Source organism: Notothenia rossii (genome assembly GCF_949606895.1).
Source record: "Notothenia rossii genome assembly, chromosome: 6".
NCBI classification, from domain to species: Eukaryota; Metazoa; Chordata; class Actinopteri; order Perciformes; family Nototheniidae; genus Notothenia; species Notothenia rossii.
In genome coordinates, this window is record NC_136909.1 from 8,447,708 (window position 1) to 8,503,137 (window position 55,430).

The 55,430-nt window shown below is 44.1% G+C and overlaps 1 protein-coding gene across 5 annotated transcripts; it reads left to right on the top strand.

The window, feature by feature from the left end:
• Window positions 1-3,880: 3,880 nt before the first annotated feature.
• On the top strand, window positions 3,881-55,224 carry kat6a (K(lysine) acetyltransferase 6A). Of its 5 annotated transcripts, none has more exons than XM_079686358.1 (17): window positions 3,881-4,326; window positions 5,760-7,319; window positions 26,424-26,532; window positions 29,456-29,571; window positions 30,369-30,450; window positions 30,653-30,767; window positions 31,737-32,053; window positions 34,302-34,414; window positions 38,396-38,511; window positions 39,028-39,169; window positions 42,061-42,222; window positions 44,404-44,497; window positions 45,318-45,549; window positions 47,297-47,489; window positions 47,751-48,488; window positions 49,008-49,269; window positions 49,708-55,224. In XM_079686358.1, exons 2-17 carry the CDS (start codon window positions 6,525-6,527, stop codon window positions 53,127-53,129), a joined length of 7,008 nt encoding a protein of 2,335 aa, XP_079542484.1. In that variant the 5' UTR covers window positions 3,881-4,326; window positions 5,760-6,524; the 3' UTR covers window positions 53,130-55,224. The 5 variants fall into 5 exon arrangements, with proteins under 5 accessions (XP_079542484.1, XP_079542483.1, XP_079542485.1 ...); XM_079686357.1 differs by having other exon boundaries at window positions 3,881-4,167; XM_079686359.1 differs by lacking the exon at window positions 3,881-4,326 and adding an exon at window positions 4,426-4,551.
• The last annotated feature ends 206 nt before the right edge of the window (window positions 55,225-55,430 follow it).

Genomic DNA, 55,430 nt, shown 5'->3' on the forward strand with positions numbered 1-55,430 from the left:
TTTAAAATTGTAGAAACAAAAAACGGCAACAGCAACACAAAGCATAATTGTAGGATAAAAACTAAACTGTTGATTATATAACAGAATTTGTGCTTATCCTTTTCTGTCAATCAATTAATGCATTTACCATTTCCGTTCTATTAAGTTTGTCTTGTTTGAGAAATACTTTTACATGACTTAGGGCTTGATATTAAAAACGTTTCGTGACAATAAACCATATTTACTGGATAATATCCCCTTAGCTGAACTAAACATGTAAACCTCCTCATTTACTTTTCCTAAACAAGCAACCAGTCAGATCCAATTTCAAGCAGCACATCTCACAATTGGTGGAACAAACAAAAGGATTTAGATCAATAACAACAACAACAACAACAGCAACAACAACGTCTTTATAAGCTGTGTTGAAACTGGCCCACTCACAATTAAAAATGTAGTGACGACATTAACAACCACTAAAAGCGTGGTAATTGTGAGGTGTTTTTTTTTCCAAGATCCGAAAGGGATGCCGTGAATTTATTTGGCTTGGCAAAGGTCCAGAGTTTAAAGTGGAGGCAGTGTTTTTGTGTGTGTGTGTGTGTGTGTGTGTGTGTGTGTGTGTGTGTGTGTGTGTGTGTGTGTGTGTGTGTGTGTGTGTGTGTGTGTGTGTGTGTGTGTGTGTGTGTGTGTGTGTGTGTGTGTGTGTGTGTGTGTGTGTGTGTGTGTGTGTGTGTGTGTGTGTGTGTGTGTGTGTGTGTGTGTGTGTGTCACAGGGGGCAGGTGGACACTGGTGCTGGACCTCTAGCAGGTGGATGCTCAGAGAATAGAAATTAAAAGAGGAGGGATTAAGGGGATGAAAGGAGGTTTAGGATTACTTTCTGTCTCCTTTTCTCCACCAAACACAGAATACAAGCTGAGGGTCTCATACCAAAACACCAATTTGGAGTTGGGGGCTAAAGCTATTACCCAATGCTAATTTCCCAGCTGTAAAGATAATAGAAACTAATCGGGAAACTGGTGTTTTAAAATAGCAGTTTATTTTGTTGTCTTTTGCTTTTGCTGTTAATGTTTTTGAAAAAGTACTTTGAATTATATATGGAAATATGCTATATAAATAAACTTGCCTTGCATACAGTATATAGTAAGGTTTTTCATGAAAGGAAAAGGTCCACTGGTCTTTGAAAAGGAACAGTTCAAATACAAATGCAAGGCAAGTTTAGGAGAATGTGTTTGGTTGGTTGTAAGAGGGACGAGGCGCGTCACGTGTTGATGTCGAGTTGACTGCCTGAACTAGCTCGCAGGCTTCGTCCCATATAACCTTTATTGCTATTACAACACAGTGCTACAAGTAGGCTACAATACAATTGAGCACATCAACAATAAAAAAGGTATAATAGGTGGCCTACTACTAACAAAGCACTTAACAAAAATGTGATGAAGAACAGATTTTACAGAATTTAAAGGGGACCTATCATGCAAAATGCACTTTTGTACGTCTTTTATACATCTTACGTCTTTGAATGTGTATACAAATATGGTTGTGATTGGTCAACCCCTTAGCCTATCACATACAATGTGTTGGAGCACCAGCCAATAGAAGCACAAGTGTGACCTAGTGATGTCACTATGTTCCTGAAGTAAACAAAGGAGTCCAAACAGCTGTTTCAGGCAGGGAGGGGGGGGGGGAAACTTCCTCTGGAGGGAACTCATCCTTTGCAGACTGTTTGCAAAAACCTATATAACACACACTACAGGAAAGGGAAGACCCAAAAAGCAGAATAGGGCCTCTTTATAAGGTTTCCTGATCTTATTTCTCGAATTACTGTAGAAGTTGACGGCACTCATTTAGACCAGGCTTTTGCCTCCTTTTTTCTGACTGAAAATCAATACGATCTTCTCACAACAGTAAAAAAGACTCCATATTCTCCTCCACCATCCCTCCCACCCGGGGCAGTTTGTTTCGGTTGTTGTGTATCGGTGAACATGGCCTCTGCTGTAGATTATGGCACACAACATTATTTATTCATGGCCGTGGAACGATAGATGCGGTGCACGCTCCTCCTGAGTATCGTCCATCTGTTAGCCCGTACTGTACACACTGATGTAATACGTGAGTCCTCAGGAGGCGCACTAATAGCGGTTCTTGTGTGAACGCTTCACACTATTTATCTGTGTAATAACACTGCCGTTAATTATAATTACTGCCCTGTCGTTGGAGTGTGATTTATCCGTCCCCGAAGAAGTGCAAGACAAACAAATGTGACCTTACTGCTTTTTATTTGATCACCAAGAGTTCACCCTCTCACGACACCTCTACATGGGAACAGCTCAGGTCTAATTGCTCCCTATAAGACACTCTATAATCCGTCTCTGAGGACTGCTGTACACATCATTTTACACAAAGCTGCAGATAATTTAATTTCCATCCAGGGAGCTTTCAGTGTACGGCTGTAATAGAAAAGGAAGATTGCTGCCAGATTTCCAACACAAGTGCCTCTGTATCACGATCATGAAATTGAATCAGCAAAATCAGTTTTCCTTCATTGATTGTTTTTCGCATGAATTAGTAGAGTGTACTTAAGTTGTTTGAATATCCCCAAGGCAGATTGATAAATGACAACACATCATGATACTTTGCACATCTCTTTTGTTTTTGAGGCATGTTTAATAGTCTCGCTTTTGAAACTAGTTTTTTATTTTCTTTATGGCGATAACATAATATTCTTTTGCATCACATTATCTCCATTTGCACATCAACAAAGATGAATATTTTAGACACAAAATAAGGACATTTAATAAACATTACGACCACTGAAGACAATGTTCAAGGCTCTTTCATATACATTTGATCTTGGATTAAACTGCATAATTAATGTTATGATTGACTTTATTAGACCTATAAGTATGCATGAATTGTTTATACTAAGTGTAAATTACTTTTGAATTGAGCACACTGGAGATTAAATGTGATGCCTTTACTCTGATCTGTTACCAGATGCTGTGATTTATGTTGCACTGAGCGCTGTTAAAAATAAACATAAATTATAAGAAAATAGACTCAGCTGCAGACAGCTTATATAATAATGTTCTTAGGTGTAAAGATACTAGGCTACTCACAGTCTGAGGAGCAAGCAACGCATTAGCAGACCATGCTTTATCGTGTGCTTTAGTAGCCACACACACACACACACACACACACACACACACACACACACACACACACACACACACACACACACACACACGCACGCACGCACGCACGCACACACACGCACACACACACACGCACACACGCACACACACTGTACAACCTGATCATCTATTTAACATGTGTATAGACTCCTGCATTTATGTGGTCACTTACAACAGTCTCTGCGACATTTCATTTAGTATTTTATTGTATTTGACATGAAGTTCTCTTCTCCTGCATTACTTGCACATTGGTCTTGCAACTTAATCTTGCACTTTCATTTCTACTCAGTTTCCTGTTTCACTATTTTTATTATTTTTGTATTGTTATGTGTCTTATATATATTTATTTTGCATTGTTGGTAGAGCCTGGGACTTAAGATGTTCTTTGCCATAACTAATGTCAATAAAGCCTTTGAATCTTGAATCACCTCCGGGGGACAGAATCTGTGTGACCCATCTTTATAAAAAATACACAGCTGCTACAATACACTGCAGTGTGGAGGGGTGTCTCACTTTGATCTTTAAATACCCTCTAACGCTAAGGCACGCTCATTGGCTTTGATTTCTTTTTTTCTTCTACAACTGCTGTGCAAAATGCAGACTCTCCCTTGAATCTCAGAATGCGAGAACACCTATCCACTCTTTTTATTTTTTTCCTTCCTCCAGCACCACCACCATCTGTCCCTTTCTTCCATTTCATGTGCTCCAGCAATATCCACACCCCTCTCATAGCAACAGCACCCCCCGCCTCCCCCATGCGTCTTGCAGTGAATTTTCCCTCCCCTGGATCTTCTTCTCGCACCATGCAGACGGTCCCTTGGCCCTGCCTGACGGTTCTCTGTTCCCCCCTCCCCCACCTCCGCGCTCCTGTTTCACTCAAAGATGGCGTCGGCTCTAGAACCCCTGCTCTGTGGCTGCATTTTTTAGCCTTGTTGTTGTCTCCATTACGCACGATTTTTGGCACCTTCTCCGCGGCGGTTGGACACTAAATTCCCGGTGAGTAGCAGCGGACGCCGGATGGGAGATCTAAGCGGTTTTTTTACACGGTGTGCTTTACTTCCCCTTTGGATACCAGAACCGGACCACCAGCTCGGGATTTTCTGGGGGGAACCGCGAGAGGGAGAGAGGGGTACGGAGGGGATGATGATCGCTGAGGTGGGTGTGGGGGGTTACGGAGGAGGAAAAGGAGGCCTATATCATCGGCTCCAGCGGCCTTGTGTTCACCGTACCGCAGGCTGTGTGGTTACGTGGGAGGGAGGAAGTCAGTGAGTCTAAGCGGGCTCCTCGCCCAGAGAAAAGGGCTAACAAGGAGGCCGTTTAGCATGTAGTGCTGCAGACTCTATTTTCTCTGCACTTGTCCGCTAGCCGCGATGGCCGTCTGTAAGTTGCATTGTGCCCTTTTACAAGGCCGCGGTTTACCGTTTATATCTGAATGACATTCAAAAGGAGATTGTTTCCCTCTGTTGGATGCTCAGTGTTGTCTGAAATATTACTTACATGGGGAAACGTTTGCATTTGGAGCCGGAGCACAGGCTAACTGCTCGTTTCAGGCTGTTTACGTTTCAGTAACATTACCGTAACGTTAGCTCGGTGGCTAGCTTCTACCGTTAGCTCGCTAAACAACAGCAGTAAGCGGGAAGGCTTGTTGTCAGACACTGAGCAACATCATATCATATCACAGAGAGTAAATAGCAAAGCAGGAGACAGTTTGGCAATGCGGCAATTGAATTAGCTCTGTTTTTTTGGCTAGCATCTCAGCTAATGTTTGCTAACAGTCTGTGTTTTGACTGCATCATGTTTACCTTAGCAACCCAACTGGCCCTATGGTCAACTTTCAAGTGAAGTTTATAGGAAGAGGTTGTTTACCTTTTTTATACATGATAATTTCCATCATGTTATGACACACGTGTGCCATTTTAGTGGTTGTTTAGGGTTATGCTCATTCACCTGTTCGACTACACTTGCTGTTGCATATACAAGTTATATGGTGCACAACAAACATTATCAAGCTGTGTAACAGTAATCAGATTCTTCCTCTTCTTAATTTACAGTTTTTTGGTAGTGCTTAAACAAACTCCCTAGTACTTGCTAAGGGCATGCATGATGTCTAGCTTACCAACTCAACCTATGGTCAACTTGCAAGTGAACCTTTTACGATGATGTTGTTTACCTTTTATACATGATCATTTCCATCATGTTAAGACACACATGTGCCATTTTTAGTGTTGATTTATGGTCATAATGTTACCAGTTTGTTGTTATTATAGGTTCTGTGGTTCATAAAAAACATTATCAAGCTGTGTAAGTAGTAATATTCTTCCTCTTCTTAATTCCCAGTTTTTTTGGTAGTGCTTAACCAAACGTCCTAGTGCTTTTTGAGGACATGCATGGCTTTGTTTATACATATGTGAGGGACAGTATGTGATGTTTATAAAAATGTACCCTCTCTTATCTTATCTGTTTCTCATTCAAACTCATCATCCTTTAAAGATTTGACTTTATTGGTTTATGCTTACTACTTCATCAAAATGTATGGATTTTTCTGGAAGATTTTTGCTAACCTTTGTCTTTGTGTGTTTTCTGTGCAGGGTTTGACAGCTACTGAAGTGCAAAAGGCGTGAAGGAGATCAGTCGTGGCTGATCCCTGGGTTGAGATATCTGTTCCGTCCCAGAGCTGAGAAGCCCAGACTGCTGGAAGAGTAAAAGCAAGCGAGAAACGACAACGAGGAAACGTGGAATCAGAAAATAGTTCCTGTCGTGTGGAATGTTATAATCTACAGACTGCATTCCCCTCACCGTAATCATTGAAACACAAATTTCATTTCTTGGATACCATGATCCTCTTTCCTGACTTGCATTGAGAGTTGGTTAGTTTGCCTGTGACAGGAAACTGACCTATCAGGTTTTATTGTCTTTGTAAAGGTGTTTTGCTACAAGTGGGAACACCAATATTTCAAAGCCCTTATCGCCAAGATCTACTCTACCCTTCTTTTTGTGCTGTGGGAGTTTACGTTGCTAACAGACCTGCAACTTCCTCCACTCCCCCTGCCTCTCGCCAGGGACCTTCACCTGGCTGGGAGTGGGTGGTGAGTGGACGGCATTTTACTGGGTGGAAGGTTGGCTCGGGGCTGTGCTATGGTTAGCTGCTCATCACCGTGTTGCTCATACTCAGCCTCTGAGGGACTCTCTGTGCGTCCCCAGGACAAGGGATAGTACGCAGACAGAGGGCAAAAGAGAAGGAGGAGGCGGCGCTACGGCGCAGGCCAGGAGTCTCCTTGGCTTACAGTTCCTTTTTTGTGTTTGGGTCATTGCAGTGAGGCTTCAGGGCCCCTGCACCCACCCTGACTGCAACCATGGTGAAACTGGCCAACCCAGCGTACACCCAATGGATCCTAGAGGCCATCAAGAAGGTGAAGAAGCAGAAGCAGCGACCATCCGAGGAGCGCATTTGCAATGCGGTCAACATGTCCCATGGTTTGGACCGCAAAACTGTTTTCGAGCAGTTGGAGCTTAGCGTCAAGGATGGTACCATCCTTAAGGTCACAAACAAAGGTCTCAACTCCTACAAGGACCCTGACAACCCTGGACGCTTGGCTCTGCCCAAGCCCAAAGGTGGTGGCAGCTCTGGGGGAGGAGGAGGAGGAGGAGGTGGTGGTGGTGGAGGTGGAGGAGGAGGAGGAGGAGGTGGTGGAGGAGGAGGAGGAGGAGGAGGTGGTGGTGGTGGTGGAGGAGGAGGAGGAGGAGGTGGTGGTGGAGGAGGAGGTGGAAGCAGTAGTGGAGGTGGAGGTGGTAGTTCACACTCCCATTCGGTGAAGAAACCTGGACTCGAGTGGAACAAGTTGATAAAGCGGGCACTGGAAGGGCTCCATGAGCCTGGTGGCTCCTGCTTAAAGAACATTGAGCGCTTTCTCAAGTGCCAGGCTGATGTGGCGGCCTACCTTTCAGGCAGCGGCTCCATGGGGCCCGGCATCTTCCACCAGCAGCTGAGGGTGGCCCTGAAGAGGGCAGTGGCCCATGGACGCGTGGCCAAGCAAGGTCCCATGTTCCAGCTCATTAGCCGCAGCAGCAACAACCTGGATGACGGGACCGGGACGGTGTCTCTGGGATCACTGCCTCCTGTCCGGTTGTTGCCCCATGAGAAAGACAAGGTAATGTCTACACACACATCTGCTTGAAGCTCACATGTAAAGCTGTGTACATGCACATCAGACTTACACACATTTAATAATACACACTTCATTATTGCACAACTATCATCCGGATGTTGCTGGTCAGCTGAGGTAGCAACGTTTTATTTTACACATTACTCTTGAAAAAGATAAGTGGGTGCAAAGCACTTTGATCTGTTGGCATCACATTCATCAGATAAGATAACGGATATCCTGTTAAACAACACCAACTCTAGTCGAGAAAATAGTGACACTAAATCGGCTGGCTCCTCAGTTAAAACTGGAGTAACAGAAAGAAAGCAAGTGGGATTTGTGGAAGTAACAGAAAACACTCTCTTTCTTTTTGAAATCCAATCAGCACTCTCTACTTGCATAATAGCTGTTGCACGTCACCCAGATTTGTCCAGATCTCCCAGCTGGCAACACCCGAGACGTTGGCACTGTTTCTTCTCTCTTTCATTCAAATAGGTTGTGGGCTATAGCGCTGTAATGTACTACGGCACAGTATGGGCACAGACTGTGTGACTGTTAGTTGTGAGTGTTCATGCAGCATATGGTGTTGTGGTTTCCAGCAGATAGCACATTGCAAAGTTATTTTAGTAGTGGCTGAGATGGGTGGAGCAACATCTGTAGGATCAGAAATATGCCAGTGAGGGTCTCTCTCCAAGCTGGAGTCTGCATCTCTGTGCTCAAACAGTATCCGTGGCGATGCCAATCTCTCCTTATCGTTTACGGTCACATTTTAAATCAGAATCAATTTGAACTCAACATTGTTCCTATATTAGTACATGTTTGTTCTTATTTCAGAGTTGAATCCACTGTGTGCTACGGGGTGCGGTGTGGCACATTTTGGCATGTAAAGTGTATCTAAGATTAAGGAGTTTCTATTTTTGGAGAAAGTCTTATCAACTTCTTGCAATAATATAAACTAAAAAAGGCAAACTTCAAACAAAAGTTAACATTTATTAATGCTAAACTTGCAAACGTTCTAGTGAAATTTGTATTTCTCAATTCTCAGTCACAGTTATACAACAAAAACTACCTGTTACACAAACAAAATGTTTTTTATGTCTCAAAACGCCAGTTGTAAAAATGAATTGTACACAAAATACATTTTATCATGGGGGATTTTTCAGCAAATCCACAGTAATGTTTTTTAAAATGACTTCTACTCGTAGCAATATCCAGGTTATTTGATAGAATCTTGGAAGATACAAATCTTGAATCCCATTCCCACCCATATGTATCAGATTGTGTTGGGGTGGACAGGGGTATCGGGTCAGAAAACATGTTAGAAAGACCTCACTGAACCAAGTGGGTAGGCGTTATATATTTTGGGTGATTATGAGTGGCAGCATCTCAGGAGTGCCCGCCCTGGTCCAGACGAGGAACATCAGAGAGGTGATGGGTGGGCGGCTGGTGGGCCAGTGTTCAGCAGACATGGAGGTCAGGGGGGAGAGTCACATGCCTCCCAGCCTCCTGTAGGGAGTGTGGACCAGCTGCAGTGGAGATGGCTGGGAGAAAGACAGGAAGAAAGGAAAGGAGAGCAAGACAAGAGAGGGGTGGTGTGTAGTGCTGCCAGAGGAAGAGGACTGGATGACGCAAACTACAGGCCTCTGCAACCAGTAAGGAGAGAGGGAGAAGAAAGCAAGAGAGACAGAAAGAGGGAGAGGCAGACATACAGGCGACAGAGGAGAGAGGAGACACACCCACTTCTGTAACCTGATCAGAGAGCAGCCGGCTGCTAACCTCTGCTTCTAAAGGGCCAGGGACATATGTACACACACATTAAACCATTCAACTGCATTCAAAAGGGGAAACGCAGAATGGCACGGACATAAACACAAATTAAGTGCGTTCTGACACGAGACCACACATCGCATGTCATAAATCCCCTTCTTTAGATGCCTGCACACGTGCACACACGCATTCTAACAACCAGCATGTAAATAAACCCGTTGGAGCTACTATGTGCCAGCATAGTGGCCCATCATCGGCTCGTGTGTCACTCGGGTTATCAGACAGCCAGCCGATCTTAAGGAAACTAAAGCGGCCTTAAACACTGTTTTGACTGGCTTCTGGCTTTAGCTGGCCCCTGAGTGTGAGTGTGTGTGTGTGTGTGTGTGTGTGTGTGTGTGTGTGTGTGAACAAGTCTGTGCAGCTACAGAAGCACATACACACATGAAGTAGGATTAGCCCAGAGAGCAGGCTGCAGTCACATGGAGTCGGCCTAACACAGTGGCCGTTTCTCACTGTCGAGTATACTTCCTGCAGAACCACTATTTCAAGTATACTACGTCATCGAGTGGCGCCGAAGGACTGTTTTAAATGCCCAGCATTCGGCGCCACTCGATGACGTAGTAAACTTAAATAGTGGCTCTGCAGCAGGTATACTCGACATTGAGAAACGGCCACTGACCTGCTTGGCTGCAGATGGCCGACTCTTAAGACGAACAGAGATTAAACCCCTCTGTCTTCTGACTCAGCTACTGATCGGCCCGATCCTCTGTCTCACAAACCATATGGAGACACAAACAAAGTAATGCATACCTCACTGTGGTTATTAAAGAAGGGTGAATTAATACGTCGGTGACTGCAGAGATACATCGATTTTTATCGGGCAAATAATAACTGAATCAAGAAAATAATCCACAATAAGAACAAGAGTTAGTCGCGTAGGACATTCTGTGTATTCAAACCTATTGTTGTTATAGAAGGAGCTTGAGCAAAACACAATCCCACCCTGTTGCATCAGGGAAATTGTGCACCAGTCAAAGATTTCAAATGAATGTGTGGACATGAACAGGGAGATGTTCCTTTAGTGTGTGAGTCTCGTCATCTTCGGGCTAGATGGGGCATGCAGAATTGACATTTCGGTCTGGCATTCACACAAGCGTGTTTATCCCTCCTCGCTGCTTCGCTTTCTTTTGATGTTGCCTTCCTATCTCTCTCCAGAGGATGCAACCTTATTGCGGCTCAATGACGTGTGTCTGTTGGTGTGTTGTCGCTTGATGTATCTGTTAGTCTCTTCGAGTGACATATGCGTCAAAGAGATATAAACTGTGCGTGGAAGACAGAGTCGATGTTGCATGATCGCTCTCCTCCGTTCTCCCACTCTTCCAGCGCGGCATCATTGCCATATTGCCCCGCATGATTGCTAACCGTTATGATTTCCCAAGTAGTGTGTGTGTGTGTGTGTGTGTGTGTGTGTGTGTGTGTGTGTGTGTGTGTGTGTGTGTGTGTGTGTGTGTGTGTGTGTGTGTGTGTGTGTGTGTGTGTGTGTGTGTGTGTGTGTGTGTGTGTGTGTGTGTGTGTGTGTGTGTGTGTGTGTGTGTGTGTGTGTGTGTGTGTGTGTGTGTGTGTGTGTGTGTGTGTGTGTGTGTGTGTGTGGGGGGAATGAAAACAAATAGCTAAGCACTGGCTTTGACCCCATTTGCGAGGAGATTTGTGTACTCAACACGCTTATATTTGTGTCTGAGCGCTCCATTCAAACGGGGTCCCAGACCCAATTTCTGTCTCCCCCCTTCTCACCCTAATGGCGTGCCAATGCCAGGTCATGAAGGGGGAGCTGAATGGGAGAGAGAAGTCAACCAGGGGTCATGGATATATAGATGGCAAACCTCATTGCCTCCCTGAGCGCCCGTTAGCAATATGAGGCTACGGCCATTAGGTGGGATGGGCTCGATGCTGAGCCTTTGTGTGTGTATATCCATGTGGGTATATAATTGTGTGTGTGCACGTGTGTGTGTATGTTCGTCCCGTCATAATAGGCAAGAGAAATCTCCCTGCCCTGCGGTTGCCCTCTCCTCAACAGCTGGAGTGGGGTGAACCAGAGTTCTCGATGTCGACGAGTGGTGTCACGGCGAGGACGTGTGAAAAAAGCGGCGCGTGAAAACATACACACCCTCAGTCTCCTTTTCTGCTGGTACACAGTGTTGCAGTGTTTCCCACAGAATTTGATTCATGTTCATGGTTACTGTAGACAACGATATTGTTGCTCTGTGTTGCGTTGTTAATGAGTGAAACCCACCAGAGTTGAGGATCCGTGGGGTTTATTCTGCCAAAAATATCATTTACAATTCAGGCATTTAGCAGACGCCTTATTCCAAAGCAACTTACAATAACCAATTACAGGGACATTCTCCTTGGAGTAACCGAGGGCTAAGTGCCTTACTCAAGGGCACACTAGTAGTGGTGTTCCAGGCAGGATTTGAACTCGCAACCTTCCGATCATCAGCCCACCTCACTATCCATTAGACTACAAAAAAAAAAAGAAATAATAATATATATATTTTTTTATCAGATCCATTTGTGGCGGACGATATTTAATTGTAGCGGCCCGCCACAAATAAATCAATGTATGGGAAACACTGGTGTTGTGTCTGTGTCGATTTCCCTCCAAAACGTCCCACCGACCCAGCTACTGGTTCCTTTTGGTGATGGTAGCTGACACAATAAACCCTTTTGCTTAAGTTGGATATTATGCCCATGACATTAAGTCTTAAAGCGATATTGTAATTTTAAGAAAAGGTCATTCAACTTATATCATAACATAGTAACAACATAATGCACTCTTTCAAAGAGCAATGAACTGGAATAAAATGGAATCTTTGGCCCCGTTAACAAAAATGAGCCACGTCTTGACTTTAGTTAGGCTTACATTTGACATTAATATCAAACAAGCATAGCATGTAAAGACAACACGCAATATGTACGTAGGTTCATAAGCAACTTATTCATTAGAGCTGCAAAAATTAAGCAATTTGTTGTAAACTATTGAATTGAGAGCCAACTATTTTGAGTAATTCTGTAAATAATCTGGTGTCTTGACTCTTATATGACAGTTTATTCTGTTGGCTAAAATGTCACATTGTAAGGTGAACAAACATGCAGGTAAACACAACGGGCATTACCAAGGTCAGCTAAAATGGTCGAGTTCATGTCCATATATCGTCCACAAGTCAATACCATTATTACCACGAGAGGCCAAAGAGCTGCAACATTAGGCAACGCTTATTATGACCCATAATGGATATATTTACCAGCTGTGATTCATTCCTCTGTTCCAGTATTGGATCAACCCCTTCTTGTGTCTCTAACATCACACACACTACCTCTGCTTGTCTCAAGGTGAAGACATCATGTAGTGTCACTCGGAGGACCGTGAATACAAAATGCCCTCGGACATCGATTATATGCCTCGGGGGCAAACTGCTTTTCCTCGTCTGTTCCTCGTCTGTTCACTCCTTCCCATCCCCCTGTTTGCTGCTACATCTTGTCATGTAGTCACAGGAGAGGATTTCTTATGTTGGATGGATGGAAACATTGTCAGGGTCAGCACCACCACACCACAGGAATGCTGGGAAAGTGACTAAGCTGGGTGCGATGAAATGCTCTCCCTTGACTCTATAGCCAGCTTGACTTTCAGATTTTGGACAGATCCATTTTTCAAGTTGAAGGCAAAGCTGTTCTTTGTTTCTGCCCCCAGTTGCTGCAGAGCCCTGGCCTCAGTTGACCCAATGTTATTTTTATTATAAGTTGTTCCACTCTCCGATGGCTTCAGATGAATGCCTCAATGCTTCCACAGACCCTGCTCTTAAAGGACATTTAGTGGTACACGTACGCAAAGAAATGGAAAAACTCTCGAGGATTCATTTCTTTAAAGGGTCAGTTCACACAACACTTTTTCTTCTTCACCTTTAGAGGTATCTTGCCTGGTGTGCTTTTGTGTGTTTTTCATCATATATGCAGTGATGGGAATGTATTCCTGAAATCAATGCTTTCCGGCAGTTTCACATCTAAAAGACACAACGCTATAGCCATGCGTTGTTCTATCATTTTAAGTGTTAATTGTGGAACATGGCAGCAGTTCTGTGCGGTATACCCTTTCATACCCAATACTGTGCTTTTTATACCGTATGATATGATTTTTTTTAATATACCGCAATACCGTTGAAAAGTGGCGAAGGGCGCTTGATCGGTGCGGCAGTGAAAGGAGTCCCCTGGGGAGGATTTAAATGTGCAGTTTCAGGTGAAGGGGGGGGGGGGTTTGTTTACATTTTCAAATGGTGCTTTTGTTGTTGTTTTGTTATGTGGTTTGCAAAGTTTGCAATAAAATACTTTACATTTTGCCGTTGTTTCATCCATTCTGATACCTTTAACCAAATAAGACTCACGAGGACCCCCACTGATCGGGTTTTTTTTTTTTGTGGGGCCTAAACGTACATTTCCGATCATTGAAAAATAAAGAAATACTGTGATACCATTATAATTTGGAAAACTACCGTGATATGAGTTTTTTTTTGTCATACCGCCCAGCCCTAGCAGCAGTACCCCCGTTTACCTAAATCATTTCAGGCAGTGTTTCCGCCAGACCAGGGCTGAGAGGGCGTCCACCCCGGATCATTTGGCTCGGCTCTCTTAAAGCGCCGGCTCTTTCGGCTCCCAAACGGCTCTTCATGTTACCACAGTTTACCACGGAGCCTCAGTTTTGCCGCTGCGTGGCTCTGGTGCTCGCAGCTCACGCGCGTGCTCCACTAAACCCCCCCCCCCCCCCCCCCCCCCCCGCTTATCGCGTCCAAATTGCGCACGTTCCGTGTTGTCCTGTAGCAGGCACCTTCGATGTCGGGGAAACGATCTTCAATACTCCGAAAAGAATCCCACCAGACTCCTTTCCCCCTCCAACAGAGGGATGTCCTTTTTACTTTTCGTAATTTCAAGCGATAAAAACTCTCGATCTTCTCTCGAATTATTAATATTTTTGGACGCCGGCGTCCCGAGCTGAATAAGGGTGTAAAATGACGGCAAGACGCCGCCCTGGCGGAAACGCTGATTTCAGGAATCAATAATGATTGATAACATCTTTTAAATTCAGTTCCTTTCACCACATAAATACTTCTGTTGCTGTGTCACTTAGTTAACTTACATTGCTGCTACTACTATTCTTTTTAGCCACAGTTGTGTACTTATTTATCTTTAGTTTTATTTTATTACTAATGTGTGCTTAACTTTTTTGTTATTTCATGCCTTTTGCACTATTCAACTTATGCTGTAACACTATACACATCCCCACTGTGGGACTGATAAAGGATTTCTTTCTTTCTTTCTTTTAAAGTTATCCTGCAACATTAAATACAATCGTTGGAAATGTAATTTGTCTTGCCAAAAGTGAAAAATTACATTTGAAATCTGTTCCAGAAACGCTGTCCCTACGTTATCCAAAGACAATCCACAGAACTTTCTGTTACTACTGAACATCTGGACTTTGTCTTTCAGAAGTACCGTAATTTTCGGACTATAAGCCGCGCCTTTTTCCCCATTTTTCGACCATGCGGCTTATATAACGGTGCGGCTAATCTATGGATTTTTACAGCTAACGGCCACTAGGGGACCTCCTAAATCTATGGATTTTACAGGTTACAGTCCAGCCACCTTTAACTCTATGGGCTCTATGGCCGGTCCGTGCCCCCCACCTTTAAGCGGCGGGCTCCAGCAGGAAAAGCTGGAGGCCGGAAAAGAGCAAGACAGACAGCGCGTAAAAGTGGAACCGAGAGTGGTACGAGAGACAGAACGAGAGCAAGACAGTTTGTCCCCGTACCACTGGTTGAAAACCACTGCTGTAGATCACTGCCGGTACGTGCGCTGGGAGCGCACCGTTTAAGTTTGAAAGTTGAAAAGTTTGTGTGTCTGAAACGCTATGTGATACAGTACAGTTTACACAGCACATGTTCTGTAGCTACTATTGCACTAAATGCTAACACTTGAATACGTTATGCAAATATGCAACTTGTTTGTTGAAATGTTAATAAATGGGAGCTTCCTCAAACAGCCATCTCTTTCCCGACAATCCCCTCTGTGCACGAACCCTTATGGTAATTAAACATTAAAACACCTGCGGCTTATAGTCCAGTGCGGCTTATATATGTACACATCATTCAATTTAGCTGCTGCGGCTTATATTCAGGTGCGCCTTATAGTCCGAACATTACGGTAATTAGGATCGCAGACAGTCAAACTGTCTAGGTCCATTCAGGACACTGTGTTAATTCACAATGCTTCACCAGTAGTAGCTTTTGCAGTAGCCATCATTCTCTTTCCAGTAAAGTAGTCCCCTATTAGCTGCGTAAGGGCTTTGAGTGTATAGAAACAGCATCAGTAGTAATGTCAGCGCTGGGGGGGGGCACTTACCTCCAGCACACCGATGTGACTGTGATGTGAATGGCACTTGGCATGGGAAGTGTAGTTGTGTGAGGCGTAGCGTATGGCTAAGCTCACCACCCCACAAATGGAGCCAATGTGTTGAGCAGCTGTGGAAGTGACGGCTGGAGCTCAGCCTGTCTGCCCCCCCACTCCGTTTGATGCAGTGATTTAGCTCTGTGCTCCCTGGCTAACCTCCACTGTAATGGAGGGGGACGCTAAGCTGAAGGGGGGGGGGGGGGCACGTTGGCACAACACACGGTCTTCCTCGGGTTGTTGTAGATGGCACATTACAATGTAGGCCAGTTCCTTTAAAGGTCACCTATTATGCAAAATATATGTATGATGTCATAACGATTTTTTGGCTTGTGTAACCATTAGCCAATCACCATTAAAGGTAACCCCCCCCCCCCCACCACCACCGCCTTATCACCTGGATCTCCTCCTAGAGCACCATTGTGTTCTTTTTAACCAAATCTCTCTCAGAGGGGCGTGGAGAGGGGCTCCTTATTTTGATCTAAAGTAACAGACAGAGAATCAGCACTTTTGAAACAGGGCTGAAACAGAGGGGATTATGGGTAATGCTGCAATGATCTGTTCAGAGACATGTTCTGTATACATCTGAGACATATAATGTATTGATGTAAAACAGTACAATAGGGGGCCAGCGTCGCTCTGCTGCAGGTCAACTGATGTTACTTGAATATCCGTCAGTGGTTGAATGTAATGAATAAACTTATTTAACATTTGAGGCACTTTGACTTTACCTGAGTATTTTCATTTTATGCTACTTTAAATGTCTACTCATTTTTGTTGCTAATATTGTACTTTCAATATTAGATATATTTGGCAGCATAAGTTACTTTACTGATTCAGATTAATAGTTCAAATCAATAAAATAAACACACACTTTGACATATAATGTGTAAAGATGAAACAAAAATAAACATAATTAGCTACAACATAACCAGCTGTGATACATGTATCCATTATTAATCAAACTACTTTTATCTTTGTTCCACTTTTGTACTTTTACTTAAGAGTTTGAATGCAGGTGTTCTTACATCTAAGAGACTATTTTTACAGGCTTTTGCTACTTTTACTTAAAATAAGTAATAAAATCAGTACTTTGTCTTCTACTGATATCATATGCATACAAGCGGGGCGATATCTCATTATTTGAGTAAATACCTCGATACTGATATTATGGCGATATTGTTGGGGTTCACCATTGCTCCCCAAAAATATTTACACAATGAGATTTTGATATAATAAAGAGAAATGTCAATATAAGGACTAAGCAGATAAAGCCACTAAATTACATTACGTGTCATTTGTTAGACGCTTTTATCCAAAGCAACTTACATACATTCAGTACTGTGGGCAATCCCCACAGGAGCAATTTGGGGTGAAGTGTCTCAGGGACACAACGACATGCCGACTGCAGTGGGACTCGAACTTGCTACCCCCTGATTCGAAGTCCAGCACACTAGCCAGTAGCCACAGTCACCACTAGATAAAAAGAAACTTACCTATTACATAATTTTACTGCAATGCAGCCTTTAAAACAAGCACAAACACCAGTCACGATATCTCAATCCAAGACTTTATAAGGATGTCGATGAAACGTTGCCCAGCATTTCCTGCTTCTCTTTCTAAAAACATGACAATGGTGCATTACGATGTGTTTCTTGACTGCCAGTGCATCTAATGACTATAAGTGCAAATGTGTGTTTGCTGCTCGCTGTGTCCTGAAACAGTGATCAATGAGTTTGTGTTGGAGGTGGAAGCGGCCATAGAGAAAGTGATGTAGTGTTGGGGTGTGGGGGCTGAGATTGGGCTCCCATGTTAATGAGATCCTTGACTTGAGACGAGACAAGGACAACAGCAACGCTTTTCCCTCTTTCTCTTTTCTCCCATTGCCTTTCATCCGTCCTCCTCCTCCCCCTTTCTCCCTCTCCCTTCGTCCTTCCTCCATTGTTCTCTGATTCTGTCTCGCTCTCCTGTCTTTGACTAACAGAAGCCAGTGTATAAAAGGGGAAACCAGGCCACCTCTAGTTGTTTTCTAAATCCTATTACCTCTCTGCACTCGCTCTCAGACAATGCTGCATGTTGCCTCAAGTCTTAATTTCGACCATTTTGGAAACTAGACAAAGATCTTGACCAATACTTACTTCCATATGACCATTGCTTCCAGGTGTTGGTGTAAAAAATATACCGATGCACTTGATCATGATAATGTGTTTTCCAATACTGTATTGCTCCTCAAAAAAGCTATAGATTTGATCTTATTTGTTTCCTTTTTTTATTTGGATTTAATACATTTGGTGGTGTTTTCTTTCCAGAATAACAATTTCTCTACAATTAGATTTTAAAAACGGCAATATGTCTCCTTGACTGTGTAATGATGCACATCTCGTCTCACGTCCCAACAAATCTAATCATTTTTACGTGAGCAACTTTCCTACGGCTCAAGTGTGGGAACATTTTGGGTTCAAGCTTAGTTGATATGTTGTTACTTTGCACCTTTGTCCACAAAAGTCCATAACTATTGAGAAGCTGGATTTGAAGTATATTTCCTCTTAAGGAATGAATGACTTTCTAAACCAAACTATTTATTACGGCTATAGGAGCTAAAAAAGCTGAGTGGGAATATATACGGAAAGAATAACCGTTGGCATGCTCAAACAAAAGCGCTCCACTCCTTCTGTGCATTTGAACATTTATTACATAAAACAGGCAAACATAGAGTCCAAATGGTAGTAGAAGTGCACAGCCGGATGTGATGGCGATTGCGGTGGTATATTGTGAAGAAATCGCGATATAATAGCTGTCAAAAGAAAACTTCACATCCCGTCTCATCCCCCCTTTCTATGTCCATACAAAGCACAAGTCAGCAGGTGGTTTAAAGTTAAAACACCACTAACTCCGCACCAAGCTCCAGTGCACGTCCACTACCAATAATGAGCAGCGTAAGAGCGTTTTTAGAGAGTACATGTCCATGGACAAGTGAGTTTGGCAATTTACTTCTCCGAATAAATGTTTGGGGCCACTGGAATCTTCTTCTTCGCCATCGTATTTGACATTTTCCCACGGTTTTACGACACCGCTAACGTAAGTGAGCGGTACTTATTATAGCGGGTTCTTTTTATACATCCATGGTTGGGTATCGTTTGGATTTTAACGATTCCGGTTATGCTATTCGATTCCGGTTCTTTTCGGTTCTCGATTCCGGTTATTTGCGAGGGTAAAAATACGTCCCATGCCAATTTCACTGGGAGAGAAATATATTTATGAAAACATTAAGTCATATCTGCGGGGCCGTCCCTGGCCAACTTGAGGCCCCACGCCAAGTTATATGATGAGGCCCTCTGTTTCGCGAGCTTCGGGGGGGGGGGGTAGTTCTAATGGAGCCTCGCAGGGGCGAAACCACACTAATTGCGCCGCATAGGTGAGCCGCATTTGTGGCTCAGTTGAGGCCCGCTCCTCAAGGTGAGGCCCCCTCCTCAAGGTGAGGTCCCCTCCTCAAGGTGAGGCCCCCTCCTCAAGGTGAAGCCCCACGCAGTCTGCGTGATCGGCCTGTAGGGAGGGACGGCCCTGCATATCTGTATTCCTATCTACGAATCACTTCATACTGTTTAATTTTGTTGCGGTTATTGAATAAAATGATAGAAAAGAAGCTCTGCATTGTTTAGTTCGTTGGTGCAGTTTGAGAATGTACAATTGTCCCAGTCTCCTCTGATGCTGAACTGCAACCTGCCTGTGAGACAGAGTCCAACCACACAGTCTGTGTGTCCTGAAACACACATGCTGCAGCTGCTCACTGTTTGTAAAAGGAAATAAATAGTATTTTCATTTCAATAATGTACTTTCTATACCCTGCTTCATAAACAATACTGACATCCCTGTGCTCCTCCGAGTCTGGGGGTCCCGGGATGTGAGGACAGCGCAAGGACACAGACAGGGAGGCTGCTTTACTTCATGAAGGAAATGGCGGTCAATATTACAGCATAGGAGCCAAAGAGCTTAATAACCTTCATTACGTGTTAGAGAAAGAACATACGAAAGGTTGACAAAGATGAGGCTGGAGGGCAGCGGATCCGCTGTGCGTAGAAAGAGAGAGAGAGAGAGAGACGCTGAGTCCCTGCGAATCAGTTCTGCCTTTTGTGAGCTGAATTTATCAATCATTTGTCAATAAATATGGGCGAAAAACATCACTTGTCCGTCGGACAAGTCAATGGAAAGATGTACTTGTCCGATACTGTACATAACACGTCCCGGACGATCGGACGTGTGCTTCTTCACACACTGATGAGTGAAAAATAGGACATAATAAAAACCAGAGACCTTAAATATGGCTCCTACACTATTATTTAAACGCACTTTATGTTGAGAAACCATTATCTTTTATCGTGTGGTTTTATTGGTTTTATTTAGTGAGGATATTGGGGATACAATAATTGAGGATAAAAATGTCACATTCTAATGTCAGAGTATTATTAACACTGAAAAGTTCACTGCTCGTTTAAAAGTGTGTTTACATCCTGATGTTCTTATCGTACATCAGTGGCATAAAATGGACAATTATCATCTAACAAAGGTGTGTGTGTGTGTGTGTGTGTGTGTGTGTGTGGTACATTTCATTTATCCAAAGCGACTTACAATAAGTATGTCGCTAGTAGGTGTGTGTTTCTATACTACAGTGGCGGCTGGTGGAAAATATCTTTGGTGGGGTTGTTGATATAGTGAGTAAAAAAATATTTTTTGGGAGAAATAACCCTTTCAATTGGGACTTCTGGTGATGTAATGGTCCCATAAAATCGTGGTTCTAGGGCCAGGAACAACCAGGCTGAGTCGGGCTGAGTATGCTAAACTAGAGAGAGAATCGCTGTCAAGGGGGCTACAACTACAACAAGATGAACATATTTGACCGTGATTTAATTGTAATACACGTTTCAAAATGATGCCGAAGTAACAACATACTGATACCGGATAGCAAAAACCATGAATTAAGGCTTTGACAAGTCTGCAGACAGACGGCAGGTGAAAAACCTTTTAAAATGCGTGCTTTCTAATGGAGATTTGGCTAAGCTAACGTTGTAAATGCTCCGACCGTCCACACTCACAACAACGGCCTACAGACATAAATAAACTAGCTACTGTATTCGCCATGACACAGACAGTATGTGGTTTGTACTTGTTTAACTTTTGTCTAGTTTCTGAACAGATATGAAGAGCTGTGAGCTCTGAGTGCTAAGAGCTAACGGCTGTGTTGTTTTTCTGGGGAGCTCATTGAAGAGGACGTCACGGCTCCGCCTACACTGCGTTACTATAGATACTACCCCAGTTCCTCACGAGTCTAAAAAACAACTCACGTCAACGCACGTAAGCAACGTGGGCGCCAACGTGAGCGCCCTCGTGACCAAAATATTTGAAGGCGCTGATTGGCTGAAATTATGTTTCGGCGGCACAGTTTACTATTGAGACTTTTGCAACGTGCTGGTTGTTGCTGTTTGGCTCGGGGGCAGCGCCCCGTAATGATAAACTAATGCCAAGGGCAAGGCCAGGCAGGAAACATGTGACTTATCAGTAACTTTAGACATCGTAACACAATTTTAAACAAGATTTTATTGTAGATTATACATTTTACTGATACCAATTGTATGATATTTACCTTGTTCATTAAAAATAAAAAATATATATATTTTTTAAATATTTCTTTTAATTTAATATTTTTTTTAAATATTTTTTTTTGTATGTGGGAAGAGGTGGGGCGGCGCCCCTATGGGCCGGCCGCCACTGCTATACTACCTTGTCAGACATGTCTGTTTGGCAGTTCTTGTACTCCCAGCTGTTGCTAACAGTTCCCACAAGGCGTGTCTCTTGGCTCAGAACAACATTTTGTTCCCGAGCGCTCTTTAACGTAGGAAAAAGACGAGCACATGCCAAAGCGCGAACACACAGGCTTAAAAAAAGACACGCACACACACACACACACATACATCCACACACAGATATTAAGTCGAAATCCATGACTACCAGTCAATGTGGGACATTTCTAGAGCGATGTTGTGCGAGCGGTCCTGGCTGAGGTAGAAACATCTCTCAGGAGGAATTTAAGGATTGTGTTTCACTCTTCCAATATCCCTGTCGTGAAGGGAGGATTAGCTTTTCATTTTTTAGTATCTACTGGGGATTAATTTACAGTGGCAGCGTGTGTGTGTGTGTGTGTGTGTGTGTGTGTGTGTGTGTGTGTGTGTGTGTGTGTGTGTGTGTGTGTGTGTGTGTGTGTGTGTGTGTGTGTGTGTGTGTGTGTGTGTGTGTGTGTGTGTGTGTGTGTGTGTGTGTGTGTGTGTGTGTGTGTGTGTGTGTGTGTGTGTGTGTGTGTGTGTGTGTGTGTGTGTGTGTGTGTGTGTGTGTGTGTGTGTGTGTGTGGCGACTCTCTCTCTCTCTCTCTCCTGTCTACTGGAGCGCTCACAGGGCGAGAGGAGCAGTTGACCTCCTCCGGCGGGGAAGGGGTTAAGCGTCAGGAATGATGGAGGTGTTGGTCGCACGCAGGCTGCTGCTGCACATTTTCTCTCTTTCTTTACACTTTCCCTTTCCGTCACTCTCCTGCCCTCTGGGTTCTTATTTTTCTCCTCACTCTGTGTTTTTTCAGACTTATTTTTTTCTTGCTGCTGACTTACATTTGTCTTCAGTGACTTTGTTTGCTTTGCAGTGAAGCTGTTTCCATCATGCTTTCAGGTCCTTTCTAACGCAGCTGCAGCAAAGATTTGTCGACCGACAGATAAAATGATTGGCAACTATTTGTGTTCAGCCTCTCAAATGTTGCGATTTCTTGCTTATCTTGGTTTGATATCATATTAAGCTAAACATGTCTGGGTTTTGAACGGACACACATTCGGTTATTTAAAGACACCAGCTTGGCAATTGAGGAACTGGGTTGGAGCATTTTCATTATCTTCTGACATATTGTAGACCTTAGTTTAATTAAGTAATGAGCGAATGATTAGTCGATAATGAGAACAATCTTGAATCGCAGCGTACAGTATAATCCACTCTCAATGCTTTCACCTGTGAGAACGTGAAATGGTTTCAGAAATAGAGCTTATTCATTTATCTTCAGGTAAGCCTCTCTTCATATCTTGTGTTTCTCATGCTCTCTCTGTCCCTGTGCTGTTAGCTGGGTGGAGGGGGGGGGGGGGGGTGTTGGGGGGAGTGTGAGTGTGAGTCAGAAGGAAATGAACCCAATAAATCACGCTGTGGTCCCTGCCTGCTACCTGCAGCTCTGAGCCTCACTCTCTTGTCCTGTGGAAACCTTGCAGCAGCATCCTCCCTGAATGTCAAGTTGGGTTTTTTACACATTTAAATAATTATTGGATTGTCCCCTGTGAGCCGAAGTGAACGTTATGACCTTAGGTGTTTCAAGGTTTTTCATGATTTGTTTGAGAATAATGCACCTTTTTTAGTTAATGCATTATTTCTGTGGGCTATAGAAGTAAACTCCTTCCGGTTCCTTCGACAAAAAGCATTGCAATGTCTCCATAGGATTTTGGAAAGTAGCTGGAAATAAGGTCTGTGGTTGAAACGCATTTAAGAGACGGATCACGTTCTGTTCAGCCGGATAATCTCCACATGTCTACCCTACTTTTATCATTTTCTAATCATAAATCTAGTCGCCAGAAGCAAAATGCTAACGTTATGCTATAAACGAACAACAGCAGGGTCGCTGCTTCAACGTCACGCCAACTTAAGATCCATATTCAAACATACAGATTCTAAATGGTACAAGTTGAAGCGTTTGTTTGAACAGTCTGCAGGAGGCAGGAGGCAGGCACTTGCTTTCAAGCAGAACAGGGCAAACAAACTCAGCGGGAGTGTTTACGTGTTCGGTGTAATGACGTACAACGGGCTCCACAACTTCTGTAGTCCTATTCAGCCACTTGGTAACAACCATCGTTTTTCAGACACGTAAACTCTTCAGAAATCACCAGCGGGGTCACTGCTGATAGATTTAATGTCATAGAACAAAACGTGATCCGTCTCTTAAATGTGTGTCAACCACAGACCTTACTTCCAGCTGTTTTGCTAAATCCTATGGAGAGATTGAATTGGTTTTTGTCGAAGTAACCGGAAGTGGTCAAATGCTAACTTACTTCCGGGTTTTAGGACGCGTCACTGTGGCACTCTATACTCTAAATCCTTAGTAATTAATAGAAGTTATGCAGGTACATGAACATAGGTTTAGTAAAATATGGAATTTGTCACTTTCATAAAAAACAAATAATCAGAATTGAAATCAGTAACTTCAAATTTGTTTGCAGTATTTCAAACAATACATTTTTTATTTGGAACATTTGACATAACGCACAATATAAAGTGTTCAAATGTAGAAAATCTGCTTTTCGTCCACACGCCATTTAGCCAGTGAATGATTCCATTTTTAAGACCACTGGCCGACGCTTAGCTCCATTGGTAGTGCTGAGGCCCATTAACTGGGACATCAAGCTGAAGATCCTGGTTCGAATCTGGTCTGGGTCCATTTGCCTCATGTGATCCCCTCTGTCTCATGTGATCCCCTCTGTGTGATCCCCTCTGTCTCATGTGATCCCCTCTGTGTGATCCCCTCTGTCTCATCATGTGATCCCCTCTGTCTCATGTGATCCCCTCTGCCTCTCCGTTTCAATACTGTCTAAACACAGAAGGCACTGGTTGCCCGAAAATATCTTTAAAATAGTTTCTTACAAACCACTCATTAGATAACCAATCTATTACCCACTTGGAATATTTGAAAAGCTTTTGGCTGTACACTTGAGAATACGTTTGTGTCCTAAACATAAGTGTAAAACACAAACAGTGCTTTATATACTTCAAGTGTTTGAAGTGTTTGCTGAAACTTTGTTGAGTTTCCTGAGTACTGTGAATAAAAAACCATCTTCAAGTCCTGGATTGGTTTGCTGTTTGGTTTGAATTGTCCAACTGGGACATTGCTGTTTTAAGGCTTTACATTCTGGTGTCTTTTAGTAGTCCTCTTCCAGTGGTTACTGCAGTCATGTGACCCGCTGCCGTCTGTGTTATTGCTGAAACATAAGAGTTTAAAACCGCTCCGCTCTGGTGTCATCAGAGCTCCACTTCGTCTCAGTGGCTCCCTCCTGCCTGCTGGCAAACACCAGCCCAGATGTCAGGCCAGTTGTTTTCCAGCCGCTGCGTCCTCTCTGCTGCTGTGACAGAAAGCGGAGGATGTGGAAGCAGTTGGGCGACAGATGTCAGATGCAAGTGTCTCCTGTGTCAGCCATGACGACATGTCGCTCCTTCAGAGTGTCCTTCACTCTCCTCTTCCTCTCAGACGGCTCTTGAGGAGAGCTCGCTCTTAAATCGGAGTACAACATTCTTACAACGTTTCAAAAACACTCAACAAGTTTTCCCAGCTCTTGATAGGGGATTGGATATTTGTTCTTTATTAGGATCCCCATTAGCACTAGCATGAGCATTGGCCAGGTTTCTTACGGTCATTAAAAACCTGGAAAAGTCATGGAAATGTAACTGAAGTTGCATCAAATATAATTTATATTATCTAATCACCGAAATAGTAATACTATAAGGATTATAAATACTGTATTGTATAGTAATGAAACGTAAAATGGCATTTAACTGACGAGGTGTTTTGCTGGTGAGAGATTGCTTTAGCGTGTAGAAGCTAGTAAGCCTACTATTTGATTTGTTTTAGATCGGCACGACATGTTTCATATGCAGACATTATTTTCCTGTTCCATGTTAAAATAAACCATTTTCAGTGGCACCGCTGAGAAAGAGTAATGTTTTTTGGTCATGGAAAATTAGGTAAAGGTCCTGGAGAAGTCATTGAAAATCCTTGGTGAAAAAGTGTATGACCCCTGATTGGCTATTCTTCCTGGGGTCCTCACACACACAAAACATACTTAAACATACATAAAACAAAACAACTCATCATTTCATGCAATTTACAATGCTATATGAAGTGAAAACTAAAATGGTCATCCAATTTATGGGATATGGGATTTTATTATTCTTTAAAAAATGAATCCTAGTGATTATTAATGATCAGGATAACCAGGAACATTCTCAGATGAGTGACTAAAAAGCTGTCTAGCTCTCTATGGTGGTAGAGAAGTGAAAAAACAGCTTGTATTAGTAGTATACTCCATGGCAGCAGTAAGCCTCTTCCCCTCAGGGCTTCCAGGCTTCACAAAGTTTCATCCCCCCCCCCTCTTGTAGTTGTTCCTGTGAAGTGCACCTGCAGTGCTTCAGGGACGTGATTTTTCAGCTTTATTGGACACACAAGTCCTATTTGATGTTGGACGACATGTAAAGCGTTTTGCTGCCTTATTTTTTTTCTCTGACAAAAACCCATCTTGCATTTTGTGCTGGAGTGCAGATCAGACGATGTGTTTGTCCTGCGTTTCAGTACTCACCTGCTGACATGGTTTCCGGGACGCACTAAAAGATTTAAGCCGCGCCAGAAGTGAATGTCTGATGACATGTTTCAGAATAAATGCTGAATTAGGACGCTGGAACTCCTCAAGCAGAGGAAGCGAGATGCAGCTCAGGAGTCAGCAGGGACTTGTGACACACTAATGGCAGCCGCTAACACATAAATGATACAAGCTCACTCCTAACAGTGCAGCTCTCACACTCTTCATTATCCCACAGCCTCCGTTCACACATGCACTGCTCTGTGGTGTCGTTGTAGTTTCTAATGCGCTGTTAATACACACAGCAGCAGTCATTCACCGTGGCAGGACACACAAGGCCGCTCTGTTGTCTCATTTGCACACATTAAGCTGTGAAGTTGACTGACAGTCTCTCCTCTCTCCCCCCACCCCCTCACCCCTTCTCTCTCCCTGCCAGCCGGTGGCCGAGCCCATCCCCATCTGCAGCTTCTGTTTAGGGACCAAGGAGCAGAACCGCGACAAGAGGCCGGAGGAGCTCATCTCCTGCGCCGACTGTGGCAACAGTGGTGAGTGCTGATCTGAGAACAGTGCGACACGAGGCCATAGCTCCGTCTGGGGGGTGTATTTCTCTAGCTTTGGGCGTTACACTTCTCGTGTTTTGTGATTAAAACAACCACCGGAGAAGAGGATGCAACCAGCTGATCCAAAATGAACTTTTATTTGTCCACCAGTCAAGTGGCTTATCAATGTTTACATTTTAACAGTTTACATTTTGGCTTGTGGTGATGGAAATGTATAAGCCTTTTTTCACTAGCATTCACAGGGTGTCCGCGGGGTCTTAAAAAGTATTAAAAGTTGATCAATCAATTTAGTGAATATGAAGGCTATTAAAAAGTATTAAACGGCATTGTGAAGCTGACAATTGAGCGGCCCGACCAAGCAAGGAGGCAGAGGCAGACTTCCCAAATATAACCCGGTGTGGGCATTTATTAAAGCATGAACACATTACACACCGCCTCAATCCTGCTGCTGCTGTTCACGTGAGCACAGCCTGCAGCCACCAGGATCTCACACACACTCCCTGCCTCCTAACAGACAGGGAAACAGAGCCTAAATACACACACACCCTAATCAACCAATTAGACACAGGTGGGGGGGGGGAGGAGACAACACAGGGCCCCAGGTGCACACAATCAGCAGCCACAGACATGGGGAAAGGGGAACACTTTTAACATAAAGCCAGCAAACAGAGACAGACAAACTAAAACACAGACAGATGCACACACTACACACATTTCGCCACCAACAAAGCTACCCAATCCGTAACGGAGGCCTATGGCCCCAAAGATCACCTCTGTTACAGGCATTTTCCAAGGTGTTACATTATGTAGCTTGTTTTCAATAAGTATATAAATGGTCCAAAGAGGTTGTATTCTACAGTCTGCCTGAATATAATCATTGCGTAGGTGTGTAGTGTGATTCTGTGTAGTTTATTTATGGCATCCCGTTGGATTTGACGTCATCTGAACAGGACATCGCACGCTCTCTGCTTGATAGCGCGCGAAGGTCCATTTACGCCGGTTGTTAAACAACATCGTTATGGGGAAATGCAAGTTTGCGTCCAAATGGTTGGAAGATAAGGAGGAAGGACAATCAATACTGTATATAGTCAATGTGAGGTAAAGTGTGTCGCCAAGGTAACCGGTTAGAACTCAAAGTGGCGATGAGGTCTTAAAATGTATGGGAAGGGTCTTAAAAAAGGTCTTGAAAGGGATTACATCTGACTTCAGGATTCATGCATATACCCTCAACATGTTCTAACTTGCATGTAAGGCTTAAAGGTGGGGTAGGTACGTTTGAGAAACCGGCTCGAGATACACTTTTTGTTATATTCCATGGAATGCTCTTAACATCCCGATAGCAATGAATATCTGAAGTGCTTTGACAATAAATACATACAAACATTTCATCTGTGGAAGCCGTGGCGCTGTAAAAAGCACGACCAATCATCTGAGCCGGCCCGGCTAAAATGACTGGATGGCCTACCTGCCTGTCAGCCTTCCATCTGTGCACAAATGTATCTCGTGCCCTCATTGGTCATGTGCGCGTTCGTGTGTGTTGGAGGAGGGGCTCTGTGAGGAAGTGGCAGATTTTTTCTGGCTGTGTATTTAAAAATTCTAGCGCACTCGAGCTGGTTTCTACAAAATGACCTACCCCACCTTTAATCAAAATAGATAGAATAAAATGTCAATATTGAAATGTAGATATTTGGTCTAAAGTTAATTGTGCTTGTTACAAAAATATTTCCACAATGAGGTTTTAATGTCAACTGTCTTCACCGGCTTCATGTGGATATAATGACTTCATGGGCAAAGGAAAAGGACAGAACACTAATAGAGAAATACACCACTTTAATATTATGCAACCTTTAATATCAATGAAAGACTAAACTTATGCCATATTAGAATATCCAACATCTGAGTCTTTTCACTGAATATATAATCAGCCCTGCCTGCATGCAGTTTAAAAAAGTCTCCAACAGTGATAATTGAGTTCACAAAAGCTATGAATAAAATATTAGTTATTATTAATCCTTTTCAGTAACAATAGACCTTCTAGTGAGGATATCATCATGCTATTATGTTGATGGAAAGACTAAATGAAAAATACATTTTGCCAGTCCCTTGCTATTTCTGTGGATATAAAACACACTATTACAGATGTTTCCCACACAGCAAGGCCCGGGAGGAAGAAGTTATATTTTTTATACCACATCGAATTAAGTGTGAAATGTAAGGTATCTGCGGATTAAAGCTGTTTTCATTTCTATGACATACATAAATGCCCAGATTTCTAAGTCAACTAAAGCCTAAAACAGAACGAGGCTGAGTGAATAGGATTTGAAAACAAGGACACTTAGGAACCAAGCAAAAAAACTGACAGAAAACATTAGTTTTTCTGCTTATTTCTAAATAGCTATTTCCAGTTCAAAAGCAAATACCAGCACAATGCTAAGCAGACATTCTGTAACCATTAAGTATAATCTTTGGCGGCTGCACCCAACTATTTTATTTGGGTTATTTTTCTTTTATTCTCCTGCCATTTTTTGAAAGAGATGAACACAGTAATAGACAGACTCTGGCAGCGGTCTTTGTTTTCACAGAGATTTGGATATAATTACGGTGTTCCTGCTGCCGAGTGAACGCAGAGGAGAGATCGAGTTTTTCCCTCAGCGGGTTTCTGTCCCGCACAAGACCATCTTGTTTGCTGCTCTTCAAAACAGCGAGAGCTCATCTCTGACAGATTGTCTTTTATGTTTGAACACTCTCTTTGCAGCCGGCCTTGATGTAGGGAGGGCTTTCAATTCCAAAAGGAGCTGTTTTTTTTTACAGCTACAATGATGCAAGTGGGTCACGGCTGTCAGTCAGCAGCACAAAATAAAAAAGGTCTCACTTGTTTGTGCGTGTGTGTCTATCTATCTACCTGCAGGCCACCCGTCCTGTCTCAAGTTCTCCCCAGAGCTCACAGCGAGAGTCAAGGCTCTGTGGTGGCAGTGCATCGAATGCAAGACTTGCAGCAGCTGTCAGGATCAAGGCAAGAATGCGGTGAGTGGAAATGCGGCCGAACAGCAGCTGAGAGCATCTCTTCTGCTTAAGTGCCACACTGAGATGCTGATAGACATGTCTGTGGTCGCTGGGATTGAGCTATTTTAGTCAGCATTTCACTCTCTTCTCCTTACCTGTCGAGTGAGGAGTCATTGTTATTCAAATGCTCGTAGGGAGGTTTGACGGCGAGACAAAATGTTCAACACGCTGTCAAGATGCACGATGAGAAACTGGTCTTTAAAGATGGAGAATAAAAGGGAAACAAGGAAGACGCTTGAACCAACCCTGAAGGATATGTTGAAAGATCTGTCTAACTTGAAATGGCACATTACATTGCAAGTATTTTGATGCATTCTTGTGCATAAATATGTGGAATTCTAGTCAGCTAATTAAAGGAGCTTTGATCATGCTTCACATAATGTATCCTCAAACAAAAATTAAATACATCTAATTGGACACGTATTTAATATAAGCAGTGTTCGTTTATCGACCTGACAGAGCAATATATTTCTATATGAATGAAAAAACAGGAAAGTTTAAATGCGTGAAAGAAAATAGTACCTATCAATAAGTTGTACCAATATGCTAATGACAATCATTAAAAAAGTAGGCTCAAGAAGAGAGAGTGAGAGAAAATGTAATGTCTGAGTTTAAGAACGGCCAGTTGGTTCCAGAGAGCTCTCCTGCACTCTGAATGACTTTATAAGGACTCACACTTTGACCTATTATCATATTGTTTTAGCTAATTTAGTCTGAACTTGCTAATACTCAGTACTTTGTGTGTGTTCGCTGTGCAGGACAACATGTTGTTCTGCGACTCCTGTGACCGGGGCTTCCACATGGAGTGCTGCGATCCTCCCCTCACGCGGATGCCCAAAGGTAAACAAAAACAAGACTCCTTTAAGTGTTCACCTCGATGCAGCCGCCCCTGAGTCTGACCGTAATGTCTTGAGATCTCAGGAAGCCCCTAATGCTTCACCGTTAAGTGCTAATGTGTTTGAAACGTCCCTAAGCATGTCGGTGTCTGCTCTAAATCCACCTCGGGGTTTATAAACCTGTGCTGTGACTCTTTCTCTCTCAGGCATGTGGATTTGTCAAATCTGCCAACCCAGGAAAAAGGGAAAGAGGCTGTTACATGAAAAGGCAGCACAAATCAAACGGCGCTACAACGCACCGCTGGGCCGGCCCAAGAACAGGTAGAGAAACGACGTCTTCTTCAATGTCTGCTGAGTCTGTTTCAGAGAGGGGGGGGGGGGCAACAGCAACGTGGCCTAGCCAAGTGTCTCAGAATCCCCCTCAAAATGTCATGTCATTTATTACATTTTGATGAGATATGTTGTTCTTTTTTTGCAGCATCACACATATTCAAACGTAAACTACTCCCATCAAAAAAATAATTACACATTTTATTTAAATCTAGTTAAAGGGGACCTATCATGCAAAATGCAGTTTTTGACGTCTTTTATACATAAATATGTGTGTGTCAGGGAACTCACACAGCGTCAGAAAATAAAACCCTCTTTCTTTTCCTCCGTACCCAAATCTCTAAAAACGGGGCTACAACGGAGCTGATCCAGATTTGCGTCCGATATGACGTAATATCTGAAATGTAGGCGGGCTTTATGTCCACGGCCCTATCAGAAACGTTGCTATCAGAAACAATGCCCGACTGTTTTGGACGTAATATGGTCGGTGTTTACATTAGCATCGCTATCACTCAGAGCTAACCTGTACTGGAGAGCATGTGTGTGAAGAAGCAGGAAGTAAAAAGGAACTCACCTTGTGGTATAACCGGCAAGAGAGAAAGCCTTTGAGCTCCATACTGTTTCAGAGATAATCCTTGATAATCCATGATATGGCGTTTCATCACGGCAGTATTTAGTTTAGACAGTAGCTGCCGGGTCCTGCATGAGCGCTTTATACCCAAATCAGCACTTTTGAAACAGGAAGTGAAATAGAGGGATATGGGTGATCTGTTTGGTATTTTGAGCAAAACACTTCATAGACATGTTTTTTATATATTTGTATATATCTGAGACCTATGCTATTGCCTAAAATTAGCATGATAGGTGCACTTTAAATGAACATGTGAAATTGTTGAGGGGCAATTTTTTAAACTGAGTTTCTGACTCAGTCTCTAACTTTCCCCTCTCTCTCCTCGTCAGACCGGGCCGGCCCTTTAAGAAGCTCGGCGGGCGCGGCCGGAGGAAGCGCTCGGCCTCGGCGAACTCGTCCTCCAGCTCGTCCTGCGAAGGTTACCCCGGAGACGACCGGCTGCTGTTCTCGATGCGGGACGACGACGACATGTCTCAGGGCAGCCTGCGGTTCAACAACAAGACCAAAGGCCTCATCGACGCCCTCACGAAGTTCTTCACCCCTTCGCCCGAGGGCCGCAAGGCACGGCAGGAAGTGGTGGATTATTCACAGCAGTGCCGCATCCGGAAGAAAGCGTGTCGTAAAGGAGAAGGAGACGATCGAGGAGGTGAGAACTGGTGGCCATGTCTGCTAAAAACACATTTTACTGCCACTGCACGATGACTTGCAGTCTGCCAATACAAATCTGTGTTTTATGCAAGATGTTGTTCATTTTTTGTGTATTTTTTGACAAAAAAAGAATACAATTTTTCTCTAGATGTTTTCATTAAATTACTTAAAGGTGGGGCAGGTAAGTTTCAGAAACCGGCTCGAATGCACTAAAATTTGAAAGTACACAGCCAAAAAGAATCCGCCCCTTCCTTCAGACTTCCTTACAGAGCACCTCCTCCGCGAGAGCAGGCTGCAGTAACGTTACATATCAGGCAAAGCTAAACACATCTAGGTTAGCAATACTACACAGCCAAAGCAACTCCGATATTGACTCTGGTTTGACTTCTCCTAGTTTCCACTTTCTTTTTGTTCTTAATTTGCTCCGTTACATTTTTTCTTTTGCGACCAGTAGACGATGTTGAACCTAACTCTGCCATGGTGAAACGTGGCCGCCTGTGGCTGGCGAGTCATTGAAGTACCGGTACTGCTACAATGCACGCCCAATGACGGCACGCCCAATGACGGCACGCCCAATGACGGCACGCCCAATGAGGGCACGCCCAATGAGGGTATGAGATACATTTGTGCGTGCACGAGATGGAAGGCTGACAGACAGGGCGGCAATAATGGATTTTTTGTCAAAGCACTTCAGATATTCATTGCTATCGGGATGTTAAGAGCATTCCATGGAATATAACAAAAAGTGTATCTCGAGCCGGTTTCTGAAACTTACTTACCCCACCTTTAATATAATATGTATATAATCACGTTAAAGGTGGGGTAGGTTTTTTTTGTTATATTCCATGGAATGCTCTTAACATCCCGATAGCAATGAATACATTAATAAATGCTTTGACAATAAATACATACAAAAATACAATCTGTGGAAGCCGTAGATCTGTAAAAAGCACGACCAATCATCTGAGCCGGCCCGGCTAAAATAACTGGGTGGCCTACCTGCCTGTCAGCCTTCCATCTGTGCACAAACTTATCTCGTGCCCTCATTGTTCATGTGCGCGTTCGTGTGTGTTGGAGGAGGGGCTCTGTGAGGAAGTCTGAAGGAAGGGGCAGATTTTTTTCGGCTGCATATTTTCAAATTCTAGCGCACTCGAGCTGGTTTCTCCATTCTTACCTACCCTACCTTTAACTGACCAAAAATTGCATTAATAAAGGTTTTGTGCTTGACATGGCATTCATAAACAAACACACTGTAAAAAGAATGTTGCAATAGTATACTAACAAAATTACAACCTAACCCTGAGACTATGAAACTGGCTATAGATTTTAAATCTTAAAAACTTCCACGACATAAATTGTTAAAAGTATAATGAGCCATCCGAATCATGACACACACAAAAAACTGCATTTTCATGCAATATTTCTCTATGAGAGGTTGTCAGCTAGCTGCTTTCCTAACAGACGGCCACCCCTGATTGTAGGTCGAGGGTAGTAATGGTGCACAATTGTTTTGTCATTTTCTGCCTGTGAAAATTGTTGCCTATGCATCGAAATAAATAGCTTGGTAAGATAAAGTGGCCACCTTCAGTTCTCTCTCCGCTGAGCTTTGAGGAGAGCAGCGTGGAACAGAGCATCAGGAACATTCCCTTCCTGTTTCTCTGGCCCCTCTCTCTGTGATTCAGCAGGTTTATAAACCTGTGTGAATGCAAGTGATGACTCAAAACTACTGTAGCCTATATATGAGTGAAAAGCCACATCAACCACGACAAAATGTGAATATACATTAAATGTGCCTACGTGGTTAAAAGTCAAAAAATTTGCTATCTATGATTTATTTTACTTGTAATGTGCTATATAAAATAACATTTATATTTTGAGCAATACACTTTAATTTTCTTAGGTTAATGGCTTCATAAGATATGGCAACAGAGATTTAAAAACTTCTCTCAAAACCTCAAAAGAAGAATCAAATGAAAAGAAATACACTTGGTACAACCCTATTAACTGCAGGAGGGCAAACTTTATGATATCAAAAAAAAACAAATCTGTCTGATGGTCTTGCCTTTGATAAATTAGCAAAGTCCCCCCGATTTTAGAATGAAAATATTAGGGTTAATCTCAGGGAAAGCTGTTGTGTAAATGTTCCAACAGCCAACAACCAGTCAAAGTCACACATTTTAGCACTCTGCCTCTCAAACTTCTCACTAGATAAGCACCAATGTTGACTCTGTGTTTGATCCCTGTAGACAATCAGGACGGCAGCGACTGGCGGGACGAGGATGAGAAACTCCCCGGCCACGAGAACCTCACGGAAAAAGACATTGAACTGTTCAGACACATCCAGGAGCTCGCACTGCAGGTACAGACGCAGAATATTAAATGTCTCTGACTGATCCATGCTGGGTTCATAAGACGTGATATTATAGATGTCATTATTATGTTATAGCGTAGTTGCAAGCATTGTGAACCCGGAAATGTTGAGTACACACAGTACAGGTTTTATGGCGAATTACTGCCACCCGAAGTCCCGAAGTCCGGGGGGCTCCCGGACTTCGGGTGGAAGTATACGCCGTGATGTTGTTTGCGGCCTGCCAGTAAACCCAAAGCAGCAGAAGAAGAAGTGACTTCAGCGGCTTCATTTGCGAAATCCTCCCTCAGGGACTTATTCCGGTGTGAACGCGATTTACTAGATGGTCCCGGGGAAATAAAAGTTCCGGGGACTTTTCCTGGGAAAAGTACTTGGTGTGAAAGCGCTTATTAGTTGCGTTAATTGAAATGGATGGCATTATAGCCGATACGATAATACTTTAATGGTCAGATCAAGTCTGAAATTTGGCTTGCATCACAGCAGCGCCGTGTGTAACAAAAAACATAGACAAATATACAGGCACAATACATGAAAAACAAACATTTCCAATGACCCTTTAGCGTGTATTTATACTTTAGGAGAGCTTCAGTCTGACTTAATTGAATATGGATAATTTTGAATCTGTTATGGGGGTTATCGAGGATGCTAAATACATTTCTGCCATTTTCAGGATCAAAAATGGCTGTTTGATCCAGGAAGCGTCCATATTTGAACTCTCGGTGCACAGGGCTATATCGGTAATTAATGCTAATCGTGTAAATAGCCCAATATATGCAAGTTGGCATCCGGCCGTTTCTATGTGCTGGGGAACCGTACTATACATTTCTAACATAAAATGTATTAACTCAACATTTGCGGGTTCACAATAGGGCTCTATGGGCTGGCAACTCGACTTTAAACCCCCTGAGTGCATCGGAGGAACTGAAAGTCAATAGCCGCGTTCACACCGGAGTACTTTTCCCACTTTAGTTCCGATATAGTTCCGAAATGTCGCGTTCACACCAAAAAGAGCCGGAACTAAAATTAGTTCATGTGAACCTTTTTACCCCCTTTTCCGTCCCTGCTAGAGAGCAGGGACTTTCGTGCGGCTCTCTTGTGAGAAAAGAGCTATATTTCTGATTGGCTGGGCGGATTGCAAACCACGCCCCGTAAAACTCAAAAAAAGTGTTGTGAAGCCACCATTTTATTAGCATTATTAGCATTAGCATTAGCCCAGCGCAGAAACGCAGAGAGACTAACTTATGGCAACACAAAATAAAACATGGGAAGGGGGAGATGAGGAGGTGTCGGCGTTCTGGCGATTTACTCGGAAGGCTTCAGTAGAAGCTGCTGGGAGTCCCAGCAGCTTCTACTGAAGCCAGTCCCCAACAACCGGGGACTTCCGGCCGGGGATTTTGGGCGGCAGTATACGCCGTGAAGTTGTTTGCGGCCTGCCAGTAAACCCAAAGCAGAAGAAGAAGAAGTGACGTCAGCGGCTTCATTTGCCTAATCCACCCCCAGGGACTTATTCCGGTGTGAACGCGATCTGTACTTAGTTCATCAGAACTAAAGAGTTCTGATGAACTAAGTTCTCATGAACCTTTGTGGGAAAAGTACTGCGGTGTGAATGCGCCTAATAGGAACTTGGTCCGAGTCAACAACAGCCAGGTGTTAAAAGGTTCAGGTTAGACGAGCTCTGTGGGATGAAGGCACTTTGTGGGTGGAAAAGTCAATGAGCTGTGAGACCATTGTATTTTATTAAAACATTCATTTGCCATAGATCGTCTGACAGATTTAACATGATATCAGAAGCTCCACCACCATGTGTGATCCACCGCTAAAGGTGGGGGTTCAATACATGCAAATAATTAGGGGTGATTGACGGACCACAACATTACTACAAGAGGAATAAAGTGATTTGGTTATATTGGAAATTTGCTTGAGTTCCACGTTCTGCCTGTGATACTCTCGTGTGTGAAAGAGCAAGGCTCAGTCTAAACATACTAATCATAATCGAGATTCAATTGAATATTTACTCACACACTGTGGACATATGATTCATTTATTTGACTTGTTTTAGATATTACAGTAATCGACTGAGCAGAGAGGGTGATTGTGAAACAAAAATCGCCACCATTATTTTCAGCCAAACGTTTTAATTTCCACGTGAAATTGGATTAAATGATCAGCCTTAGCCTTTGCCTTGTCTTGGTTTAGCACAGACACTTGATGTTGATGTCAGAGTACATCCTCTGTCGGAGGCGTGTGGCGCAGTGGGTTGTGCGTTGGTGTTGGAATCAGGGGAGCACAGGTTCAAACCCCACTGCAGTCAGCATGTTGTTGTGTCCCTGAGACACTTCACCCCAAATTGCTCCTGTGGGGATTGTCCACGATGCTGAGTATGTAAGTCACTTTGGATAAAAGCGTCTAACAAGTGACGTGTAATGTAATGATGGAGATGATATGGAGCAGACTAAAGACAGAGTAACAGAGCCAGAGCAGTCACAGAGAGGAGATGTAGATTACATTAACGTTCCTCGAGCGGCAGCAGATTGACCGGCTGTTTTTCCAGCGTCACAGGAGTCATATCAAAACACTATCCAACTGAAATGTTCACACCGGTGTTTAAGTGTTGCATGCAGGCGGAGCAGTAAACGTTAATGATGTGTGAAAAGGACAGATGTGAGTATCCGGGTTGAGTTGCTTTGGAGTGAAGAACACAATCATCATAAACAGGAAGGGACTTCCAAACTGCTCTCGTGAATCTCTCAGCTCCACTTAAAGCTCCATCGCTAGCAGGTAGCCGCTCTCTCTGAGTGTCATCAAGGCGTGTGGCGCAGTGGGTTGTGCATATGTGTTCGGATCCGGGGGTCACAGGTTCAAACCCCACTGCAGTCAGCATGTCGTTGTGTCCCTGAGACACTTCACCCCAAATGTCTCCTGTGGGGATTGTCCACAGTATTGAGTATATAAGACAAGTCACATGTCATCAAGTCACATGTCATCAAGTCATAGCAAGTGGCTTTTCTCTACTGAGTTAACTAATTCATTGTATGAACTCGAATGCTCAGTGCAGTGGCTCAGGTTTGAGCGTGTGCAAGCCGCACAAAAACGATTTGCACACATTTTCTACGAGTTTAGGCAAACTTAAGAATATTTTGTAACAAGACTAAGGGCTTTACAGACATGATGGCTGCAAATAACTCACATTATAAAGGAAAATAATGATTTCAGAAAGATGTTTGAAATACTTTGACAACAGGAGATCTTGGTAATCTACATATAAAGATATATATATATATATATATTTCAAGATTTTTAACCTTTCAACCTTCCTTTAGTGATGATGCATTTGTTGTTTCAAATAGCTTACTCAAATTAATATTTAGATCTTCGTTAGGGAGCGTCCCAAAAAGTACGACCATTATTGTTTTGTATAAGTTTACACTTTTCAACAATTCTTCCTTTTCATTTTAGAGTTGCAGTTGCTCCCTGGTGTTTTGCTGATAATACTGTTTATTCTTGATTTCCCTCCAAATGAGTAGGGGGTGCGCCCTCTGGTGTTCCAGAGAGAACTGCACCCAATAACACATGGAGCAGAAGCACCTCAGTGCATGCTTCTACCTCACATAATTATAAACACCGCTTCACTGATGATTTCAGATCTGTGTTTTCTAAATCTGGGTTTTGTATTTTGTATTTTGTTGTGTTTTAAAGTGTGTTTACATCATGTATCAGGGTTTTCAGTCTGTGCCGGCTATAACTATGGCTTTATTGTCTCGTGCTTTTACATTAGTTTATTTTTGTATTATCGGTTTTGTCTAAATGTATTTATGTTGTTTTTAAATGTGCTATATGAATACAGTTTGATTGGATTGGATACCCAAGCTCCTACTTAACCAGGAGGCCCTTTCATTTTAATCTGCCAATCACTCCGGTTAAAACCTGGACCTGACCTTTTCCTTTTCCCCCTTTCTTCCTTCCCCCAAACAGAAAGTGGGGGTGACGGGGCCACCAGACCCTCAGATGCGATGTCCGTCAGTCATCGAATTTGGAAAGTTTGAAATCCAGACGTGGTATTCGTCCCCCTACCCCCAGGAGTACAGCAGGTAATGAAACACAGAGACATAATGAACCTCAGGCCTCGTAGGCGGAGCCATCAGCAGCAGTGTGATAAAGCTCCATTAGAGCAGAGGAGGTGTTTCATTTAAAAATGTAATTAGACTTACTCTGTTACCAAATGTGCAGCCATTTCTTTATTTTTATTTCAAAGAGGAGTAAATAAAAATCTTACCGACACTTTTAGGTGCAAACATATTTATAATAAACCATACAATGTTATTTGCTACTTTCAAAACAACAGCTGTGATAAGTTTTAACAACTTTTATTTTGGATAATCTGCCAATTTTGTATTCAATTAAATGAATCCCTTGTCCTGTAAACTGGCAACAAATAGCAAATGTTGTTATAAAATAGTTTTAAGAAAACCAGCAGATCCAAATCTGAGAAGCTGGATTCAGAGTTTGCAAATGTCGCTATTGAAAAAAAACAATTGTGAAGACGGCTCCAGCTTTTTACAACTTTTCTGTCACTCACTCCTTCCCCTTCCCTCTGCCCTGTCCAGACTACCGAAGCTGTACCTGTGTGAGTTCTGCCTGCGCTACATGAAGAGCCGCAGCATCCTCTACCAGCACATGAAGAAGTGCAGCTGGTTCCACCCCCCCGCCAACGAGATCTACAGGAAGGAGGACGTCTCTGTTTACGAGGTGAGGAGCTGCTAGCTGCTCATGTGCTAATAATGTGCAAGAGTGATGGAGGATGATAACGCAGTAACCTGCAGTCACTTCTGCATTAACTGCACCTTGTTTTTTACTCTAGCCCTGGCTGTTGCCTCAGACTAAACAATGTAGTCCGGTCAAAGTTAGGGCGGCCACAAACAACACATTTTCTATCAAACTATCAAGTATTTATCAGATTAATCTAAATGATTCTAATATTTAACTGAACATTTAATTAAAGTAAATGATATTTTATCAAACTGTATGTCAGTGTATCATTTAGCACCAAAACCACCTAAATACATGTTCACATATTTAAGTGTAACGGCCCGTCCACACGGCGGCGTGCGTTGAAGCTTCAATGCTTCTTCCCATTCACTTTCAATGGGTTGACGTCACGCTTTGCCGAACTGCATTGTGGTTCCGTCGCTTCGCTTTGCTCGCTTCAAAAGATGAGAAAAGTTCAACTTTTGAAGCTTGGACGAAAGCGTCAGCCAATCAAATCATATGCCAGTACAAGCTCTAGCCAATCAAACCGCGTGCTTGTGTGTCAGGGGCGGGAGATTCATGTGATTGGTTGTTGGTCGAGTTTCAGACACGCCCACCGGCAAGCTTCAACGCACGCCGCCGTGTGGACGCTGCGTGACACTGTGCATCAAGATTTGCGTTTTAATACTTTGCTTATATTTTTACTAATGCTGTCAAAATTATCGCGTTAACGGCGGTAATACAATTTTTGAATTAATTGCGTTAAAATATTTAACGCATGTGCAGAATGGCCAGCCCCATACATCCCACCAGTGGCAGCGCTGGGGTAGGCTACAGCCATACCAAGAAATGGCTTAGCCCCACCATGAAAAGTGATGTTAAAGTAAGCAAAATAAAGTCCGCCAACTCGTGCGGAGTAAATCACACAGACAGCAGTTAGTAAGATTGATTTCAGTAGCCACTTGTCTGGAAATACCAATGACTAGAAACGGTTTTAAAAACTTTTGTCACGTAGTGATCGTCTTCTCAATAGAACATCTTTGATAATGTCTTCTCGCCAATCAGAATCAAGATAACGGCGTGGTGTTGTTGCAGGAAGTCCCGACGGAGAATACTTTAGCTGTAGTACATCTCTATTTACATCGATACAACATTACGTGTTGATAGAAATCAACACGGAATGAAATAAGACCCCACGGTTTGATGATTGATAGGTGTGTGGGCTGTCTTTCATTTTGACACACAGAACAATGTTATAATAAACATACATACATACTGTATGTTAAATGGATATATCCGCCTTCTTTCATTTATCTTTTCATTCCCACAACAATATACATAAAGAAATGACATATTTTGGACATAGTTCGAATGGTGATTAATCTGATTAATAAATGTTTAAGGTGTGATTAATCTGATTAAAAAATGTTAATCGTTTGATAGCCTTAATTTTTACAGAAGGTTTTACATGGAGTGGGTTTTAGTGTAATATTAAAAGTGTGGGAGCAGTATTTTACAGGGCATATTATTCTATCAAAATATGCTGCCACTTTAATCTTAAACCAAGATATTTGAATGGGGATATTATAATAGAGTATCAAAATATGCTTACACTTACATATGCACTACACTTTCAAAATTGGTAGATTTGGCTATCCATTAGAAATAGACTGTGGGCTAATACGCACCTTCATATATTAATAATTGACAATACTTTACTCCAACATAAAGTATGTTTATTAGTCCATTTCCTAATGGTGTTTCATGAACATCCTTACCAGCTAAAGTGCCACCAGGGAAAGTCACTGATGTTATTAGAATAATTAATAATCAGACATTTTCAGTTAAGCTCTTCCTCCGGCTCTCGTAGTGCAGCGGCAGTTTAAATTCAGAGTTGAGGTGTCTCCTGTTTCTCTGCAGGAGAGAGCAGGGGTACCTGGCTTCCTGCCAGCCTTCCTCCCTCCTTCCTCTTCCTCTTTACGGCTCTTTGTTTCCCTCTCTATCGTCTGGGTCTCCAGAGACACGTCTGAGCTCACTGCCTGACACTAGCTTCTACTTCATTCTCCCTCACTTTGGTCCACAGCAGCTTAAAGATGGACTCCTGGACAGCCCTGTTTCTTCTACTCATTTATATGGGGGTAGAATTGTCTCAATATTATTTGTGTGAACAGAAAAATAATTGTGTGTAATTGTGTCATTTGTAAATGTAAAACCCCTTCTACAAATGCATTACAAATATTTGCAAACTCTCAAATATGAAAAATAATTGAACACAAATGAAACGCGGACTACGGACTCGTGCTCTTAATTGGCCGTATATCTATTTCCGAAAAATACAGTGACGCGAGCAGATTTAGCTTCCGACCGGCGAAGGTTTGTCTCAAAACTCTGTGTAAAAAGACGACCCACGGAGAATTGAGATCAAAAGTTGTAAATGTTAGAGGGATATTCACAAGTTGCTTTTGTATATTTGTAAATTCATTATAGTATTCAAAGATAAAAACAATTATTTTTGGAATTACTTTTACATTAGCCATTTTTTTCTTTTTAAGATTTGAACATATTTGTAAGTGGAAGGTGTTTTACATTTACATTTAAACACGGATTATTTTTCTGTTTACACAAATAATATTGAGACAAATCTACCCCCATACATTTAGGAAGCTTTGTGTTGATGGGTTTTTCTCTCCACTTTCTGCCGCTGCTTTTAATTGATGATCACTCTTTTATTCATGTCCCTTTGTTATTCATGTTTTATTATCTTTGTTTTAAATGAGTGTTTCTAAATGCCATTTTATAATATGTTTCTTAATGTCTTTCATTTTTGTAAAGCACTTTGAATTGCCTTGTGTTGAAAGGTGCTATATAAAGAAACTTGCCTTGCCTTCCAGGTTGATGGGAACGTGAGCACAATCTACTGTCAGAACCTGTGTCTGCTGGCCAAGTTGTTCCTGGACCACAAGACCCTGTACTACGACGTGGAGCCCTTCCTCTTCTACGTCCTGACCCACAACGACAGCAAAGGCTGCCACCTCGTCGGATATTTCTCCAAGGTAAGAAGACCATGATGCAGATAAAAAGACACGGGACTCATCCTGACACACATGTTACGACCCTGGTCCCCCATCTTTGTTACGGCCTGGCTCATAGGCTGCAACAAAGATGGGAGACCAGGAAAGTTAAGTGTAACAAAAGCATATTTATTTACAATACCGCAAAAAACTTCAAAGAAACCTAATAAATGTGGAAGTCAGTTATCAGTAATGATTGCGTGTTTGGGTTAGGGCTGCTCGATTATGGCAAAAATCATAATCTCGATTATTTGGGTCAATAATTGATATCACAATTATTAAAAAACGATTATCCATTTACTTTGAAAACATCAATTTATTGAAAAAAAAAAAATCAGAACAGTATGTTTTTAACATCTGATTACCCTGAACTTTGAGTATAATTCAACTGAAAAATCAAAACAAAAAAATTATATAAAAAAAAAAAGTAATAATAAAAAGATTATCGTTTTATTTCGTTGCAAGCCATAATCGTAATCGCGATTAAAATACGATTCATTGAGCAGCCCTAGTATGGGTGTGTGAAAATGTGCAGAAACAAAGACGCGGCCGTGTCCAACAGAAGAGTGAGAGGGCAGTATGGGTTGGTGTTGGCCTTTTATGTAGACGGCCCAGGTGTGGCTCATCAGGGTGATCACCTGAAACACAAACAAGAGCCAGCAAGCAGAACACAAAGACAGAGACCCCTAATGGGGTGGAGGGGGTCGTAACACACAGCTTAAAACAACACAGATCTTTAATGTGCATTTGATAATAAAGCCTTCCAATCTTTCCCATGGAGGGATATTTACAAAACTTTGGGGGGGGGGGTGGGTATAACACTTTTAAATTAGATTAAAGGTGGGGTAGGTAATTCACTTCAGAAACAACAGGAATGCTCTTAACGTCCCGATAGCAATGAATATCTGAAGTACTTTGACAATAAAAACATAAAAAATTTCATCTGTGGAAGCCGTGGCGCTGTAAAAAGCTAGACCAATCATCTGAGCCGGCCCGCCTAAAGTAACTGGATGGCCTACCTGCCTGTCAGCCTTCCATCTGTGCACAAACTTATCTCGTGTCCTCATTGGTCATGTGCGCGTTCGTGTGTGTTGGAGGAGGGGCTCTGTAAGGAAGGGGCAGATTTTTTTCGGCTGCGTATTTTCAAATTCTAGCCACTCGAGCTGGTTTCTCATTCTTACCCACCCTACCTTTTCAAATATGAATATTACAGAGCTATAACATGATAATGAAGACTTTTCTTATCCTGGCTCGTAACAGAGATCAGCAGAATGACTACAACTTCTTTATATAAATGAAAACAATATTCTTCTTAAGGTAGCAGTGTTCAAAAGCACCTCAATCACTTCAGCGGGATATAATAATTGGCATTGTAAGCTTATTAAAGAAGACTCATGCAGAGCGTCTGTGACTGGTTAAGGTTGAAAGAAAAACAGCTGTTTAGAAATACTTTTCAAGCATTTCTGCGAGAGTAAGACAGCAACTTGTGCTTGGTGTCAGTCTCTCTGCAACTGTCTTCTCAGTGTCCACCACACAGCCCCCATTATTCCTCCTTCTTTTTATAGAATGGATACCTCTGTAAATTAGCACCACCTTGCACAAACTAGGGTTGCCAGAAACTGACCATGATCAAAATCGATTATTCGGCAGCCCTGGCGAATAATAATCAATTATTCATTATTAATAATTTACAATTATTAATACTATTACCATTATTAGCATTAGTCTATATTTTGGTTGAAACTAAGCCAGAAAAAAAATAATAATAATAAAAACATATATAAATAAAATCATTTTAAAAAAATAATATTCGATTATGGAGACTGTAACGAATAATCGAATAATCGCTGGCATCCCTAGCACAAACTTACAAAAACAACATTATTCACAGTTGAGGAAAAAAAAGATTTAGATTGATTTGCGTTGGCTTCCCTCGCCCCACACAGGTGCATAGCTTCAAAACAAACATGTTGTTCTGCAGATAAACAGTGAGCGCTGCCGACGCAGGTGCTCACATTAGCATGTCTCCTCTCTGCCAAAACACAGCTGTTAGTGAGCGGACCATCAGCACCCATCTGTACACGGGCCTGCTCTGTTTCGTACTTCCATTATATTTCTTTCTTCTAATGGTGGAATGTATCTGTGCGTTTCTCTTTTCTCCAGGAGAAGCACTGTCAACAGAAATACAACGTGTCATGCATCATGATTCTTCCTCAGTACCAGCGCCAGGGCTACGGGCGCTTCCTCATCGACTTCAGTAAGGACATAAACACAAAATAACTACAGCGACAACAGGAATAACTGTGATAGACATCAGTATAGGGCTGTATGAGATAATGTTGACTGCAAAACTATAGGTAACTGACGTTTATTTTTTTACATGATTCACATTATCATTAATGTTATTATTTGTATTTTTTTATGTAAGACTACCTGTACCAAACAAATATGTTTTAGTCTGTATATTACACTTCTCCATATTATCATTTCATTAAAAGTCGTATTAATTGTGCATCTCTTTCTCTGTCAATACTTATTAGAAAAATATCACTCGTCACCGGCTTGAGATAATAAATACATGTATCCTGATATTGAAGCTCAAGCCGGTGACGAGCGTACTTGTCAACCCTCCCGATTTCCGCGGGACACTCCTGATTTCATTGCCCTCACCCGGTTTCCTCCCGGGGTCATATTTCTCCCGATTTCTTACAAAATCAGATTTACTCAGGACTGTTTCCAACTGAAAGTCTGAGAGGGTGAGGAAGATAGTCCCAAAAAACAGAACAAGAATCGACAACTTGACCCTCTGCTCACTCCTTTCCTGGTGAGGTCCAGCCCACACATATGCTCCATCAAGGATGGTGCTTCAGGCCGCAAGGCAGTGCACTTACAACAACAATAGGCATGTTAATGTTAATCTAACAGCTCCGGTGATCCACTAGATTTCTGAGGTCTCAAGGTTGGCAAGTATGATGACGAGTGATATTTTTCTAACAATACTCTTTTAATAAACTGAATGAACAAATACAAAAGAAGTTGCTCAAGATGTCGTCCTCTCCCCCCCCCCCCCCCTGCAGGCTACTTATTGTCAAAGCGCGAGGGTCAGCCCGGCTCCCCAGAGAAGCCCCTGTCGGACCTGGGCCGGTTGTCCTACATGGCGTACTGGCGCAGCGTGGTGCTGGAGTGTCTCCACGAGGTCCGCGACCGGCAGATCACCATCCGGCAGATCAGCAAACTGACCGGGATCTGCCCGCAGGACATCACCACCACGCTGCACAGCCTCAGCATGCTGGAGCAACGAGGGGACAGGTACCAGTACCACTACCTTTATTCTAGAGCAGGGTTGTTCAAACCTTTTACACCGAGGGCCACATACAGAAAAATATACGAAGGGCTGGGCCGCTCACTAGAGGTTTATTGCCTCATAAGTTCAGTTATTAGTTAGCTAAATGAATCAAATGTAGGTACATGATGCTTGTGAGTGTTGGCAGCTCATCCCTTAAAACAGAAGATTGATTATTATAAGGAGAAATAGGAAGGGTAGATTTCAAGCTTGTTATGGAAATAAGTCATTGGGCTTTTTTCTCATCAACTAAGATATGTTAGAAAATGTTTCCAACTTTAATTGAGTGAATTTATTTGAAAAGTGGTCCCATTACCACATGAATACTACCGTGTAATATATGTTTACATTTATAGTTAAGAAGTACAATATAAGACAAGCTCAAGTTTCATTTGTGGGCCGTACTCCATTATACTTTTTGAATTAGCTGGGGGCCGATTCAAAATGGTCCGCGGGCCATAGTTTGGACACCCCTGTTGTAGAGTTCAAGTAGACAACACATGATATACAGTGCAGGAAGAGTGCGGTTATTGGAATCATCCACCTGATACATTTTAAAATTCCACAAGTTTATTGAAATATCAGGATCGATGTTGGTGTGTAATAGCATAAGACAACACATATCTGGGTTCAGAATGCACTCCTTTGGGTTCATTTATAGTGTCGTGTTCTGTGGTTAAAAGTTTGAAGTCGGTGTACATTGTGATAAAAACATTTAAGTGAGCTTACTTTTAAAATGTCTTCATTGTTTCTCCTGCGTGAGAATAGAACTGAATATAGTGCAGTGAAAACAAGAGGAGGATCTGTTTGAGACAGAGATGCTCACCACGTGCTAATATTCAGTCAAATGTCAGCAACAGTCAAATTGAAAGGCGTTGAGTTTGAACTAGGGATGTCCCGATCACCTTTTTTTGCTTCCGATTCGATCATTTGATTTTGACAATTTGCGGATACCGATTTTTCCCTATCCGATCTTTATTAAATGCATTAAGAGAAAAAAAAGAAAAAAAGCATTCAAGTTGTCCCTTAAGGTTATTTTTTTATTTAAATTGGATATTCTATCCAACATGGATATAGCTTCTTTCTTTCACAGCAGCATTGGATCAGTTCAGTTGTGCAGCATTGGATCAAAACAAAATAAAGCTTATCAGTACTCGTTAGCTTACTGCTACAATTAGACACTGCGCCCTGCCCACTCTGTTGCCAGATTTGAGAGAAATAAGCAACCAGGTCTATGAAAACAAGCCCCAAAGAAGCAACACATACATGATGTTCTGTAATTTGAAACCAAAACTAAGGCCTCAGGATGACTTTAAGACTTGAACATGGTCATTTTTGTTTTGTAAAATTGAATAAAAAAAGTATTTATAAAAAAAAGAATCCCGATCCCCGATTTTTTTCCTCCCGATTCTGATCTTTTGAAAATCACGTGATCGGCTCCGATCCCCGATCACGTGATCGGATCGGGACATCTCTAGTTTTCACTGATTTAAGAAAAACACTGACACGCCTTTTAATGTAAGCAAAGATAAACCAATCTTATTCCAACCACTAAATACGCATAAGAAAACTGTATGGGCATCGCAGGCTAACACATATGTGTGGATGTGTAATCTGACACACAGCCGTATTCTTTTATTTCTTTACTCTTTTCAAAACACGGTATCTTCTATCTAGTTTTAACGCTGGTGTTCCTTCCTGCTGTGTGCTCAGGCTGGTCCTGGTGCGGCGGGAGAAGCTGGTCTCGAACCACATGACCCGCCTGAAGGCCCGGCCGCGGCAGATGGACGTCGACCCCGAGTGTCTGCGCTGGACCCCCGTCATCGTCACCAACACGGTGGTGTCTGACGGAGACGAGGAGGATGACGAGGAGGATGAAGAGCCAGAGGAGGACAAAAGCAAGGAGGTAAATGTGTAGAAAGGACACAATTCGAGTAATATCAATCCAACATTTTAAAATGCTTTGACTGATAGTGATGATGGTTTCAGTGTTGAATCCTCACACAGTCACATGACCTTGGTATTGTAACTCAATTTCGTAAACATGTAACAAGAAATGCTCTTAAGTTGGTCGGGTATTTCATTTTCAGTTGTGTAAAAAGTCTTAGATTGATCAAAATGGTTGTATATTATTATTGATTTAGTTTGTACTGTATCTTTATTATAGATCAAACCAAGTCACAAGGTCCCTCCGGTGTCCTGGCACATGCGCCAAGCGAAGAAGAGGATGGAGGAGGACGAAGACGATGACGACGAGGAGGAGGAGGAGGAGGAGGAGGAGGAAGAGGAGGAGGAAAGAAAAGGCTTCCCGGGGTTTCCCATCAGCCAAAGCTCTCCCCCCTCTCCTCCCCCCCGCTGTCCGCCCCCTGCAGCAGAGCAGCTACGCCCGACTCCCCCGACAAACGGAGAGCGCAGACCGCGGGGGCGCCCGCCAAAAAACTGGCCCTGGGGGAAGGTGAAGGACAGCCCGCGGGCGGGACGGCCTCCTAAGATCCGCCCGGTGGAGGACGAAGACGATGAAGAAGACGAGGAAAGGACCGAGGGAGGGAAACACCCCGGGTCTGCCAGCAGCCCCCCCTCCCTTTTCTCCCTGGACAGACAAGCGTCCACCACCTTTCACTCGCTGGACATGGCCCGGCACCCCTCGATAACCCCCACGCGCAGAGGGCGGCCCCCCAGGAAAAAGAGGGGCCCTAAGCCCAGACTAATAGACGGACCTGAGGGGCCGCTGCCTCTGGGGGCCGTCAGGAAGAACAGCTTCACTGAAAGCAGCGAAGAAGAGGATGATGATGATGATGAAGACGATGAGGAGGATGAGGATGATGAAGAGGATGATGATGATGATGAGAGGAGGGCATGCTCCCCCCCCACACTCACCAAGCCCACCATGTCGCTCAAATGCAAGGTGAGAAACTGTAACTATTCAAATCTGGGAATTAAGATGTTTGCATTGTGTCAAAACATCAACATCAATTAGCATTTAGTTGTGTTTGAATCCATGTCATTAACTATAATCATCTTTTAACCAGTGTCCTCTAAGTCTGTGGTGTGAGTCGGGTTTTATTAGTTAACATTTGAAGTAACCATGTGCTCGTTTCCACACATCTTTTTATATCACTTTTATATACTAAATCTGAAAATGTTGTCGACAGGCGTAAAACTAAATCTTCTATAAATCAGGCTATCAATGCTAAGAACAAAGCCCACAGTAAAAACCTTCAGAATCAAGATATGAAACTGAGTCATCTCCGCTCGAGTAGCACCAGATCAATCTTATGAGGCATTATCTAATGTGCAGTTTTGGTGAATTTAGGAGAAATCCACTGAAGCATTTCACAAAGTAAACACCTAAATGTGTATCTTGGATGCTTTTTGTAGTGTCTTTTGCGAAACTCACCTAATAACCCGCCCTGTTTTTACCCAGAAGCCACTGAGAAAGCGTCGTTTTCGGCAGCGCAGCCACCCTCACAGCAGCGTGGTGACGGAGACCATCTCTGAGACCACGGAGGTGCTGGACGAGCCCTTCGTAGACTCCGACTCAGAGAGGCCGATGCCCCGACTCGAGGAGGAGACGCCGCTGGGACACCCACTGCACCGATACCCCCCCAGCCGCTCCGCGCTGAGGCTCTCGGACCCCGCGCCCAAGAGGGGCCGACACCCCCACCTCTCAGACTCAGAGGAAGATGGTGAGCAGACGGCGTTTCAGTGCCGAAGTTGGCAAGCTTTAGTGATGATTGAGTTGTGTAATCAATCTGTCTCAGTGGACTTCACAGTTTGTACAGAATATCAGTATGACAACACGACACCCTCTGTCCTTAGACCCTCTGTCCTTAGACCCTCTGTCCTTAGACCCTCACATCGTACAAGTGTAAATACTGTAGAGCTGCAATGACGAGTCGATAAATAATGACTATACATATTGATAATGAAGTGTGTTTTGTATTTAATGCTGGCAGAAGAAGCCGCCTCTCACATGGATATTTTCTGCTTTTATAGACAATTTAGGAAATTCACTTTTTTATTGACCAAACCTTTAATTGTTCTAGGAGATAAAAGACAAATCCATGGATGATGAAAGTCTTTGTTAGCGTTATCTAACTGTCTTCTCTCCTTGTCTCTCTCAGAGCTCACGCCTGTGCTGAAGCCTGTGGCTGCTCTGCAGGCAGCTCCATCAGAGACGCTGTCGGCTAACCCCGAGGTCCCAGTGAAGAAGAAGAAAGGCTGGCCCAAGGGAAAGAGCCGCAAACCCCTGCAGTGGAAGAATCAAGGACCTGAAAAACCCCCCGCAGCTGGAGAAGGACTGGCGCAAGGTGGGGATCCCCCACCCCCCAAAATCAAAATGAAGCCTGGCCGCAAGCCCCGAAGCTGGTACCTGCAGCGGGCTCAGGAGGAGGCGGAGAGGCAGGAGAAGGAGACACAAAGGCTGCAGGGTCTGGAGAAGGAGCTGCTGCAGACAGACGACCGCAGCAAGCAGCGCAGAGCCAACAGCAAACAGAAAGACTCGGACGACGAAGACGACTACCTGCCTAAGCCTGTGGAGCAGAAAGTGCCCAGGAAGAGAGGAAGACCGCCTAAGATCCGCAGCCAGCCTCCGCAGCCCGCCCCCAAACCGACTCCCACCTCCGAGCCAGAGGAGGAAGAGGAAGAGGAAGAGGAGACTGAACAAACCTGGGAGGAAGACAAACCCAGCTGTCCTCCGTCCCGCCCCTTGCTGTCCCCGTCTTCCTCCTCCTCCACCTCAGGGCCCCGGGCCCCACCGTCCCAGCCTCAGGACACAGACATGGGCGACAGGGAGGAGGACGAGGACGAGGATGAGGAGAGGGAGGAAGAGGAATGCAGGAGCACGGGGAGCGGCGGTGGCGGCAGCATCAACAGGCGAGCCGCGGTCACACCGGGTTCAGGAAGTAGACGCAGCGAGGATCACGACGCAGACGACGAAGGTGACGGACACCTGGAGGACAAGAGCAACGGCAGCAAGAAGAGGAAGAGCCAGGACTCTGAAGATGAGGACGAAGACGAGGAGGAAGAGCCGGCCTCCCGTGCCAGCTCCCCTCCGGTCAAAGAAGAACCCCAGGGCGGAGAGGCTTTTTTGGACATGGAGAACAGCGTGGCCCGCGACTACGTCAGCAAGCAGGAGGAGGAGGAAGAGGAGGAGGAGGAGGAGGCTGAGGAGGAAGGGCAGGAGGTCAAGACTCGGCCCTCGTCAGCCGACCCGCAGCAGGAGGAGCGGCGGCGCCGGGAGCAGGAGGAGTCGGCAGCGGCGGCCGCAGCCGTGGAGACCGTCACCGCCATGTCTGCTCCTCCCGAGCCCATGGAGCTGCAGCCGCTGCACCAGGAGGACAAAGAGGTCACGCTGTTGATGGAGCCCCAACACCCCCACCCGCACTCCTCTCACCCCCACCCGCACTCCGAATTCAAGGAGGAGCTGGGCCACCATCAGCAACACCACCCCCATCACCACTCCAACGAGCTGGACCTGGAGACCATGCAGGCCGTGCAGTCCCTGACTCAGGGGGAGGCGCAGGACGAGGAGGCGGAGCCACAGCCGCACCACGGGGCCTACCAGGACTGTGAGGAGACCCTCGCCGCCTGCCGGACCCTGCAGAGCTACAGCCACACGGGGGAGGTGGAGGAAGAGTCTCTGGCATTGGTGGAGGACTGCGGGGCGTCCCAGCACAGCAGCCCCCTCCCTAACCCCAGCGCCACGCCGCTGCCCAGTCAGTCCGTGCGCTCTGTGAACAGCCCGGGGTTAACCTCCGGGATCATGGACACCACTCCTGCGGGGCCTAGGGGAGGAACCCCCGGACCCACGGGAGCAGGGGGCGGAGCAGGAGGAGCCGGAGGAGGAGGCTACACCCAGATCACACCGGAGCATCCCAGCTCTCTGTCGGCCCCCTCCCAGCAGAACATGGAGACTTCACCGATGATGGATGTGCCCTCGGTGTCAGACCACTCCCAGCAGGTGGTGGACAGCGGCTTCAGCGACCTGGGCAGCATCGAGAGCACCACGGAGAACTACGACAACCCCAGCAGCTACGACTCCACCATGGGCGGGACGGGGAACGGAGGGGGGATGTCGGCCGTAATGGCGGGAGCTTCCTCATCGTCAGCCTCGTCTTCTTCAAACTCGGCGACCCCGTCCTCCTCACAGTCCAACAACTGCTCCTTTGCCCCCGCCCCCAGCCTTACCTCCTCCACAGGAAGCGGAGGGTCCCAACATGGGATGGGCAGCTGCAGCCTCATCCAGCAAACAGGGCCCAACACTGGACCTGGAGCCGGTAATGTGGGCGGTGCTGTGCCCCAGCCCCCGCCTCCTCCACCACCGTCCATCACCCCCAACTGCGGCATCAAGTCTCCGCAGAGCTGTGTGATCGAGCGGCCCCCCAGCACCAACCACCAGCAGCAGCAGTCACAGAAGAAGGTTGCTCATCAGCAACAAGCCTCCAACCCCTCACCATCCGCTCCTACACCACAACAGCAGCAGCAGCAGCAGCAGCAGCAACAACAACAACAACAACAACAACAGCAGCAGCAGCAACAACAACAGCAGCAGCAGCATCAACAACACCAACAGCAACAACAACAACAACAACAGCAGCAGCAGCAGCAACAACAACAGCAACAACAACAACAGCAGCAGCAGCAGCAGCAGCAGGCCCTGTCCCAGTGCAGCATGGGTAATGGCTTTTCCTCCACCCCCATGATCATGGAGATCCCTGAGAGTGGCGGTGGAGGGGGAGGCCGCACCCTGTATGAGCGCATGGGTCAGGACTTTGGCACGGGGGGCTACCCTCAGCCCTCTGCTACCTTCAGCCTGGCCAAACTCCAACAGCTCACCAACACCATCATGGACCCCCACGCCATGCCCTACTCTCATTCGGCCTCCGTCACCTCCTACGCCACCAGCGTGTCCCTCTCCAACCCCGGGCTGGCCCCGTCCCCCCACGCCCCGCTCTCTCAGGGCCAGCCCACCATGACGCCCCCCCCTAACCTCAGCTCCGGCTCCATGAACCTGGGCTCATTACAGCTTCAGTGCAACATGCCCAGCGCCAACCTGGGTCTGGGGCCCCCGCCTCACACGCAGCGGCTTCAGGGCCAGATGGCGACGGTCAAGGGCCACATCTCCATCCGCTCCAAAGCCACGCAGCAGCTAGCCCCCGCCCCGCACCAGCAGCAGCTGTATGGCCGCAGCTCGGGGCCTGTGGCCATGCAGGGCGGCCCCCGCACCCTGGCTGTTCAGCGCGGCATGATGCCCAACCTCATGCCCACGCCGGCGCCCTACAACTCCATGAACATGCCGCTGAACGCCATGTCTGCCGGGTACCGGATGCCCCAGCCCATGATGAACAGCGGCTACCACGGCAACCCCCCTTACATGAACCAGCCGGCACAGTACCCCATGCAGATGCAGATGGGCATGATGGGCGGGCAGGGATATCCCCAGCAGCCCATGCAGCCCAATCACCACGGCAACATGATGTACACAGGCCCCACCCATCACAGCTATGCCGGTGTACCCAAACAGTCGCCGTACATGAGCAGATGAGCAGCAGAGACGAGGGAAAAATGATACTCGCTGAACTCTAAATGTCCAAATTTCTCCTGTTACCCTCTCCGGGGCTGCGGCAGGCGCCGGGGGGGCGGAAGTGACGGAGACACAGAGGGTCTATGGGTTTCCTGTTTTTCTACGTTGTCATTTTGTCCATTTTCATTTGGGCTCCCCTCCCCCTCCTAGCAAGCAAGTGGCTGGAGCTCCCGGTTTAGCGGGTTGTGTGAACATGGACCTTCTGCTGCAGGCCCACACACTCCTTCGTCATGTGATCTTAACACAGGCCCGGGAGAGCGGGGGGACAGGAGGTAACGCGGAGAAAGACAATACAGGAGAACTTCGCCTCTTCAGACTGCGAATGAAAAACAGTGGTTTACTGAATATATTCAACCATGCACACAATCTTTTAATTGATATAGGAAGCCTTACCTTGGAAAAAAAAGAGACATTCTGGGCAAATCGTTTGTTTTGTTAAACATATTGTTGAATCTTATTTTCGTTGTCGTTGTTTTCGTTGTTTTTTTTTTTAAATACTTGTGTGCAGTCCGACCTCTTATATGCTTTGGTCTTTATATGTGTGGCATTCTGAAAAGGTGATACACACCCTCTCGCTCTCAGAAACCCCCGACACGTCTCTGCCGGGCGGCTTTTCACCCGGTTCCAGAAGAAGCATCGGAGCGGGGCCTCCAGGTGTGCGAGGTGTCGAGCTGTTCCCAGAGTCTTCCCGGATCCATCTTGTTCTACCAAAAAAACAACAACAGCAAACACACAGACGTTACTGTCTGTTGAATGAAACAAGTAGCATTATTTTCCAGTTTGCCGCCACTCCTAGATGTAAATATTCTGGTACTTCCCAATATCCAGCACACACACACATACACACACTGGCTAGTGCTAATTGGTAGCTAGCTCAGGAAAGTAAAACATTCAGCTGTTCTTGTTCACACTCCACTGACAGACGGCATACTATGTCAGCCTTTTTTAGCAGTTTACAGAACAAACAGTGGAATTTCCATTGAACTGCTTTAATGAAAGTCAGTCAGCTGAAAGTGTATGCGACCCAGAGAGGTCTGCTTTTGAATGGTGTATTCTGTTAAAACTGTATATTTTTCGTATTTTTTTGCTGCATAAGTCTGCACTCCCATTAGCTAGACGTATGGCGGGACAGTCGGCCTTTATAAAAGGTGCCTAAAGCCTGATCTAGTGCGCGGATTGGCCCTCACTCAGAGGCACGCTCGTATAAAGCAGGGTCGGAGGAAGAGTTCGAGGTTCTGTTGGTTGACTCCATGTACCAGTATTCAAAGTCAAAAGAGGAGATTTTCATTTTTTCTTACAGACCTGGCATTGCATACTTTATTTGTGTGTATTGTTCTCTACTTTATTTTTGTGTTCCTTTTTTGTTTCTGAATTTGATCAGACTGGGCAGCTTTCTTTTATGACACGAGCTGACTCTTTTTGACTTTAGAAAAACCTATTGTAGAGAAAATGTTTTTTCTATAATATAAAAAGGAAACTCTGACATTGATATTGGTACTGTCATTTTTTTCACTTCTGTTTCAGGAAAAAAAAACAATACATATTTTTTAGCTCGCCTCTTGGGTAATGATTACTAAGAAATTCAAAATTTAAAAAAATTACCACTCACTTTTAGCGACTTTAAGATGCCTTTAACCTCTCCATTCCATCTCATCTCTAGAGTTTTCTATCTTTGTGTAGTATATTAATGCTATTTTAAACAAAAGGACTACAAATATCTAAAGGTCACTTGGCATTCTTTTCTTTTTTTACTTGTGTGTGTATAGGATGACTTCCTTACATTTAAGAGGCATGTAAAAAGGAGCTCAGTATATTTCTGTCTGTTTATATCGCTTCCCTTTTTGTATCCTTTGTAATTGTACATGTTGCGTTGTATGCTAACAGAGAGCGCAAAATAAAGAGACGAGAGACAGCAGTGAAGGCGGCCTCCACTCTCTTCTCTCTCCCTGTATGTATTTCCATTTATTCTGTTTTTTTTTCTTTCTTTCTTAGCAAGTACTTTCAAAGAACTCTGTACATTTTAACATAAAATGAAAATAAATTATGTTGAGCCATTCATGTTTTCGTTGAGATTTTTACAGTTCCATCTTAGTCAATTCAACCAATAAAATAGTATCAGTTCATAAAGATTCATTTGGCGACATTTGGCTTCTTATTTTTCAGTATTCAGATCTATATTAATGCTAACACAAATGCTGGAAATGCTGCTCATATAATAAGTCAATAAAATGCAGACACTCTTAAGAGTCTTAACTTGAAAAA

What these genes read in the sequence shown, in the direction of transcription:
- kat6a (XM_079686358.1), top strand. Translation starts at nt 6,525, where the DNA reads ATGGTGAAACTGGCCAACCCAGCGTACACCCAATGGATCCTAGAGGCC. An exon ending in AGGACGTCTCTGTTTACGAG is followed by an intron (nt 39,170 to 42,060) that starts GTGAGGAGCTGC and finishes CTTGCCTTCCAG; the next exon opens with GTTGATGGGAACGTGAGCAC. An exon ending in CCATGTCGCTCAAATGCAAG is followed by an intron (nt 48,489 to 49,007) that starts GTGAGAAACTGT and finishes GTTTTTACCCAG; the next exon opens with AAGCCACTGAGAAAGCGTCG.